General features: G+C 42.4%; 2 protein-coding genes across 6 annotated transcripts in view; one reads left to right on the top strand and one right to left on the bottom strand.

The window, feature by feature from the left end:
• The window catches only part of LOC118377993 (coiled-coil domain-containing protein 178), a 36,213-nt gene extending 14,093 nt beyond the window's left edge, over positions 1–22,120 (bottom strand). Inside the window, exons 1-17 of the mRNA XM_035764928.2 lie at positions 21,914–22,120; positions 21,656–21,739; positions 20,692–20,828; positions 20,525–20,583; positions 19,730–19,815; positions 19,396–19,599; positions 18,976–19,196; positions 18,742–18,884; positions 10,131–10,284; positions 9,817–9,912; positions 9,575–9,711; positions 9,272–9,455; positions 8,531–8,593; positions 8,195–8,356; positions 7,981–8,094; positions 7,573–7,718; positions 7,132–7,291 (exon numbers count right to left, since the gene is read on the bottom strand). Coding sequence (XP_035620821.1) covers positions 7,132–7,291; positions 7,573–7,718; positions 7,981–8,094; positions 8,195–8,356; positions 8,531–8,593; positions 9,272–9,455; positions 9,575–9,711; positions 9,817–9,912; positions 10,131–10,284; positions 18,742–18,884; positions 18,976–19,196; positions 19,396–19,599; positions 19,730–19,815; positions 20,525–20,583; positions 20,692–20,828; positions 21,656–21,713 — 2,124 coding nt within the window. The 5' untranslated portion in view covers positions 21,714–21,739; positions 21,914–22,120. The remainder of the gene's footprint in view (positions 1–7,131; positions 7,292–7,572; positions 7,719–7,980; positions 8,095–8,194; positions 8,357–8,530; positions 8,594–9,271; positions 9,456–9,574; positions 9,712–9,816; positions 9,913–10,130; positions 10,285–18,741; positions 18,885–18,975; positions 19,197–19,395; positions 19,600–19,729; positions 19,816–20,524; positions 20,584–20,691; positions 20,829–21,655; positions 21,740–21,913) is intronic.
• Positions 22,121–26,075: 3,955 nt separating this feature from the next.
• Positions 26,076–64,502, top strand: LOC118377994 (dystrobrevin alpha-like). 5 transcript variants are annotated; one of them, XM_052476798.1, is made up of 21 exons: positions 26,076–26,109; positions 31,578–31,645; positions 31,972–32,052; positions 32,700–32,913; positions 35,047–35,132; positions 35,720–35,874; positions 36,092–36,197; positions 36,632–36,798; positions 37,172–37,296; positions 38,580–38,663; positions 49,982–50,069; positions 50,463–50,557; positions 50,909–51,022; positions 52,202–52,298; positions 53,008–53,028; positions 61,561–61,720; positions 61,816–61,905; positions 62,001–62,100; positions 62,215–62,349; positions 62,465–62,498; positions 62,676–64,502. In XM_052476798.1, the coding sequence occupies exons 1-20, from the start codon at positions 26,087–26,089 to the stop codon at positions 62,475–62,477; spliced, it is 2,022 nt and encodes a 673-aa protein (XP_052332758.1). In that variant the 5' UTR covers positions 26,076–26,086; the 3' UTR covers positions 62,478–62,498; positions 62,676–64,502. The 5 variants fall into 5 exon arrangements, with proteins under 5 accessions (XP_052332758.1, XP_052332761.1, XP_052332762.1 ...); XM_052476800.1 differs by lacking the exon at positions 26,076–26,109 and adding an exon at positions 26,447–26,678; XM_052476799.1 differs by lacking the exon at positions 26,076–26,109 and adding an exon at positions 28,290–28,534.
• Positions 64,503–72,089: the final 7,587 nt, after the last annotated feature.

Below are 72,089 nucleotides of genomic sequence, written 5' to 3'. Positions count from 1 at the left end.
AATATTTGCTCATTATTATTTTCAAAATTCTTAAAGTTCTGTCAAATTGGTTGTTGATCATTGCTAGAGTCTTGGCATAATATAACGACACAAGGCAAGACCCAGATGCAGACACAAGAGGCAGATGGTTTGAGTTCTGATATTTATTATAGTCCAAGGGGTAGGCAAAAGGAAGGTCGGGGACAGGCAAGAGTTCATAACCAGGTCAGAGTCCAAAACGGTACAGGGTGGCAGGCAGGCTCGAGGTCAGGGGCAGGCAGAATGGTCAGGCAGGCAGACTCAGAGTCAGGACAGGCAAAGGTCAGAACCAGGAGGATGAGAAAAACAGAGATGGGTAAAAGAAAAACAGGAGCTAGTAGAAAAACGCTGGTTGACTTGGCAAACAAGACGAACTGGCACAGACAGACAGAAAACACAGATATAAATACATAGGGGATAATGTGGAAGATGGGCGACACTTGGAGGGGGGGTGGAGGCAAGCACAAGGTCAGGTGAAACAGACCAGGCTGTGACAATAGATGTCAAAGCAGATTTATGTCAAAACTGTAACTCAGCTATAAAATTGCAAAATTACAGATAGATTGTGGATTCTATCAATGTAATTGTCTGCATAATTTCCAATCCCCCATATATACTGTATATATTTTTTTATTTACTGTCTTCTTGGCAAGCAACTCCAGTGTAGATTTGGCCTTGTGTTGTAAGTTAATGTCCTGCTGTGTCTGTTGGAAAGCAGACAAACCAGGGTTTCTTCTTGGATTTTGCCTGTGCTTAACTCCATTCTTTATTTGTTTTTATCCTGAAAAACTCCCCAGTCCTTGATTACAAGCATACCGATGACATGATGCAGCCACCAATATGCTTGAAAACATGGAGAGTTGTAACGGTTTTCTAGGTGTGATGAAGGAGAGTCGGACCAAAACGCAGCGTGTAGATTGCGATCCATGTTTAATGAACAAAAACGTAACACAAATCTAAAATACAAACACTACAAAACAAAGAACGTAACGAAAACCGAAACAGCCTATACTAGTGAAAACTAACACAGACAGGAACAAGGACACTAAGGACAATCACCCACGACAAACTCAAAGAATATGGCTGCCTAAATATGGTTCCCAATCAGAGACAACGATAAACACCTGCCTCTGATTGAGAACCACTCCAGACAGCCATAGACTTTGCTAGATCACCCCACTAGCTACAATCCCAATATATACACACCACATACAAAAACCCATGCCACACCCTGGCCTGACCCAATACATAAAAACACAAAATACTTTGACCAGGGCGTGACAGAACCCCCCCCCCCCCTCCTAAGGTGCGGACTCCCGAACGCACCTCAAAACAATAGGGAGGGTCCAGGTGGGCGTCTGTCCATGGTGGCGGCTCCGGCGCGGGACGTGGACCCCACTCAGTCAATATCTTAGTCCCCTCTCCTCGCGTCCCTGGATAGTCCACCCTCGCCGCCAACCATGACCTAGTAGTCCTCACCCAGAACCCCACTGGACTGAGGAGCAGATCGGGACTGAAGGGCAGCTCGGGACTGAGGCAGCTCGGGAGTGAGAGAAAGCTCGGGAGTGAGAGGAAGCTCGGGAGTGAGAGGAAGCTCGGGAGTGAGAGGAAGCTCAGGAGTGAGAGGAAGCTCAGGAGTGAGAGGAAGCTCAGGCAGGTAGATAGATCTACCAGATCCTGGCTGGCTGGTGGTTTCAGCAGATCCTCGCTGACTGGCGGATCCTGGCCGACTGGCAGATCCTGGCCGACTGGCAGATCTGGAAGAGTCTGGTTGACTGGCAGATCTGGAAGAGTCTGGTTGACTGGCGGATCTGGAAGAGTCTGGTTGACTGGCGGATCTGGAAGAGTCTGGTTGACTGGCGGATCCTGGCAGACTGAAAGATCTGGCTGCTCCATGCTGACTGTCGGCTCTGGCTGCTCCACGCTGACTGGCGGCTCTGGCTGCTCCATGTAGGCTGACAGCTCTGGCGGCTTCTTACAGACTAGCAGCTCTGGCGGCTCCGTGCAGACTGGCAGCTCCTTGCAGACTGGCAGCTCTGGCTGCTTCATGCAGACTGACAGCTCTGGCTGCTTCATACAGACTGACATCTCTGGCTGCTTCATGCAGACTGACAGCTCTGGCTGCTTCATGCAGACTGACATCTCTGGCTGCTTCCTACAGACTGACAGCTCTGGCTGCTTCCTGCAGACTGACAGCTCTGGCTGCTCCATGCAGACTGACAGCTCTGGCTGCTCCATGCAGACTGACAGCTCTGGCTGCTCCATACAGGCTGGCAGCTCTGGCTGCGCTGAACAGACGGGAGACTCCGGCAGCGCAGGAGAGGAGAAAGGCTCCGACAGCGCTGGAGAGGCGGGAGACTCCGACAGCGCAGGAGAGGCGAGGCGCACTGTAGGCCTGATGCGTGGTGCTGGCACTGGTGGTACTGAACCGAGGACACGCACAGGAAGCCTGGTGCGGGGAGCTGCTACCGGAGGGCCGGGGTGTGGAGGTGGTACTGGATAGACCGGACCGTGCAGGTGCACTGGAGCTCTTAAGCACTGAGCCTGCCCAACCTTACCTGGTTGAATACTCTCGGTCGCCCTGCCAGTGCGGCGAGGTGGAATAGCCCGCACTGGGCTATGCAGGCGAACCGGAGACACCGAGCGCAAGGCTGGTACCATGTAAGCCGGCCCAAGGAGACGCACTGGGGACCAGATGCGTAGAGCCGGCTTCATGGCATTTGGCTCGACGCTCAATCTAGCCCGGCCGATAAGCGGAGCTGGAATATACCGCACCGGGCTATGCACCCGCACTGGGGACACCGTGCGCACCACTGCATAACACGGTGCCTGCCCGGTCTCTCTAGCCCCCCGGTAACCACAGGAAGTTAGCGTAGGTCTCCTACCTAGCGTAGCCCTACTCCCTGTGAGCCACCCCCCAAGAAATTTTTGTGGCTGACTCTCGGGCTTCCATCCACTACGCCGTGCTGCCTCCTCATACCTGCGCCTCTCGGCTTTCGCCGACCTCCAGTTCTTCCTTGGGGCGGCGATACTCTCCAGGCTGAGGCCAGGGTCCTTTACCATCCAGTTCGTCCTCCCTTGTCCATTTCTCCAGGTAGTGCAGCCTCTCCCACTGCAGCTGCTGCTGCTGCTGCCTCTCCTGTGGCTCCTGCCTGTTGACACGCTGCTTGGTCCTGTGGTGGGTGATTCTGTAACGGTTTTCTAGGTGTGATGAAGGAGAGTCGGACCAAAACGCAGCGTGTAGATTGCGATCCATGTTTAATGAACAAAAACGTAACACGAATCTAAAATACAAACACTACAAAACAAAGAATGTAATGAAAACCGAAACAGCCTATACTAGTGAAAACTAACACAGACAGGAACAAGGACACTAAGGACAATCACCCACGACAAACTCAAAGAATATGGCTGCCTAAATATGGATCCCAATCAGAGACAACGATAAACACCTGCCTCTGATTGAGAACCACTCCAGACAGCCATAGACTTTGCTAGATCACCCCACTAGCTACAATGCCAATATATACACACCACATACAAAAACCCATGCCACACCCTGGCCTGACCCAATACATAAAAACACAAAATACTTTGACCAGGGCGTGACAAGAGTGGTACTCAGTAACGTTTTGTATTGAATTTGCTCCAAACACAACACCTCGTAGTTAGGACAAAAAGTGAATTGCTTTGCCACATTTTTGCAGTATTACTTTAGTGTCTTGTTGTAAACAGAGTGCATGTTCTGGAATATTTGTATTCTGCACAGGCTTCTTTATTTTCACTCTGTTAATTAGGTTAGTACTGTGGAGTAAATACAATGTTGATCTGTTCTCAGTTTTCTCCTATCATAGCCCTTAAACTCTGTAACTGTTTTATAGTCACCATTGGCCTCCTGGTGAAATCCCTAAGAGGTTTCCTTCCTCTCCGGTAACTAAGTTAGGAAGGACGCCTGTATCTTTGTAGTGACTGGGTGTATACACCATCTAAAGTGTAATTAATAACTTCATCATCCTCGAAGCAATATTCAATGTCTGCTTTTTAACATTTTTACACATCTACCAATAGGTGCCTTTCTTTGTGAGGCATTGGAAAACCTTCCTGGTCTTTATGGTTGAAACTGTGTTCGAAATTCCCTGCTTGACTGAGGGACCTTACTGTCACGTCTGCCCCCGCTCCCCCTCTCTGGCGCTCGAAGGCGCCAGGCTGCCCATCATTATGCACACCTGTCACCATCATTACGCACATCAGCGTTTCATTGGACTCACCTGGACTCCTTCACTTTGAGGATTGCCCCCTCTAAATCTGTCTGTTCCTCAGTTTGATCCCGTCAGCATTAATGTTGTTTTGTTTCCCCTGTCCAGACGCTGTCCGTGTTCTGTTTCATGTCCGTTATTTATTAAATGTTCACTCCCTGTACTTGCTTCTAGTCTCCCAGCGTATTTCCTTACACTTACAGGTAATTGTATGTGTGGGGTGCAGAGATGAGATCATGTTAAACACTATTATTGTAAACAGAGTGAGTCCATGCTACTTATTATGTGACTTGTTAAGCACATTTGTACTGAACTTATTTAGGCTTGCCATAAGAAAGGTGTTGAATACTTATTGACTCAAGACATTTCAGCTTTTAATTTTTAATTAATTTGTAACAATTTTGAAAACCATAATTCCACATTGACATTATGCGGTATTGTGTGTAGGCCAGTGACACAAAATCGAAATTAAATCTATTTTAAATTCAGGCTGTCACACAACAAAATGTGGGGAAAATTAATACTTTCTGAAGGCACTGTACCTGCTGAATAACTGGACTTCAGCTGATTTTGATTAATTTAATTTCAATTGACTCAGTGTATGGGGCGACTTCATGAGTTGAATGGAACTGTTTGTGGATACACAACAGTGTTTTGGTGAAAATTAGGTTAAGATTAGGGCTAAGGGTTTTGTTAAGGTTAGTGTTAAGGTAAGGGTTAGTTATAGATTTTGGCTAGTTGGGCTGTCAATGGGATGCAGGTCAAAAAGTCCCCTTAGTGTCTCCCCACACACAAACACAAGCCTCCTCTGAACTGTTAGCAATACTAATGTGCTCTACCTGACAGTTAACATCCCAACAGTCAACATCCATGGTGACCTCTGGGGCCTTCCAATGATAATATGAGGTCAGCATCTTTCTCCTGTGTAATTTGATATCTCAATGTGTCCAGTCATTACTGTGTTTATTCGTTCTCTGAGTCACGCACGGCAGTTTCCAAATGCTTAGTGTGCTTATTACGTTATGCTAATGTGGACATTATGTGTGTGCTATATATTCATATCAAATCGAAGTGTATTGGTCTCGTATACATATTTGCAGATGTTATTGCAGGTGCGATTTGCAGCTTGTGTTTCTAGCTCCAACAGTGCAGTAATAATACCTAGCAATACAAAACGATTACGCACATAATCCAAAAAGTAAAAAGAAAGAAGTTAATACATTTCAGAACGCGTATAGAAAGTATGGACAGTATATGAATAGAAACTGTGTACAGCAGTAGTTATATAGGACCTAATGAACATAATGATCAAATTAACCAATTTCCTTCTAACTCTTGATCTTTTTATTTGGTGAGAGGGGCGATAGGCCTTTTGTTGTTTCCATTACATTTTTTCAAGTGAAAAAGGCTAAAGCTATTTTTGCATGATTGCTTTTTATCAGGCTAATGGGACTTGTGTCTATGAGGAAGACTTCCTAATTCTTAAATTGTCTCACGCCAACAACTTCTTTAAAGTTGCTGCACTCGCGGATGCATGGCGGCCTAGCTCCATTGCCTTTTCTTGTTTTGAACTAATGCATTCTTGATCACCGTTTAATGAAACTCTATACCACATGGCGATTTCACATTAGATAAGCCATGTGAGACTCCCATCAGCCACGAGGCGGTGGCTGGGCTGATAATCCTGCATGCTGCAGATGAAAACCTTACAATAAATTGGGCTCTCCCATTAAAGGGGCAATCTGCAGTTGCTACATCCATTTTTGGACTCATAAATTAATGATATATACCTATAAGTTTCTTGAAGAATATAACTGATAAATGCCTCATGAGCTTAATTCAACTGTCATACCCCATCAGAACCCAAAATATAAGCTTGTTTAACTGCAATGTTTGTAAACAAAGTAAATGTAAACAAACTCTATAGCCTCTAAACATGGTTAAAACTATAATGTTGATCTCATTGATGATCACTCCTTGCATCCATAGCTCTGTCTATGAATTTGAGAGTGGTAACATTTCTCCAGTCCCATTCCTCACCTTTTTACCGAAACAGAAGCGGGGACGCCCTTGGTTATTCTTTCAACTGCTGATTGCCACTTTAAAACAAGGCTTAAATATAAAATAATGTACACCACAGAGATTTTTTACACTCATTTTGAGGTGAATACAAAAAACATTACATTAGTAAAAATGTGTTTTGTCAATGGTGTGAGGTTGGGAAGAATAGGCTTGTGTTTAAATTAATATGATGATTAAACATACAGGTAACTGAATACAGCAAATGTCCAACCAAGAAAGATTCACCAATACAGGAGAGACCTTCCCACTGGGCACAAACTGGGTGAATCAACGTTGTTTTCAAGTCATTTCAATGAAATTCCATTGAACCAACGTGGGATACATGAATTGAAGTCTGTATTCAGTTGGTTATCAGTTTGGAAAAATACTTTCCAACAGTTAGTTGTCACTTCTTTAAAAAACACAACACGATTGACCTTGGCTTGTAATTCTAATTGCTTAGGATGCTGTTGTGGTCTTCTCACAACGGATTGTAGCGAGTAATTCTAGTGACACTAATCCACAAATAACTACACAATAAGCTGAGGACCCTTTCAGACTTTCTCTTGTGTTTGTTACCAATATACCACTTTGAAGACAATTGCCAATGGGCATGTTTGAAAACTAACAAATATTTTTAGCCTACCTGCTTTTAGCCTACCTAAATGTTACTGTACATTGTCTCAATTCCAGTAAGATTAGCTGTATGAGGAATACCAGTAACACTAACATCCAATAAAATGAGTACAACATAAACCAAACCACCTTGTATTAACCAAATGACCCAGTGTTTTACCTTGGTTTCCTCCATTTTTTGCTGTCTGGTTGTGAATAGAGTAGTGTGAGTTTGCACTGCTTGCTCAATCCGTTGTTGACAGTTGTTGATATCACGTTCTAAGGTGTTCATGATCAACGTGGCTGTTTGGTTTTTGAACTCTACGGCATCAAAGACGGACCTGATAAATACAGGTGAACGGCAATCAATTGACTTGGAATAATACCAAGCTGATTCCTTTGCTAATATCAATGATGGAAAAGCCAAGGCTTCAAAGTTAATGGTGACGCTTCACGCTCTGAGAACAGCATGAATCAAACTAATACATTCAAGCTTTCCAGGGTCTCTGGTGCAGCAGGCTTAAAATGATAATACATTCTAAATACTCTAGATAAGGTAGAAGGCCTATTATATTATATTGGCAGAACAGAGGGTGGTTGTGAGGAGAGGAGAGATTCTTACTGTAGTTCTTCAATGACATCTGGCATTGTGGCTGCTGTTTCCTCCATCCTGTCAGACTCTGTTCTGTACTCTTTGGACTTAGCAGTGAGGACTGTGATTCTGCTCAAGGCGTGGTCAAACCTCTTGGTAACATCTTGGTGTAATTCCTGTCAACAATAAACAAGATTGAAATGACTGAACCATGCGCCACAATGAAACTTGGCAGCATGATTTCAACATCAATAACTTTTATTAATTCCCACCACCCACCTTGTGATTTCAAATACATTACACTATCACTTGTAAATCATGTGTGTGTATTAGGTGTAATACATTATATCATGAAATGTGTTGTGCTAATATCAATTACATTTCTCACAATTTAAAAAAAAATATGGTGACTGTGTGTAAATCCTTGCTTTATCTTACCTTGACTGTATTTAGATGGTCAAGTTTCAGGTTCCTTTCCTTTTCTAGACAATTTGTAGTGTTTTTGTGTTCTGTTAGAATATCACAGAGTTTCTCCCTTAAACGTTCAATTTTCTGAAACAGAGAAATGAATAATCAATTGAATTTAAAACACTCAACATATCTCACTAAAATGTTTGAAATACAGTAAACTGAACCTAAAATGTTAGATTACCTCAGATTTATCATTGTAAACCTTTCTCAGTTTTTCCATTTCAATTTCCAGTTGTTTTGTAGCTGATGACACCTCTTCAAATTCCTTATGAAGTTCCCATCTGGCGTTTTCTGTGTTGGTTTGCTCCTGGTGTAATTCTGCTTTAAATGTTGTTAATGTATCCTAAAATACAGTTAAAAAATGTAACAAAACTGTTGTACACAAGGAATCATATCACCTTCCAAGATCAGTTTTACAAGATTACTGGTTTTAGAACACAGCTGATTGTAAAAAGATGCTTGGCAGAACCAACCGTGAAAGTCAAAACTCTACAGAAGACAGACAGAAGAGATTTACCTTTAGAATGGCCATGGCTTTCATCTCGCTCATCATGTCTTTCTTCAGATTCTCAATCACTTTCTGAGGAGATATGTATATGTGTTGCATCAGTAACACTAGTAAAGAAGCCCACTTCATCATGGTACATGAATCTACTAGTGCATATCTGAATGTCTATCTGCAAGGGCTCTTTTCACAAACCCACCTTGATAGAGACTCCAAGCATGGTTGAATCTCTAAAAGCATGTGCTTCTCTCACCGACAACTAATGCAGATTATGTGATTGACAATATCTAACAGAAACATCAAACACTTGTGTCAATGAGGATATGCATCCTCATGTAGGATCAGTGTCTCTCTAACTAACCCTCATAAATTCTGATAAAATGGATCTCTATGTGTTATGAGCATGGTACTACAGGTAAGAGTGCATGGATCTCTACAGATGTAAGATCTTCATTTGAGCTAGTTTGCTACAGCAGGAAATGAATCCTGCAGCGACAAGAAATGTAAATGATTCTGTGATTTATAATTCATGGACATTTTTGTAGTGGTTGATACATTTTTCATAAGGGAACATCAAGTCTGAAATCTCAAAGTGGAAATTACAAACCTCACAAGCCTTTTTAAACCTCAAATACACCACAAATTTTAAATGTCCTGCATTGCAAATTAAGATCTTACATCTGTGGCCTTGATCATACTACAGGTAAAAGTGTATGGATGTCGAGTTAAGTGCATGTCTCTTTCCACACGGACCCTCATCCTCTGCTCCTCCATGAAGGTTTGCTGCTCCAGCTCCTCCAGGTTGACCTTGGTGTTAGCATGCATTGCTGCCACCTGGGACAACTCCTCCTTGGCCTCTTCTCTCTGTTCCTCATTCACACTGATCTTCTGTAGCATGCGCTTCCTCTCCTTCTGAAGCTGCTTCACCGCCTGCTCACTGATGGATGCACACACACACACACACACGTAAGTATGCACACACACACAGCTATGTAAGTATGCATACATACACACACATACGTAAGTATGCACACACACACAAATTACATACAGTACCTCTCATAGATCGTGTTACTGTAGTCCTCAGTCTCTAGTTCATACTCTTTGTTTTCCTCATGGAGAGCCAAGATGTCCTGATGCTTCTTGCAGAACACCTCCTCGGAGTGAGAGACCGCCGCTTCACCTGCAAGTCTCTGGAATATGCAACGTTAGGAAGCAATAAATATGCAATAAGTCGTATGGAATAAATAAAGTATTGTGAGAAATATTCAACGTCAACAATAACTATCATCACTTACGGTTGCATGGACTTCTTTCTGCAGCTCTGAAATCTCTTCCTTTAATTGTGCAATTTTTCTACCTTCAACCTCAATAAATATGTTCAACTCCACAACCTGTGACCAAAAAATAACTATACATTGTATTCTCAATGTGTAAGGAACATTGGTGCAAGTTTCAGCATATTCCTTAAGTAAAATTCCTCATTAATTTGTTCATTCATTAATTATGATAAATACAGTTGTTCACAGTGGTGAAACTCATTTAAGTTAAAGACTGGCTCACATGTGCTGACGTAACATACAGTACACAGTTAGCACAGTACAGTACTCACCAGATCATTGACTGCAGTCTCCTGCACCTCTAGCACAGGGATATGTTGTGACATGTCTCCCCACTCCTCCTCCTTCAAAGCTACCCTCTCTTCTGTCTCCTTCAATGTAATGCAGTAGCCATCCCAATAATCTATCAGCTGCTGGAACTCAGTTCTGGAAAAAATAATACAATCATCTTTTGAAGTGAAATTATTCATAAACTTTGCATGTATGTCTAATTGCGCAAACTGCAAGCATGGCGCAACAGTTGTAAGTACTTTATAACAACACTGTCAGGTTAAGTTACCGCGTGATTACAGAGATATTTGAGATTTAACAGGACAGATTACTTGGACAATTATTCCTTGGTTCCTTCTGGTTCCTTTTAACCTAAAAAAAAACGTTGGGTAACTATCAGATACTGTATGTGAGGACAGACGCTGGGAGATGAGAAGAAGGTACAGGGAGTGAACATTTAATAAATAACAAGCATGAAACAAAACACGGACAGCGTCTGGAAAGGTGAAACAAATAATATAATAAATAATATATGCCATTTAGCTGAAGCTTTTATCCAAAGCGACTTACAGTCATGTGTGCATACATTCTACGTATGGGTGGTCCCGGGAATCGAACCCACTACCCTGGCGTTACAAGCGCCATGCTCTACCAACTGAGCCACAGAAGGACCACAAACAAAACACGGACAGCGTCTGGATAGGTGAAACAAAACGACGTTAATGCTGACACAGGGATCAAACTGAGGAACAGATACAGTTAAAGTTAGAAGTTTACATACAATTATGTTGGAGTCATTAAAACTTGTTTTTCAACCACTCCACAAATTAATTGTTAACAAACTATAGCTTTGGCAAGTCGGTCAGGACATCTACTTTGTGCACGACACAAGTAATTTTTCGAACAATTGTTTACAGACAGATTATTTCACTTATCACAATTCCAGTGGGTCAGATGTTTACATACACTAAGTTGACTGTGCCTTTAATTAGGGCTAGGCCCCTTTTTTCTCAATTTCTGCCTGAATAACGTGCCCAAAGTAAATTGCCTGTTGCTCAGGTCCTGAAGCAAGGATATGCATATAATTGGTACCATTGGAAAGAAAACACTTTGAAGTTTGTAGAAATGTTAAAATAATGTAGGAGAATAACACAATAGATATGGTAGGAGAAAACCCAAAGAAAAACTAACAATAATGTTTTTGAGAGACCATCCTCTTACAATAACAAGAATAAGGTCATACTGACAATTAACCCCCTGGATGGAATTCCTATGGCTTGCACAGGGTGTCAGCAGTCTATGTTCAAGGTTTCAGGCTTGTAACTTTAAAAACGAATAAGAAATATTAGTTTTAGGACAAGGACATAGTCTTGGAAATGTGTGTTTGGGCGCACCATGAAGACCTGCTAAAATTGGTTTCCTATTGAACATACTTCTTTCCTGTCACGAGTCCGACCGAGGGTGTTTCCCCTTCCCGGGCGGTTGGCGCTCGGCGGTCGTCGTCACCGGCCTATTAGCTGCCACTGATTGTTTTTCCTCTCCTCCTTGTATGTTTAGTGGTAGCACCTGTTCATGATTTAATCAGCTAATTAGTTTGTCTTTATTAGACAGCCGGCCCGCCTGGTTGTTGTGCGGGATTATTGCAGTGTAACCTTCGGCTCTGTTGTTAGAAGTACGTGTTAGTGCCTGGTCGTTACGTTTTCTGTTGTACATTCTCATTCCCTGTGTTTGGGGCCGTTACTATTGTGAGCACCCTGGGATGCGTTGGCGCTATTAAAGACGCACAGCTTTGCACTCACTGTCTCCTGCGTTTGACTCCACACACCTACGACACCTGAAGTGTTACAGAATCCCGCACCATCAAATCGAATGGAGTCAGCAGGAGCAGCAGCCAACCCTCTCCCATCGATGGAGGAACGGGTTCTCCACCACACCACCATTCTCCATCGGATCGGATCCGCGATGGATCAAGTGATGGAGAGAATGGACCGATGGGAGAGGAGTGGTCTCCTCTCTCCACCTTCGGCACCCCGACTCCGGTCTCCCCATCACTCGACTCCAGCACCCTTCGTCTGACGCTACCGAGGGCTTATGATGGAGCGGCGGCGGGTTGCCAGGGGTTTCTGCTTCAGCTGGAGCTATACCTGGCCACCGTTAGACCCCCTCCCTCAGGAGCGGAGAGGGTGAGTGTCCTCATCTCCTGCCTCACGGGTCGTGCTCTGGAGTGGGCGAACGCAGTCTGGAATGGCCCAGACTCAGCGACGGAGCACTACCCAGAGTTTTCCTGCCGCTTCCGTGCCGTATTTGATCACCCTATAGACGGCCGAGCGGTGGGAGAACGACTTTTTCATCTCAGGCAGGAGAGGAGGAGCGCCCAGGATTACGCGCTGGAGTTCCGGACCTTGGCAGCCGGATCTGGGTGGAACGACAGGGCCCTTATGGACCACTACAGGTGTGGTCTCCGAGAGGACGTCCGCCGGGAGTTAGCGTGTCGGGACACCACTCTGTCACTGGATCAGCTGATTGACATGTCCATTCGACTGGACATCTGCTGGCTGCCCGCGGGCGTTCAGAGAGGGTCCTGTGCGTTCCACCACCCGGTCCCTCCGCTCCCATTCCGATGGAGTTGGGAGGGGCTGCGCCGAGGGGTACCGGAGGAGGAGGCCTTCCTGCACCAACTGTGGTCGGAGAGGACACACGTCTGATCGGTGCTGGGGGTCCGTCTGGGAGTAGAGATGGCAGGCGGAACGCTTCTCGGTCACCCCAGGTGAGTCAGCATCAGACTCACCCAGAATCCCTTGTTGGCCATATGTTTGTCTTAATCTCTTTCCTTCACTTTTTTCCCTCTTCCCAGCATAGGGCGCTAGTCGATTCAGGCGCAGCTGGGAACTTTATGGATCGCGGACTCGCCCTTAAGTTAGGGGTTCCGCTGGTGCCGATAGATTCTCCTTTCCCCGTGCACTCCCTAGATAGCCGGCCATTAGGGTCAGGGATGGTCGGGAGACCACGGTCCCACTGGACATGGTGACGCAGGGGAATCATAGGGAGCGTATCAGTTTTTTTATTATTGATTCGCCTGCGTTTCCAGTGGTGCTGGGGACTCCCTGGCTGGCCCGGCACAATCCTAAAATTTCGTGGAGACAAGGGGTTCTCCAGGGGTGGTCAGAGGAGTGTTCTGGAAGGTGTTTGGGAGTTTCCATCGGTGCCACGTCGGTGGAGAGTCCAGACCAGGGTTCCACGGTGTGCATTCCCCCGAGTATGCCGATTTGGCAATCGCTTTCAGTAAAGTGAAAGCGACTAAATTACCACCTTATCGACCGGGAAGGGATTGTACGATAGATCTCCAGGTAGACGCTGCGCTTCCCAAGAGTCATGTGTACCCGCTGTCCCAGGAGGAGACGTTGGCAATGGAGACATATGTCACGGAGTCGCTGGGACAGGGGTACATTCGGCCCTCCATTTCACCCGTCTCCTCGAGTTTCTTTTTGTGAGGAAAAAGGAGGGAGGTTTGCGTCCGTGTATCGATTATAGAGGTCTAAACGCCATCACAGTGGGGTATAGTTACCCTCTACCTCTCATCGCTACGGCGGTGGAATCGTTCCACGGAGCGCAGTTCTTCACAAAACTGGATCTCAGGAGCGCGTATAGTCTGGTGCGTATTCGGAAGGGAGACGAGTGGAAAACCGCATTTAGTACTACATCCGGCCACTATGAGTACCTCGTCATGCCGTATGGGTTAAAGAATGCTCCAGCCGTTTTCCAATCCTTTGTAGACGAGATTCTCAGGGACCTGTGCGGTCAGGGGTGGTTGTTTATATCGATGACATTCTGATCTACTCGGCCACTCACACCGCGCATGTGTCTCTGGTGCGCAAAGTGCTTGGAAGACTGCTGGAGCATGACCTATACGTCAAGGCTGAGAAATGCGTGTTCTCTAAACGAGCCGTCTCTTTTCTGGGATATCGCATTTCCACCTCGGGGTGGTGATGGAGGGTGAACGCATTAGGGCCGTGCGTAATTGGCCGACTCCAACCACGGTAAAGGAGGTGCAGCGGTTTTGGGTTTTGCCAACTACTACCGGAGGTTTATCCGGGGTTTTGGCCAGATAGCGGCTCCCATTACCTCACTGCTGGGGGGGGGCCCGGTGCGATTGCAGTGGTCAGCACAGGCGGACAGGGCATTCAACAAGTTGAAGGCGCTGTTCACTGAGGCGCCCGTGTTGGCGCATCCGGATCCCTCTCTAGCATTCATAGTGGAGGTGGACGCGTCCGAGGCTGGGGTGGGTGCCGTGCTATCACAGCGCTCGGGTACGCCACCAAAACTCCGCCCCTGCGCTTTCTTCTCAAGGAAGCTCAGCCCAGCGGAGCGTAACTATGATGTGGGGGACCGGGAGTTGCTAGCGGTGGTTAGAGCTCTGAAGGTGTGGAGACACTGGCTTGAGGGGGCTAAGCACCCTTTTCTCATCTGGACCGACCACCAGAATCTGGAGTACATTCGGGCTGCAAGGAGACTTAACCCACGTCAGGCAAGGTGGGCCATGTTCTTCACCCGGTTCCGGTTTACTTTGTCTTATAGACCGGGCTCCCAGAACGTGAGGGCTGACGCACTGTCCCGCCTTTACGACACCGAGGATGGGTCCACCGAACCTACTCCCATCCTTCCCGCCTCTAAGCTGGTAGCCCCAGTGGTATGGGAGGTGGACTCGGACATCGAGCGGGCGTTACGGGCTGAACCCGCGCCTCCTCAGTGTCCAGCGGGGCGAAGGTACGTGCCGCTTGATGTTCGGGACAAGCTGATTCGGTGGGCTCACGTCCTACCCTCCTCGGGTCACCCTGGGGTGACGAGGACAGTGGGGAGCCTTCAGGGGAGGTATTGGTGGCCTACGTTGGTTAAGGACGTTAAGGGTTATGTCTCCTCTTGCTCAGTGTGCGCCAGAGTAAGGCTCCTAGGCACCTTCCTAGAGGGAAGCTACAACCCCTTCCCGTTCCACAGCGGCCATGGTCACATCTGTCCATAGATTTCCTGACCGATCTTCCGCCGTCTCAGGGGAACACCGCGGTTCTAGTGATTGTGGATCGGTTTTCTAAGTCCTGCCGTCTCCTCCCGTTGCCCGGTATCCCTACAGCCCTGCAGACTGCGGAGGCATTATTTACCCATGTCTTTCGGCACTACGGGGTGCCGGAGGACATCGTTTCTGATCGGGGCCCCCAATTCACGTCTCGGGTATGGAGAGCGTTCATGGAACGTTTGGGGGTCTCTGTCAGCCTGACCTCCGGTTATCACCCCGAGAGTAATGGGCAGGTGGAGAGATTGAACCAGGAGGTGGGTAGGTTTCTGCGGTCGTATTGCCAGGATCGGCCAGGGGAGTGGGCACGATACATTCCCTGGGCTGAAATGGCTCAGAACTCACTACGCCACTCCTCTACTAACGTGTCCCCTTTTCAGTGTGTGTTGGGATACCAGCCGGTCCTGGCACCATGGCATCCGAGCCAGACCGAGGCTCCTGCGGTGGAGGAATGGGTACAGCGCTCCAAGGAGACCTGGAGGGCCGTCCAGGAGTCTCTACGACAAGCGAGTGGACGGCAGAAGAGGAGTGCTGACCGCCACCGCAGTGAGGCCCCCGTGTTTGTACCGGGGGACAGGGTCTGGCTCTCGACCCGAAACCTACCTCTCCGCTTGCCCTGCCGGAAGCTGGGTCCGCAGTGTGTAGGGCCCTTTAAAGTCCTGAGGAGAATAAACGAGGTGTGTTATCGATTACAACTCCCTTCCTATTATCGAATTAACCCCTCGTTTCATGTGTCTCTCCTCAGGCCGGTGGTAGCTGGTCCCCTGCAGGACAGTGAGGTACCGGAGGTCCCTCCCCCTCTGGACATCGAGGGGACCCCGGGCGTACACGATCCGGGCCATTCTGGACTCAAGACGCCGGGTGAGGGGCCTGCAGTACCTCGTGGACTGGGAGGGGTACGGTCCGGAGGAGAGGTGCTGGGTACCGGTGAGGGACATCTTGGATCCATCCATGTTGAGGGATTTCCATCGCTCCATCCGGATCGCCCTGCACCTCGTCCTCCGGGGCGACCTCGAGGCCGGTGTCGGCGCGCTGCGGGAGCCGCGCGTCAGGAGGGGGTACTGTCACGAGTCCGACCGAGGGTGTTTCCCCTTCCCGGGCGGTTGGCGCTCGGGCGGTCGTCGTCACCGGCCTATTAGCTGCCACTGATTGTTTTTCCTCTCCCTCCTTGTATGTTTAGTGGTAGCACCTGTTCATGATTTAATCAGCTAATTAGTTTGTCTTTATTAGACAGCCGGCCCGCCTGGTTGTTGTGCGGGATTATTGCAGTGTAACCTTCGGCTCTGTTGTTAGAAGTACGTGTTAGTGCCTGGTCGTTACGTTTTCTGTTGTACATTCTCATTCCCTGTGTTTGGGGCCGTTACTATTGTGAGCACCCTGGGATGCGTTGGCGCTATTAAAGACGCACAGCTTTGCACTCACTGTCTCCTGCGTTTGACTCCACACACCTACGACACCTGAAGTGTTACATTTCCGTATAAATATTATAGTTTGATTACATTTTAGGGTACATGAGGAGTAAATAGAAACATATTTTGACTTGTTGAAACAAAGTTTAGGGGTAGATTTTCGGATTCCTTTCTCTGCATGTTGAACGAGTGGACTACTCAAATTGATGGCGCCAACTAAACTGCCTTTGTGTGATATAAAGAAGGATTACATCTAACAAAACGACACTACATGTTATAGCTAGGACCCTTTGGGTGACAAATCAGAGGAAGATTTTCAAAAAGTAAGTGAATATTTAATCGCTATTTGTGAATTTATGAAACCTGTGCCGGTGGAAAAATATTTTGAAATGGGACGCCGTCCACAAACAATCGCATGGCATGTTTTCGATGTAATAGCTACTGTAAATCGGACAGTACAGTTAGATTAACAATAAATTAAGCTTTCAACCGATATAAGACACTTATATGTACCTAAATGTTTAATATCCATCATTTTTAGGATTATTTATTTCAAGTGCGCGCCCTCTAGTTTCACCGGAAGTAAAAGGGCCTATAAACAGCTTGGAAAATTCCAGAAAATGGTGTCATGGCTTTAGAAGCTTCTGATAGGCTAATTGACATAATTTGAGTCAATTGGAGATGTACCTGTAGATGTATTTCAAGGCCTACCTTCAAACTCAGTGCCTCTTTGCTTGACAGTATGGGAAACTCAAAATAAATCAGCCAAGACCTCAGTAAAACAAATTGTAGACCTCCACAAGTCTGGTTCATCCTTGGGAGCAATTTCCAAACGCCTGAAGGTACCACGTTCATCTGTACAAATAATAGTATGCAAGTATAACATAAACACCATGGAACCACACAGCCGTCATACCACTCAGGAAGGAGACACATTCTGTCTTCTAGAGATGAACGTACTTTGGTGTGAAAATCAATCCCAGAACAACAGCAAAGGACCTTGTGAAGATGATGGAGAAAACAGGTACAAAAGTATCTATATCCACAGTAAAATGTGTCCTATATCGACATAACCTGAGAGGCCGCTCAGCAAGGAAGAAGCCACTGCCCCAAAACCGCCATAAAAACAGACTACGGTTTGCAACTGCACATGGGGACAAAGATTGTACTTTTTAGAGAAATGTCCTCTGGTCTGGCCATAATAACCATTGTTATGTTTGGAGGAAAAAGGGGGAGGCTTGCAAGCCGAAGAACACCATCCCAACCGTGAAGCACGGGGTTGGCAGCATCATGTTGTGGGGGTGTTTTGCTGCAGGAGGGACTGGTGCACTTCACAAAATAGATTGCATCATGAGGTAGGAAAATGATGTGGATATATTGAAGCAACATCTCAAGACATCAGTCAGGAAGTTAAAGCTTGGTCGCAAATGGATCTTCCAAATGGACAATGACCCCAAGGATACTTCCAAAGTTGTGTCAAAATGGCTTAAGGACAACAAAGTCAAGGTATTGGAGTGGTTATCACAAAGCCCTGACCTCAATCCTATAGAAAATATGTGGACAGAACTGAAAAAGCGTGTGCGAGCAAGGCCTATAAACCTGACTCAGTTACACCAGCTCTGCCAGGAGGAATGGTCCAAAATTCACCCAACTTATTGTGGGAAACTTGTGGAAGGCTTCCCAAAACGTTTGACCCAAGTTAAACAATTTAATGGCAATGCTACCAAATACTAATTGAGTGTATGTAAACTTGGGGATCTGATGGAAAAAATAAATGCTGAAATAAATCATTCTCTCTACTATTATTCTGACATTTCACATTCTTAAAATAAAGTGGTGATCATAACTGACCTAAGACAGGGAATTTTTACTAGGATTAAATGTCAGGAATTGTGAAAAACTGAGTTTAAATGTATTTGGCTAAGGTGTATGTAAACTTCCGACTTCGCCCTGTAGATATAGAGGAAGCAATCAACAAAGTAAGGAGTCCAGGTGAGTCCAATGAAGCGCTGATGTGCGTAATGATGGTGATAGGTGTGCATAATGATGGGCAGCCTGGCGCCCTTGAGTGCCAGAGAGAGGGAGTGAGAGCAGGCGTGACACTATAATACTATTTAATATGCTGTATACTGTACTCACAGTCTGTCATTTAGCAGATTCCTGATGCCCTTAAGTTCATTGAACATCAATCCTCTATCCTCATCTGCTTTCAGTTCTTCCTTTCTCATCTCTTCTTGAAAACTCTTCAGTTCACTGAAGGTCTTTGAAAATGTCTCAAGGGCCTAAAATAAAAAAATATATAAATATATGCAATATATATGTGATAATAACAGTGTAGAAAAAATCTTGAACAAAATGAATTGTGAACAGTACCTTATGTTGAGCCGTATTAATTTGGATCATGAAATCGCTCTCCAGCTGCAGTTTTTCCTTCACCAGAGGCCCATTTTTCTTGATGAAATCAATGTCCTCATTTAACCGCCGATTCAGAACTTCTGTCTTGATCAATCTATCTGTCACTTGGTGAAGTTTATCTCTTCTCAATTTCAGATGCCATTTCAATTCACTGATGTCTCTGGTACAGGCCTCATGCTCTGGAGAGAAACAGCACATATCCAGGTTTCAAGTAAAGTTGCACTATAAGCAATATATAATGAATTTACCAAACCTACTAGATTACAGTTTATTTTGTCTTCAACAACAAGTGTTGCAAAATAATACTCCTAATAAAAGAGTGATAACAACATGAATGACCTTTCTTTAAGGGATATTTGTCTTTTGCCACTGACTGACCTTTCTGGACAGCTACAGGGAACTCCTGCTGCTTCCACAGTGAAATACTATAAATTTTCCTCCCTAAAGTTCTCCTTCTCTTCTTCTCCGACTGTAGAGCCTCCTCTGCATCCTGGCGATCAGCTTCCAGACGTTCAATCAGATACACTACTTCTACCAGGACGTCCGTGGTTTCCTTACGCAGCGGAGACAACGGGTCACCCTCTGTATGAAGGAAGAGAGATGCTCGTATAGTATATGGTTGATTCAAAATAGTGCGCATGTTATAGATTCCATTATAGATAGATGCCACTGTATCCCTCTCATTTGATTAAAAAAAATACAAAATATTCACCTCTTTCACCTCTTGCACTTAGTCCAATGCCTTCGATGTATAACTCTGTAGGTATCATTGAAGACACAGATTCACTGGAATTCAATCTGGAAAACATGGAACACATTTCTTCACAGACCTGAAGAAATAGGAACATTCATTGCTGTAAATGTAAAGCTTTAAATGAAGACTAATAAAAAAAAAAAAATCAAACTGTATTCATCAGGTACACAGTTTAAAGAAGGTTTGAAAGGTGCAGCAAAATGCTTGTGTGCTAACTCCCTCAACATTACAGTACAATAACCAATAATAAACATCAATAATAAGAGTCAAGTTAAAAATAACAAGTAATAGATCAGTATAGATCATGAATGTGCTATGTCCAGTATGACTGTATTTACAAATATTGTGTCTTGGTCACGCAGTTGACAATAGTATATAATAGAACACCAACGTTGACTGTGTTTGTGTGGGTGTGTGTGTATATTTGTGTGTGAGTCAATGTGCATGTGTGTGCTTGTGTGGGTTTGTTAATGGGTTGTTGTGGACGTGTTAAACTATACCCCATACGAGTAAACAAACAAGAATTTGACCAACAGGGGACATTTTTTTGGTCCCCACAAGGAAAAATGCTATTTCTAGCATGTTTAGGTTAGAATTAGTGCTGGGGTTAGAATTAGGGTTAGGGGTTAAATGTTAGGGTTAGGAGTTAGGGTTAAGATTAGATTTTGGGGTTAGGGAAAATCGGACTTTGAATGGGTTGGAGTTGGAGGTGACACATAGGATATAACATAGGACCAAAAAGATACATCTTACCTAAAAGTTTTGCTTTTTTGCTGTTTTTCATGAGACATCTGATGCTGAACATTTCCCGACTGGTAGAGGAGACAGGCAGACAAATTACAGATTTTTTTTTTTCTTCATATTTTTAACTCATAATTAACTCAAAAAGCTTTTTTGCATGATCACACTTTGAATCTTACCTGTTGACACCAGTTCTCCACTTTCCTCTTCAGCTCCTGAATATGGCAAACAGCTTTGTTGACGCACGGCGAGGGTGTGTTAACCAGGGCACAACTGCGACGTCTGCTGGGGCACACTGCTTGAAGATCTACCTGATCTTAAAAGATATCAGAAATGACCAGCCGTAAATCAAATTGAAGAGTTAGACCTATGCCCCGATTCATGATAATTTGGGGTTGTCTTGATGAAAAGCCAAAAACACATAACTGCTTTCCATAAATATGATACATACAAACAACAGTATGACAGTATAACATAAGGAATCATTAATATGACATTTGTATCCCTTAAAATCCGACACAAACATATAGTATATTGGACACATATTCCACTTTGTGTGAAAGAGACTTACTGTACACAGTGTTATGACAATGAGACAATGATCTTATGTAATTTCCACTATCACCCATAAATGTCCTTATAACCAATCACTGTATTGTAAGCATCAGGGAATAGGCCAAGGGCCAGGGAAGCCTAATTTGAGCCTCCTGTGGCAGACTCAAGGACAATATAGGCTTAGCGGTGGAAGGGTGCCATCTGGCTGCAGTATGGCTCCTGGCCTAAATGCACAATATTGAAACAGATATCCTACTCAGTCTAACATACACTTTAGGCCAGTGCTTCCAAGGCACAACATAGCCTACTCTATGTAAGATGATGCTGCAGCTGGAGCGCTCATATGAAATATGATTAAGCAGGTGGGCGACTTTCACCTTTTGTCATGGACTGTAATGTGAGAGAACATTACCTGCTGTTGTGGCAATCTGTCTCAAGTGTCTCTTTAGAAGCAAGACAATGTGTGATGACAGACAGTATTCCCATTGTATGACAATGCTACCACCTGTATCTCTGTTCTGTTTCAATTACCTTTCAAGTGTTTATGTGTGTGAGGGGGTTATTATTTGTGCAAAATATCATTCAAACCTTGTAAACTTGGCCCGTCCTCCCTTGATGGGAATCTGAGTGGTTCAACTTCAGGCATTGTCGCAATATGCAATCTCCACAATACTATGCAAAAAACAACAAATTATTGTTAGTTAGATCAATGTTGGTCAAATTAAATAACTTATTTGCTACCTTTACATCTTGCCACTGTGCAAACTAATGGCAAAGCTGTGTGTCATGTCTTATGTTATGGCATGGAAGAAAGTCGAAGCGTGATCGAGTTGGCTATCAACTTACTTGTTCCCAGAATGGATAGGCCTTCGTTCTTTTAAAATTGTAACATCCTGATTCAGGCGCTACTGTAACTACCACTGACTGATACGTTATCTGGAAACAATATATCCGATGAAATGTTCAACTAACTTTATTTTATGACCAGAAAGTTACAAGAAAGGAGTTGTAATGTCCCGTGTGATTCTATTCCGCGTTGAATGGCTGCGTAAACTTCCCGTGTCACATGGTTGCTAAGCAACAAGCAAAGGGCTGCATTCAAGACCAGTAGTAGAGGTTTGTTCATTGTACTTTATAATATGACAAATAATAACCCCTCACGGCTTCTCGAGGCCCTTTGCATGGCACAGGCATTGCTCGTCTGCCATCTAAGTTAGTGGGACATATTGTGCGTTGTATTAATTCAGAGGAACGTTTTCACCAAGGTTAGGCTAAAGTCTAGACATTTTGAGACACTATAACAGCATTTTAGGATGATAAGTTGCATGAAGTTTCCCAGTGAAACTGTTTGGCTGACTAGAGGAATAACAAATGTAATTATACTAGGGTAAGTAAGGCTTGTTGTAGAAATGAGTCATGAAGCAAGTTAGCCTATGAATGAAAGGACAATGGGGCATCACATTTGTGCTTAAGCAGCAATTGCACATGCATTCATTACAAGTACAACATAAAAATTATCTGTTTGTTGAGCATTAATTAATGAGATACCAACACAATACATGTCACTTCCTACTGGCAATCAATGCCATTTCCACTTAAAGCACAATTGAATGCTCTAGAAGTTAAACAAAATAAGGAGCAGACATTATATGCCTACCATTCTTAGATCTGTGAGACAGGTTCTAAGATAGGGCAGGGTCAATAAGACCTTAACTGGATACTGGTATGGAAGCATGCAAGACAGGATTATCACAAAATATATAGATTGTATTACAAATATAGTAAAGTACGCCAGTTTACTGGTCAGGCGTAATTGATGTCACCAAAGGTAATTTACAGTTTTACAAAGGCCTGAAACAAAACACAGCCAATTTTATGTGGAAGCACAGCAAACTGATTTTCAGTGCAACACAGCAAACACAATATTCAACAGGGATTCAATATCAAAGGTCTAACAGACTAAGGTGTTACGTGAATAAAACTGCATGCTCTCTCAATCCCCCCTCCCCCCCCAAAAAAACAGTAAGCTATCAAACACAATACATACCTCTGCTGCCTCAGCTGTCTCAAGTTCACTCCACTCGACACAGCCACCATTTATTTTTTAGGTTGTTTTTTAACCTTAATTTAAGCAGGGGGTCATGCTGAGACCGTGGTCTCTTTCGCACATGAGCTCTGCATGAACACACCAATAAACAACAATTACACTATACATATCTATAAACACATCAATTACACCCCACTGGCACAGATGTCAATTCAACGTCTATTCCACGTTGGTTCAATGTAATTTCCTTGAAATTACGTGGAAACAACGTTGATTCAACCAGTGTGTGCCCAGTAGGACAAAAGATGAAAAGCAAAACAACCATATGAAACAAACACATTCTTAAGTAGAGTTTCAAGTTGTAATGTCACGTGCACAAGTACAGTGAAATGTCTTTCTTAACCCAACAATGCAGTAATCAATATCAATGTAGTACTAAAAATAACATAAGGCAGAACAAAAACACACACATACAAAGAATTAAGAAGAACACAATAAGTAACCTATATACAGGGTCAGTTCCAATCCCATATTTACAATGTGCAGGGATATTGCAGCAATAGACATCAGGATATATGATAAACAAAGTAGCAGCAGCGTTTATGATTACTGTATGTGAGTGTGTGTGTGTGTGTGTGTGTGTGTGTGTGTGTGTGTGTGTGTGTGTGTGTGTGTGTGTGTGTGTGTGTGTGTGTGTGTGTGTGTGTGTGTGTGTGTGTGTGTGTGTGTGTGTGTGTGTGTGTGTGTGTGTGTGTGTGTTGAAGTGTCAGTGTTCATGAGTGTGTAGAGTCCTGTGAGTGTGCATAGAGACTAAAATATAAAATACAAGGGTCAACAATCCCATGTGTAACTCTGTTGTGTGTCGCACTGCTTTGCTTTATCTTGGCCAGGTCACAGTTGTAAATGAGAACTTGTTCTCAACTGGCCTACCTGGTTAAATAAAGGTGAAATAAATCAAATAAAAAACTCAGTTCGTGTAGCCATTTTGATAGCTTTTTAGCAGTCTTTTGGCTTGGGGATAGAAGCTGTTCAGGAGCCTGTTGGTGATTTAATGCACCAGTTACTGTGCTGAAGCAGAGGCCCTCTGACATCAAAGCAGAGGCCCTCTAACATATGCCTAAATTGGAAACCTGATCTCAGAGCATTTTGTGTTATTCTGTACGTAAATCTGAGACATTTGGCTAAGTTTAGGAGTTAGGTTAAAGGGTTAGGGTTAGCTAAAAGGTTAAGGTTAGGGTTAGCTTAAAGGATTAAGGCTATCTGGATATTAAGGCTACCTGGCTATCACTTTTTTTGGTTACTCCCTGATTCCATGTGTTATTTCATAGTGTTGATGTCTTCACTATTATTCTACAATGTAGAAAATAGTAAAACTAATACAAATAATGAGTAGGTGTGTCCAAACTTTTGACTGGTACTGTATATATATATATATACACACTACTGTTCAAAAGTTTGGGGTCACCTAGAAATGTCCTTGTTTTTGAAAGAAAAGCACATTTGTTGTCCATTAAAATAACATCAAATTGATCAGAAATACAGTGTAGACATCATTAATGTTGTAAATGACTATTGTAGCTGGACACGGCTGATTTTTTATGGAATATCTACATAGGTGTACAGAGGCCCATTATCAGCAACCATCACTCCTGTGTTCCAATGGCACATTGTGTTAGCTAATCCAAGTTTATCATTTTAAAAGGTTAATTGATCATTAGAAAACCCTTTTGCAATTATATTAGCTGTAAGGGTTTTCTTCTGGTGAAAGAGAGGCGGACCAAAATGCAGCGTGGTGGTTATTCATGTTTTTAATAAAGACGACTATACATGAACAGACTATACAAAACAAGAAAAGTGAAAACCTAAACAGTCCTATCTGGTGCAAACACAGAGACAGGAACAATCACCCACAAAACCCAACACAAAACAGGCTACCTAAATATGGTTCCCAATCAGAGACAATGACTAACACCTGCCTCTGATTGAGAACCATATCAGGCCAGACATAGAAATAGACAAACCAGACACACAACATAGAATGCCTACCCAGCTCACGTCCTGACCAACACGAAATCAAGGAAACACATACGAACGATGGACAGAACGTGACATTAGCACAGCTGAAAACTGTTGTTCTGATTAAAGAAGCAATAAGTGGGAGGCCCCAGTGCACAACTGAACAAGAGGACAAGTACATTAGAGTGTCTAGTTTGAGAAACAGACACCTCACAAGTCCTCAACTGGCAACTTCATTAAATAGTATCCGCAAAACACAAGTCTCAACGTCAACAGTGAAGAGGCGACTCCGGGATGCTGGCCTTCTAGGCAGAGTTCCCCTGTCCAGTGTCTGTGTTATTTTGCCCATCTTAATCTTTTATTTTTATTGGTCAGTCTGAGATATGGATTTTTCTTTGCAACTCTGCCTAGAAGGCCAGCATCCCAGAGTCGCCTCATCCCTGTTGACGTTGAGACTGGAGTTTTGCGTGTGCTATTTCATGAAGCTGCCAGTTGAGAACTTGTGAGGCATCTGTTTCTCAAACTAGACACTCTAATGTACTTGTCTTCTTGCTCAGTTGTGCACCAAGGCCTCCCACTCCTCTTTCTATTCTGGTTAGAGCCAGTTTGTGTTGTTCTATGAAGGGAGTAGTACACAGCGTTGTTCGAGATCTTCAGTTTCTTGGCAATTTCTCGCATGGAATAGCCTTCATTTCTCAGAACAAGAATAGACTGGCTAGGTTCAGAAGGAAGGTATTTGTTTTTGGCCATTTTGAGCCTGTAATCGAACACACAAATGCTGATGCTCCAGATACTCATCCAGTCTAAAGAAGGCCAATTTTATTGCTTCTTTAATCAGACCAACAGTTTTCAGCTGTGCTAACATAATTGCAAAAGGGTTTTCAAATGATCAATTAGCCTTTTAAAATTATAAACTTGGATTAGCTAACACAATGTGCCATTGGAACACAAGAGTGATGGTTGCTGATAATGGGCCTCTGTAAGCATATATATATTCCATAAAAAAATCTGCCGTTTCCGGCTACAATAGTCATTTACAACATTAACAATGTCTGTATTTCTGATCAATTTGATGTTATTTTAATGGACAAAAAATGCGCTTCCATTACAAAAACAAGGACATTTCTGTGTCCCCAAACTTTTGAATAATGATAATAATAAAACAATCTGATGGGGATTGTTTCCAGACACGGCACGTAATACTTCCTGTGCATTGTAGTCATGGTGGGTTGAATCATTATGTGTTTATATGTTTCTTTTGTCAACTTCAATATTTGTTAAGAGTACACTGGCGCAAGTTAAGAGATTCCGCATTACGTCATCGGCAGAGGCCACATACTCGAAGCAAATGTTGGGTAGTGCTAACATTACGCGAACATTTCGAATACAGCACCACGGCAAAAAGCGTTAGTAATAACAGGATTAGCAGCGTTCTAGGTGTAATGGTGAATTGATCTAAATGAATCGTAATCATATATATGGATACGGCTGACACTTCAATTCCTGGAGGTAAACAATGCAGTTTTATGACCATGCCTCGATGTCCTGGTAAGTACAGACAGCACAAATGCACTGCAACATCGGTAGTGAAACGACATTATCACTCGTTTAAAATCCAAGTTACTGTGTAGTGGGAACTAGTGAGATCGAGAAAAAAAATGTATCACGAGGCAAAATGCATGCCAATTAATAGGGTTCAACTATTGACTATTTGGGTGTTGTAAAAATGACACCGTTATGTCGCTCATTTGTAGGGATGCTTCTGTCGTTACAGGGATACAGGTTATTTTGCAATCGATGTGCATATAAATCTGTCATCTGCTGCCTGTTGCCTTTCTTCACTCATGTGTGTTTGACAAAAACATTGAAATATCATACTGTTTCTCAATTCTTTCTGAAATACACTAGAGCTGAGCATGATCCATTCTAGATAAAATAATCTAGTCATTGACATGGCCATCATGGCTGGTTGTAAAACTGTAATGGCATCATTAACCAACAGTTTGGTATAGAGCGCATACATTTCCTACCCATCCAGTTGTTTCTGTTGCAGAGATTACCTGAAGCAGCTTCACTAATCACCAGTATAAAGTTGCCAGTATCATTTTTTTTTCCTCCATCAAGGAGTTCACGTTGGAACACAGTGTCAGTTCAGGAACCACACAGTTCTATTCAGGAACAACAACCATAAACACGTCAAGAACACTCGTGAGTTTTTGTCTTGTGGAGCCATGACCCTTGGCCTCTTTGCAATGTCTCTGAGTTGTACCAGTTCAGTGCTGTCTGCCCAGGCCAGAGGCCCCACGAGCAGATAACTGACTGGGGCAACTCAGAGACATGCAGTGTCCAGTGTAATAGACTCCCAGACAGACAACAGAAGACTGTTTAGACTTCTTATTAACTGACTATATAGGCTGCTATAAATACACCATTTCAATATGTGATGGTCATTTTTTGTTGGTGATTTCTGTACAGTTAACTTCATAACTGAACAAAGTAGACGGCTCTACACCCAGCTCTACACTGTGGTTGGAAATCAGGTGCCAACATCAATTATATTCTAATGATGTAAAAATAACACTGGGCAATCAGTGGATGAAAGTAAATACATGAACAGCTGCAATATGTAGCGTATGACTCAGTCTGCTATGGGCATATGCAGGGTCACAACTCAAGCAACTGCTCGCGTCCCGGAAATACTGTATGACAACCTGATCCAAGTAGTTTAAGAATATACATGAAAAACACCACAGTCTCCTGTGCTTTTCTTTCTTCGCCTGTGGTAAAAATAGAGCCATAATATAAATAAGGGACTTATAAGGGAATGGTTCAGCGGGCCTGGAACTCAGTTAATAACTGGGCAAGAGAGTATATATCCCCTGCAGCAATAAATGTGATCATTTTAATAACGCTGAGAGAAACGGACTTTATAGCCTCAGTTTGATTCTGGCAGAGGTGGAGAGTTACAAGTCATCTGCAATGTTTAGTTTATGGTGTACGATGATTTGCTCGTTTCAGGGCAGTTATTTTCTAATACTGCAAGTGTATTTGACATTGGCACAGAGCAAGAGTAATGCTTGCTGGGCAGGCGCCAAGCGAGAGGTTGGAAGGGACTGCAACTGGAGAGCCAGCAAATCTGTACAAGAATGTGGAGCCTGCTCATTTGAAGTTAAAGATAGAGGCAGCAGCACAAGCTGTGTCCTGACCGTTTCTAATTTCAGATATCTGACTGTCGCTAAGCTAACCACCGTCCAACTGAGGCTGGCTACTTTTGTTGTCACGCTTGCCTGGTAGAGAGGGCTTCATACTCTGTACAGTTGTTAAGAAAGACAAACCTTTGGAGTAGCACACAGACAGACAAGGAGAAGGAGAAGGAAACAGAGGAACATGGTACATTCTGAAGGGTACGTTCAACATTGACAAGTTTGTAATCTCCTGATTTGTGTTGCTTGTAGTTTTCAATCTTCACCAGGGGAATAGTAGTTTGTGTCAATCTTAGTTATTTATTTCACAGTTTAAAAATAGCCTTTGTAAGGTCAAATACTTAGCACAAGAACTTGTCTCTGTTACTTTTGTGATATGAAAAGGGAGTTTGAGTATGTTACATGTTATTATTAGTTAGTTATGTGTTTCTGTACTACTGTATATGAGACATCTACCGTAGATTGCTCTTGGATGATTAATGAATTATTAACTGAAAAGTGTTTTACATTGTTGTTACTTACTTCAACTCAAACTTTACATTACAGACAGATAATTTTTGTTTACAGTCATCTTTATTGTATAAATACCGTGTCTAATGAATTCAGTATTTTTTTTAACCAATTTTACCCAGTGTTACCATAGAGGGCGTAACTCTGCAGAAAAGGATCTGTGTGCAGAAAAATAGTTGTCATCTTTGTTTATGGGTACAGTACCTTGAATTAGACTTTGTAATGAAACATTTGGAAGTTCCTGCATAATATTAGCATATTTATCACTTTCAATTATATAAATTCTAAAGTCTTATTTGTTGAAAATTGGCCCTTCTTAGTAGAACGAGTGTAATGAGTCAAAGTTGTTTATAATATCTGTTCTCATTGTATAATTGACAAGTTCTATCCTAGTTTTATTCTATTTGTAATTACAATGTTTTCAAATCCTGATTCAAACATTAGTGGTGCCTGTTAGATCTTCAAGAGAAGATGTATGATGAGAGGGTGGTGAAAAACATTGCTCCACAAACTTGGACCACTCTAAGGGGATACGAAGACATTGCACCCTATTTTTTTTTTTATGGACAATGGAGTGACGAGATTCTTTGTTACTATGGCAACTTAGCACATGACTATGTGTATTAGACAGCCTTGGACAGTGCAGCGAGGCATGGTGTGAGCGTTCGCTCGCTCTGCCACTCTGCCCCCTGTGAAACACTCTTCCTTGTCTCACTCAGGTTTTTCAATGCCCTGACTTTTGTTTGTATACTTACATGTTTTAGTGTGTCCTGAAGGTCAACCGGTAAGAACCTATCTGTCATCAGTGTTTCCCCTGGGGTTTTAGAGTCCCTCTTGGCTGCACAGACTGTTTTTTGATGTTTTAAAGCTAATTTCCTGCAATTCTACAAATTTTACCATGGGGCAGAGATAATATTTTACACTTTTAAAGCTAGTTTCCTGTAATTCTACAACAACAAAAAATCATGGTGCTGAGAGAACATTTTCAGTTAAAGCTAATTTCTTGCAATTCTACACATTTGGACTTGTGAAGTAACTGTCCAGTGAAAATCTAACTTTTAAAAGTTCATATTCTGTTAACTCATACCCAAATAATATTGTTGACTCAACCTATACTCGCATTTGTGGCCAAAGCATAAATTGGAGATGAACCCCATCTCAAACTTGCATCTTAAACAGACCGTTTAAAAAATGCTTGCTTGTTTTCTCTTAAGCCTTGTTCACATGGCAGTTTGAATTGACTCAAATCCACATTTTTTGGCATATCCCACTTGAATCTGTTCTTTTTCCTGCATTCCCGAACAGCCAAAAAGCACATGGAATTGTATATTTCAAGCCACATTTCAAACCACTTTCATAGGTTCTTTTGAAATCAGATACAAATTTGATTCCTGGCCATACGGCTTGTCTGAACGGTCAAATCTGATTTATTTGCCCTAAAGTGGGTTTTAGACTGTTATTTGGTATATCTTGTTACTTGCTAGTTACTCTGTTGACAGTTTGACAAGAACATGTGGTAGCTAACTAGCTTGTTCATTGTTTACAAACAAATTAGTTAATGTGCTAGAAAGCTAAACCGCTACCTAGATAGATAGTTGACTGCTGTGGCTAGACAAAAATAACTAATTTTGAAAGTTGGATCATCTTATCCTTTAAGGCTTTAAAAGTGTTCTTATACTTTGATTTTGAACATTCAAAGTAAATGGGAAACGTCCATGGCAGGCATTGTTGTCACCTTAGTTTGCTACAGAACTTCTGAGTGATAGGAAGCACGAGCACCACCACCAATCAGCCTACACCACTAGCGTAGCCATGTTAGCAAATAACTGCTATCTGAACACACACAAATCCCATTTGCCACTTGTAAATTTGCCATTTGGACAGTCGATATTCCAAAACGGATTTGGAAAAGAAAAACGTCATACTACTGAGAAAGATGAGCTGGCCAATCAGTGGTCTTGGGGAGAATGAGCTGGCCAATCAGTGGTCTACTGTATTCATATTTTTAATGACTGGTATATGCCCACACCATTCTGTTGTTAGGGTACAACCATACCATTCTGTTGTTGGGGTACACCCATACCATTCTGTTGTTGAGGTATACCCATAACAATTCAGGAAACACTGGTCATGCATGCCACCATTTATTCAAGTGAAGATGGGCAGTGTGAGGAGGTAAAAAATGATCAGCATTGATGAAAAAAAATGACCCTAAGTGTCAATAATTGTACAGATGATGTTTAGTGATGGCCTCTTGGAACTACTGATACAGTATCTTGTTCGGATTCAGGCAATGAAGTGAATTTAGAAAATAGTGTGTGGGTAGTGACATCAAGTGGATGATGATACAGTATGTAGAGTGTAATGGTGGTGATAGCCAAGGGGATAGTGTTGCGCTTGTTGAATAGTGTGTTTTAACTCTGTACTGAGGGCTTGCTAAATGCATCGAGTCAGCAGGACTGTAGGACATATAGTACATGATAGAAGTTACAGCTGAGCAGTAGCACTACTATGTGAATAATACTACAACTACTAACAAGCTGTTGAGTTAGTAGTGTTACATTCATGTATTCAAATGGCAAAATGATTACCTGGGAAGCACTATATTTTGCTGCACACATTCATCCATTACAAAGGTATCACTATTAGAAAGTAAACTGTCATATCCAGTGATGTAATCCTGCTAAGTCATTACTAATGAATAGTCACTCAGTTTTCCTCTCCTTCTGATCAGAATGATTGAAGATCGTGGGAGGAGTGGCGACATCATGGCGGAGAGACGACAACTGTTCGCAGAGATGCGTAAGTGTCCAGGGCCATCTCTAAAGAGAGACACACATTCCAAGTATTATAACTATAGTATACATAATAATGTTATTAATGACATTTACCAAGTCATTTACTAGGTTACTTCTATAAAATATTAATATCATTAGCATCCAGTATAGGCTTACACAGAAGAACAGCGTTCATTCGGAAAACTAGACAGACATCGAGTGTTAATGTCCACATGAATAGCCTATGAGCAACACTTTTCTCCCAAGAGCTCCGCACAGTCTATCCTCAGCAGCATTCCTGTGTTACTGTCTTTCATATTGCCTTTCACAATTAATGTATTTTTCCTACAGGGGCACAAGAGTTGGATTCCATAAGATTGTCCACATATAGAACTGCTTGCAAACTCAGATTCGTTCAGAAGAAATGCAATCGTGAGTATGGTGTGATATCCTATGTTTGATAGTAATAGTCGTGAGTATGGTGTGATATCCTATGTTTGATAGTAATAGTCGTGAGTATGGTGTGATATCCTATGTTTGATAGTAATAGTCGTGAGTATGGTGTGATATCCTATGTTTGATAGTAATAGTTGTGAGTATGGTGTGATATCCTATGTTTGATAGTAATAGTTGTGAGTATGGTGTGATATCCTATGTTTGATAGTAATAGTCGTGAGTATGGTGTGATATCCTGCGTTTGATAGTAATAGTTGTGAGTATGGTGTGATATCCTGTGTTTGATAGTAATAGTTGTGAGTATGGTGTGATATCCTGTGTTTGATAGTAATAGTCGTGAGTATGGTGTGATATCCTGTGTTTGATAGTAATAGTCGTGAGTATGGTGTGATATCCTGCGTTTGATAGTAATAGTTGTGAGTATGGTGTGATATCCTGTGTTTGATGGTAATAGTCATGAGTATGGTGTGATATCCTATGTTTGATAGTAATAGTTGTGAGTATGGTGTGATATCCTGTGTTTGATAGTAATAGTTGTAAAATTGTCTCTAAAAAATGACCGCTAAAAGAGAACAGTGTACATGCATTTCTATTGGATTCTATTCCATTCTGTTCTTTTACAGTCCATTTGGTGGACATCTGGAACGTGATCGAGGCGTTCAGAGAGAACGGCCTGAACACCATGGACCTCAACACAGAGTTCACTGTGGCTCGCCTGGAAGCAATACTATCGACCATCTTCTACCAGCTCAACAAGCGCATGCCCACCACACACCAGATCAATGTGGAACAGTCCATCAGTCTGCTACTCAACTTTCTCCTGGCTGCCTATGACCTGTGAGTATCCACCATCACCTCATTACTGTGGGACTGTTTTTTTCTGTCTGTCTGTGTCTGTGTGTGTGTCTGTGTGTGTCTGTGTGTCTGTGTCTGTGTGTCTGTGTGTCTGTGTGTCTGTGTGTCTGTGTGTGTGTGTGTGTGTGTCATTTAATTGAAGGGAAGTGTTGACAGGTGATAAATCTGTCCACAGTACACAAGGTCTTTCATGGGAGTATGGAAGTCCAGACTGAATGTTGTTATAACGATGCAATGGTCTCATAATGTTCTTGTGCCATTGATTCATCTTTACTTCTGATGAAAGACAAGAGAAAGTAAACAGTAAAAATTACATAGTGAAGATAAATGCAATTGGGCCCTTTTTGCTTGTTTTAAGCGTTGTTTTTAATTTATTTAACTAGGCAAGTCCGTTAAGAACAAAGTCTTATTTACAGCCTAGGAACATTGGGTTAACTGCCTTGGTCAGGGGCAGAATGACACATTTTTACCTTGTCAGCTCAGGGATTTAATGTAGCAACCTTTCGGTTACCGGCCCAACACTCTAACCACTAGGCTACCTGCCGTTCCAGGCAGGTTGCACAGGTATAAGAGCAACTTAAAGGGATACTAAGGATTTTGGCAATGAAGTCCTTTATTTACTTCCCCGGAGTCAGATGAACTCATGGATACCATTTTTAGGTTTCTGAATCCAGTATGAAGGAAGTTAAACATAGTTTTGTGACTACGGTTAGTGCAATGACTGGAATTCTATGGTATTTACTAGCATGCTAGCAGTTACCATAGACATCCAGTCATTTCTCTAATGCTACACTACATGACCAAAAGTTTGTGGACACGAGCTCATCGAATATCTCATTCCAAAATTATGGGAATTGGAATATGGAATATGGAGTTGGTCCCCCCTCTTTGCTGCTATAACAGCCTCCACTCTTCTGGGAAGGCTTTCCACTAGATGTTGGAACATTGTTGTAGAGACTTGCTTCCATTTAGCCACAAGAGCATTAGTGAGGTCAGGCACTGATGTTGGGTGATTAGGCCTGGCTCGCAATCGGCATTCCAATTCATCCCAAAGGTATTTGATGGGGTTGAGGTCAGGGCTCTGTGCAGGCCAGTCAAGTTCTTCCACACCGATCTCACACCGACCATTTCTGTATGGACCTCGCTTTGTGCACGGGGGCATTATCATGCTGAAACAGGAAAGGGCCTTTCCCAAACTGTTGCCACAAAGTTGGAAGCACAGAATCATCTAGAATATAATTTTATGCTGTAGCGTTAAGATTTCCCTTCACTGGAACTAAGGGGCCTAGCCCAAACCATGAAAAACAACCCCAGGTCATTATTCCTCCTCCCACCAAACGTTGCAGTTGGCACTATGCATTGGGGCAGGTAGCGTTCTCCTGGCATCCGCCTAACCCAAATTTGTCATCGGACTGTCAGATTGTGAAGCGTAATTCATCACTTCATAGAGCGCGTTTCCACTGCTCCAGAGTCCAATGGCGGCAAACTTTACACCACTCCAGCCCTTCGCTTGGCATTGCGCATGGTGATCTTAGGCTTGTGTGGGGTGCTATGCCATGGAAACCCATTTCATGAAGCTCTCGACGAACAGTTCTTGTGCTGATGTTGCTTCCAGAGGAAGTTTGGAACCGAGGACAGACGATTTAAAAAATCCTAATACTGTACCAGGTTGAAAGTAACTGCGCTCTTCAGTATGTTTGTCTATAGATATTGCATTGCTGTGTGCTCAATTTTATACACCTGTCAGCAACAGGTGTGGCTGATATAGCTGAATCCACTGATTTGAAGGGTTGTCCATGTACTTTTGTATATATGTTGTAGTTAGCAGTTATGCAAACGCTAGTTAGCAGTTATGCAAACGCTAGTTAGCAGTTATGCAAACGCTAGTTAGCAGTTATGCAAACGCTAGTTAGCAGTTATGCTAACGCTAGTTAGCAACTTCCTCCAAACTGCACGCAGGGACATAAAAATGGTATTGACGAGTTCATCTGACTCTGGAGTGTCCTTTTAATGTTAAAGTGTTTAAATCATTGCAAGTATTATTCTTAAACTGTATATTCTTGACCTGTTCAAATTATACAAGTACACAAATACTAAACACATTTCCTCTTTTAGGGAAGGCCTCGGGAAAATGTCTGTCTTTGTTGTGAAGATGGCCCTAGCAACCATCTGCGGAGGAAAGATTTTGGATAAATTAAGATGTAAGCTCACCCGTTCATCTTTGTTAAGAATAATACATTAGAGAGAGAATTAACCATTTGCAGAGAATGAATTGTCAATGTTAGCTTTTTGTTAACTTATTAATAGTTATCCTGAACAATTTAAAATGTGTTTAGTCAGTGAAGTCTCTCTCTATTGAGGAATTTAGTAATACAACAAAATTTGTTTCCAGTGGGTTTTTCCCTTGAAGTCTGTATGCCTGCACTATTGTTCCTAGATGAAAAAGAGAACAGTGGCCCTTAACTCTCCACGGCTGGGAGAAGTCATTATTTATAATCTGAAGGATAGGGTTTATTACATAATCCACCAAATCTAGTGCATCAGACAGCCGCAGCAACTCATGGGGAAAGTAAATGGAAGGTTAGGGTATTTTAGCTTATGTTTTGTGGTAATTACTATGTATTGCTACACAGCTTTAATTTGTTTTTGTTCTTTGTAAATGCAATACACAGCATGATCGCACTGTCTAATGCTGCAATTAGCTAACAATGGTGACAGCTGACAATTAATTTGATAAATTATTTATATATATTTTGCAGTAATGCCTCCCCTCCCATTTTCTTCACAGATATTTTTTCACAGATATCAGACCCTGGTGGCATAATGGTGTACTCCCAATTCGACCAGTTTCTGAGGGAGGTTCTCAAATTGCCAATGACTGTTTTTGAGGGGCCTTCCTTTGGCTATACTGAGCAATCCACAAGAACCTGCTTTGCACAGCAGGTAAGAGTCCCCATCTACACTGAAAATTAACATACAAGTAAATCAATGAATGAATGAATGAATGAATAACACACTATAGGTATAGAGACTGGATGGATGTTGTAATTGTGTATAAAACATCCTTTATAAAACTATATTTTCCTTGTAGTACTAGCTACCCCATATGCATAACCTGTATGTGATGTGTAACTCTGTCCTCTCTACTGCATGTCGACAGAAAAAGGTCTCCCTCAACACATTCCTGGACACGATGATGTCAGATCCTCCTCCTCAGTGTCTGGTGTGGTTACCACTCATGCATCGCTTGGCTAATGTGGAGAATGGTGAGCCATCACCGCCACCACGGCATATTTAACACGTTCCTGGGTAGCACTGGGTATGAATTTTGTCTCACACCATCACATTGAGTCACCACATAGTAGACACACTTGCGCAAACACACACATACACACCCTTCCACCATCACATCACCCTGCCCGATCCCTCGTGATTGACAAGGTACAAAATTAGTCATTAGTCTCACAAACACACTGATGTTCACAGAACACACTCCTTTATTTGAAGAACGCTGTCTGAGAGACCTGCAAAACATCCCAGTGCTGTTGTCTTATATAAAGATATCAGTTGCAAACCAATTTGTGTTTGTATTAACAACGTTTGGGGTGTGTGTGTATATGTACGCCCCTGTGTGTATGTGGACTTGAATGCACATGTTGGTGTGTGTGCCCCCCCCACCTTGCCCCCTCCGCCCCTGCAGTGTTTCACCCGGTCGAGTGCTCCTACTGCCACAGTGAGAGTATAATGGGCTTCCGCTACCGCTGCCAACAATGTCATAATTACCAGCTCTGTCAGGACTGCTTCTGGAGGGGGCATGCCAGCGGTTCCCATAGCAACCAGCACCAAATGAAGGAGTACACGTCATGGGTAAGGGGGGTGACGGGGTGGGGAGATGAGGGGGACGCCAGCCAACGATTTCTGCTCAGCTTCACCCAACACATTACAGTGCTATAGGGATGGATGATGAAAGTGTGATTTGATTCCCTCACCTGTGGCAAGGAATATTACATGCAGTGTATTTCCCTTGATCTCTGATGTTCTGCATGTGGCCAGATACATTTAAATGATATGGATAGGCAGTGGAGAAATGCATTTTATATATGGATTGTACTGTATGTGCTGTGACATTTTGGTCAGTGGCATCTAATCCTATATGATATTTTGAAAGTGATTACTCTGTTTGAAGTACCTCTTCTTGCCCTCTGAAATCATACCTAGCGAATGTTTGTGTTTCTCCCAGAAATCGCCTGCTAAGAAGTTATCTAATGCTCTCAGCAAATCACTGAGCTGTGCTACTAGCAGAGAACCTTTACACCCCATGTTTCCTGACATGCCAGAAAAACCTCTGAACCTAGCCCACATTGTGTAAGTATGGAGCTATTCTATTCATACAGTATCACTTGTATTCAAGACCACAGTCATCCTATTAAATTCCTGTCAATTTCAGATCCATCCCATAATCCCATACTACAGCCCTGTATCCCCAAAGTAATAACCACAATTGGTAAAAACAGATGTTTCATCTTTGCTCCATTTTTCTTTGTGTGTGTTCTGGAAATGAACAATGTCAATATGAAGCCACGGTCCTTTAGTGCTACAGTATATATTTGATGCATTACTTTTCCAACCCTTAACAGCTAAGCCAAGTCATATGTAGGGTTGCTATATCCCAGGAACTTTCAATAAATGTCCTGGTTTTCCCAAAATACCTGTTGGAAGATACCCGGAATCAGGAGAGAATAAGCAGGAAATGTAAGCCTCCAACCAGGATTTCTGGAAAACCAGGGAATTTATTGAAAGTTCCCAAAATTTAGCAACCCTAGTCAGATGTCTAAGCTGTAGTGTGGAAAAGAGTGGCAATGCATTCTAAGGGCTGAGAATCTTGAGACAAATGTTGATTTTGACACCTACGTAGATTATTTTCATGTGGAAGTGAATTCAGTTGTACCACTCACTGTGGCCATTATAGTGCATGCATGGGTGATTGTAACTTATCTCTTTGTTCTTTTCTTGCTGCAAAATAGAGACACTTGGTAAGTTTGCTTTGAATACTTGCTAGAATATGTTGAATATGCTGCTATTCCTTTTAATTAGATCAAGTACTATAGAAGGTAGTGTATTATATTACTAGTAGCTAGTGCCATATTCTTTTGTCTGTTGTTTAATCGGATCATGTCGATCCTCCAGGGTCAATCCTTATATACTATGCCCTGTAGTTCCTCAAAGTGGCACCTTCATTTTAGCACAACAAACTTGTGTGCAGTTCACTACAGGTTTCTGCATCAATTATTCTGTCCCTCCTTTGCGCCACATGTGAATACCTTTTTAGGTCATGTAAACAATAAGATTATGAGGAGTTAATGACCTTCGGATGAGTGAGGAGGAAATCCACACGCACACATTCTTTATGTGATGTGTCACAATCAAAAACTGCAGCTATTGTGTTCCGACTCCCCAGCCCCATTCAATGCTCTTTCGGCCCTCTGAGATCTCGATGCGCACACACACGCACGCACGCACGCAGGCAGGAACGCACACACACACACATACACACACACACACAAACACAAACATTTATGCGACAGTTGCTTCTCTTCCATTTGATGATGATTGTTTGAACATGATCATGTTTGTCTCCTGCACTACAGGCCTCCCAGACCAATGAATAGCACCAATGACTTCATGCTCTCCCACTCCATGCCCACATCAGGGAACCCTTACTCCACTAAGAAGTGAGTATCTGATATATCAGTCAGAAAGTCTGCAATAATGCCGGGTATACAGAATTTTCAAAGACAGAATCAAGTTAGGTTACCTAACTGTACATATTTGTCATGAACATGAACACCTCTAAGCCCCCTTAAAATCCACACGTCAGTATGAATCCTACTAACCAATCTTTATTTTTCTAAACATTTTTGGATATATGCAGCTAATTTGTGGAGGTTTGTGTTGTCTCACTCTTTTGTCTGGTGTAAATAGCTGCCTTATAGTTCCAAGAATAATGAAGTTGAGCAGAAAAAAATGTTGGCTAGGGCTGCTTCAGATCTGTTGAAAGGAAGGGGGTAAGTGACCCAAGCGGGCATACTGCCTTGGAGAATGGTTTGGTAGTAACAGGGATCAAGGTAAGACCAAGTGCAGACTGTGTGAAGTAATAATGTTTATTGTAACAACAGGGGCAGGCAAACGACAGGTCAAGGCAGGCAAGGGTCGATAATCCAGAGTAGGAGCAAAGGTACAGGACGGCAGGCAGGCTCAGGGACAGGCAGAGTGCTCAGGTGGGTGGGTACAGGGTGAGGACAGGCAAGGGTCAACAAACAGGAGGACGAGAAAAAAATAGGCTGGGAAAGACAGGAGCTGACAGGACAAGCGCCGGTAAGCTTGACAAACAAGATGAACTGGCACAGACAGACAGAAAACACATGTATAAGTACCCAAAGGTAAGTGGGAGAGATGGGTGACACCTGGAGGGGTTGGAGACGAGCACAAGGACAGGTGAAACAGATCAGGGCATGACAGGTGGCTCAAATGCGTACGTGAACTAATTCAAATGGATTGAGGCTGGGTCCGGAATGGCATGCTATTCCCTACAGTATATAGTGCACTACTTTTGACCACGGCCAGGACTGGTCTAAAGAAGTGCTCTATTGTAGGGAATATGGTGCTTCTTCAGATGCAGACATAGTCATTATAGAGCATACACTGCAGTGGAATCAGTCACTCTTCTGATTTCCTATGTGTTTACAAAGTGATACTCAAGGATATATCTGAAATATGCTAGATGGTGTATGCATAGTAAAGACCATTAACCGTTCATTAGGGTAGAGTATCTATTACAATGCTTTTCATAGGTGTCCCACATTAACTGGGAGAGTTAAAGTAACTGCTGCAAGTCATTAATATTAGCTTTGAGTCTCTCTCTCAAGTTCCTTTTTTCTGTTTTCAGTGTACTGAACATGTACTTAACTGAATCACTCTCTGTCATTTTTTACAATGATTGACATACAACTACAGTCCCTTTTACATACTTGTAAGTTCTTTTATTTTCTGTTTTGCTGGCTCGTAATGTCAGCTTTGGACTCAGGAATAATATAAGTACACGGTAGATACACGTGCACACACACACTTTAGATTTGTGTGTATTGTTGTGAATTGTTAGATATTACTGCACTTTTGGAGCTAGGAACACAAGCATTTTGCTACACCTGCAATAACATCTGCTAAATATGTGTATGTGACCAATAACATTTGATTTGACAGAGCGAGCCAGGTAGAACCAAGGAAAGTTACAGGAGAAGTTACACACATAGTTTTCTGGCGTCAGTGAGTCCTCCATCTCTACATATAGGAACTGCACCTGCCCTTGGATGAGACAAAGGCTCCATTGGTTTAAACACGGACCCCATTCATAGAGCCAGGTTTGTAAAGATATGAACCTTCTAGGGATGGGCATTTGACATTGTTTGACTGTTCAAGTATTTACATTTAAAAAATGATATATTTTTTAGAACTCACGGCCTGCACTGGAAGAAATATGTCCGCATTTATCTATATAATCTATATATAGGCCTAAGCCAATAGAGCTCAACGATGCCAAATTTATCATGACCATTACAAATATCAAATCCTTATTGCTAAATTGCTCCATATATATTCAGTCAATAAAAAAGCAAGTGCAATTTAAGATACATTTATTGAATCCTTGATATCAACTAGTTATATTATATCGTTGAACACAATCTTCAAAAAGGCAGTAACCTCAGCAGTTGCTCTTGCTTGTAGAAACCTGTGGCCGTGCAATGGCATAGCCTTGCTTTTATAATTTAGCAGACACTCTTATTTCCTGAGCCCTTATCAAGACACCTATTTTATAGTTTTAAAAAAACTTGATGTAATAGAACAGAATATTTTTCAAAAGGAAAAAAAGATGCCACTACGAAGTGATGCGCATCTCCCGTCTGGATAAGTTATTCTCAAAGAGTGATCATTTATTATCACAGGCAAACTACATTTTCTTCATATGATGTTTCTTTAGACCTCTCTAAAATAAATAATAGATGTATTGTGATGGTGTAGGCTGTATTACATGGATTTATTGTGATGGTGTAGGCTATATTACATGGATTTATTGTGATGGTGTAGGCTATATTACATGGATTTATTGTGATGGTGTAGGCTGTATTACATGGATTTATTGTGATGGTGTAGGCTATATTACATGGATTTATTGTGATGGTGTAGGCTATATTACATGGATTTATTGTGATGGTGTAGGCTATATTACATGGATTTATTGTGATGGTGTAGGCTATATTACATGGATTTATTGTGATGGTGTAGGCTATATTACATGGATGTATTGTGATGGTGTAGGCTATATTACATGGATTTATTGTGATGGTGTCGGCTATATTACATGGATTTATTGTGATGGTGTAGGCTGTATTACATGGATTTATTGTGATGGTGTAGGCTATATTACATGGATTTATTGTGATGGTGTAGGCTATATTACATGGATTTATTGTGATGGTGTAGGCTATATTACATGGATTTATTGTGATGGTGTAGGCTATATTACATGGATTTATTGTGATGGTGTAGGCTATATTAAATGGATTTATTGTGATGGTGTAGGCTATATTAAATGGATTTATTGTGATGGTGTAGGCTATATTACATGGATTTATTGTGATGGTGTAGGCTATATTACATGGATTTATTGTGATGGTGTAGGCTGTATTACATGGATTTATTGTGATGGTGTAGGCTATATTACATGGATTTATTGTGATGGTGTAGGCTATATTACATGGATTTATTGTGATGGTGTAGGCTATATTACATGGATTTATTGTGATGGTGTAGGCTATATTACATGGATTTATTGTGATGGTGTAGGCTATATTACATGGATTTATTGTGATGGTGTAGGCTATATTACATGGATTTAGATTTAAAAATGTAGATGTTCCAAAGGTCAGCATCAGTAGCTTGAAGGCTGTGCGTGGAAGACAGAAGATGCTAAATGTGTTTATGTTCATTAACGGTCAATTACCATGAGACTGACAGTTATTTGCTTGACAATCACCGGCTGACAAAATGTCATGACCGCCACAGCCCTAATCATGCTGATCCATAGTACCTTGCGTGGATGTGATGATTAGTAGAGGTTGAATGGGGGCATGTTCTCTTCTTCTGGCATTTCAGGGCTGTTGACAACGTGGTTAACGTTGGGTTTTGGTCTTGGGAGTGTAGTAAGCAAACAGTACTTAGCAAAAATCACTCATTCAATCTTGAAATGCTTATTGAAATCATTAGCGTTATTAGACAGAGTGGTAGTTCGTGCATGACTAGGCTTTGCATCTTGGAGCTATAGGTTACTTGTGAATTTTTGTAAATGTCAAACCAATGACATATTGAAGTTTTGACATTCATTTACTTACAATACTTTCACTGTTGAAAACCCAAACACTGACTATTTAGATCAAATTCCCATAAGGAGATTATGATACAAGATATAAATGCCTATTTTTTTCTGTCTGTGTACTGTAGATGATTTGAAAATGCAGTACAGGTTCAGTATCACATTCATATCTATAGTAATTATTTCACAGGAGAATTCAACAGATGTATCCCAAAGGGATAGCATAACACAGCTTGGTTTTCATCTTTTGACTCATTCAATGACAGAGACTAGACATATTGCTCTCTCCAGACCTGTCCTTGCCCAGTACTCTCTTCCCCTCCCTGTTCTCATCATGTGTGTAATTTGTGTTCTGAAATCCTACACTGTTCCAGGTTAAACTACAGCCTTGATGTGCCCAATAGGCTGGCTGATAAATATGTTCTCATTGGGCTGTATGTGAATCTCATGCAAAACAACCCCACGTCATGATTAGTGTGGATTCCTCTGTCTGTAAAGTAAACACAGTGGGGAACTACTAGCTACAGTATTCACACAGTATTTACACCACCCCTGGCACTGTTCTCCCTTTTTTTTATTTAGCTACAAGCCTTAATACCGCATACACTACTCACATCAAACTGAATAAAGGAAGTACAGTGCCTTGCCAAAGTATTCATTCCCCTTGGCGTTTTTCCTATTTTGTTTCATTACAACCTGCAATTTAAATAGGTTTTTATTTGGATTTCATGTAATGAACATACACAAAATAGTCCAAATTGGTGAGGTGAAATTTAAAAAATAACTTGTTTTAAAAAATAAAATAAAACGTGAAGATGTGCGTGCATATGTATTCACCCCTCTGCTATGAAGCCCCTAAATAAGATCTGGTGCAACCAATTACTTTCAGAAGTCACATAATTCGTGGAAAGAATGGAAAGTATATGGAAAGAATATGGCACCACAACAAACCTTCCAAGACAGGGCCGCCCAACAAAACTCACGGACCAGACATGGAGGGCATTAATCAGCGAGGCAAAAAAGAGACCAAAGATAACCCTGAAGGAGCTGCAAAGGTCTACAGCGGAGATTGGAGTATCTGTCCGTAGGACCACTGTAAGCTGTACACTCCACAGAGCTGGGCTTTACAGAAAAGTGGCCAGAAAAAAAGCCATTGCTTTTTTAAAGAAAAAAATAAGCAAACACGTTTGGTGTTCACCAAAAGGCATGTGGCAGACTCCCCAAACATATAGAAGAAGGTACTCTGGTCGATAAGACAAAAATGTAGCTTTTTGGCCATCAAGGAAAACGCTATGTCTGGTTCAAACCCAATAGCTCTCATCACCCCGAGATACCATCCCCACAGTGAAGCATGGTGGTGGCAGCATCATGCTGTTGGGATGTTTTTCCATCAGCAGGGACTGGGAAACTAGTCAGAATTGAAGAAATTATGGATGTTGCTAAATACAGGGAAAATCTTGAGGGAAACCTGTTTCAGTCTTCCAGAGATTTGAGACTGGGACAGAGGTTCACCTTCCAGCAGGACAATGGCCCTAAACATACTGCGAAAGCAACACTTGAGTGATTTAAGGGGAAACATTTAAATGTCTTGGAATGGCCTAATCAAAGCCCAGACCTCAATCCAATTGAGAATCTGTGGTATGACTTGAAGATTGCTGTACACCAGCCGAACCCTTCCAACTTGAAGGAGCTGGAGCAGTTTTGCCTTGAAGAATGGGCAAAAATCCCAGTGGCTAGATATGCCAAGCTTATAGAGACATACCCCAAGAGACTTGCAGCCGTAAATGCTGTAAACTTTTTTATTCCACCTTTATTTAACCAGGTAGGCTAGTTGAGAACAAGTTCTCATTAGCAACTGCGACCTGGCCAAGATAAAGCATAGCAATTCTACACATACAACAACACAGAGTTACACATGGAATAAACAAAACATAGTCAATAATACAGTAGAACAAAAGTAAACAAAAAGTGTATATACACTGAGTGCAAATGAGGTAAGATAAGGGAGCTAAGGCAATAAATAGCCCATGGTGGCGAAGTTATTACAATATAGCAATTAAACACTGGAATGGTAGATGTGCAGAAGATGAATATGCATGTAGAGATACTGGGGAGCAAGATAAATAAATACTGTATGGGGTGAGGTAAGTAGATAGATGGGCTGTTTACAGATGGGCTATGTACAGGTGCAGTGATCTGTGAGCTGCTTTGACAGCTGGTGCTTAAAGCTAGTGAGGGAGATGTGAGTCTCCAGCTTCAGAGATTTTTGCAGTTTGTTCCAGTCATTGGCAGCAGAGAACTGGAAGGAAAGACGACCAAAGGAGGAATTGGCTTTGGGGTGACCAGTGAGATATACCTGCTGAAGCGCGTGCTACGAGTGGGTGCTGCTATGGTGACCAGTGAGCTGAGATAAGGCGGGGCTTTACCTAGCAGAGACTTGTAGATAACCTGTAGCCAGTGGGTTTGGCGATGAGTATGAAGCGAGGGCCAACCAACTAGAGCGTACAGGTCGCAATGGTGGGTAGTGTAAGGGGCTTTGGTGACAAAATGGAAGGCACTGTGATAGACTGCATCCAGTTTGTTGAGTAGAGTGTTGGAGGCTATTTTATAGATAACATCACCGAAGTCGAGGATCGGTAGGATGGTCAGTTTTACAAGGGTATGTTTGGCAGAATGAGTGAAAGATGCTTTGTTCCGATATAGGAAGCCAATTCTAGATTTAATTTTGGATTCGAGATGCTTAATGTGAGTCTGGAAGGAGAGTTTACCATCCAACCAGACACCTAGGTATTTGTATTTGTCCACGTATTCTAAGTCAGAGCTGCCCAGAGTAGTGATGCTGGACGGGCGAGCAGGTGCGGGCAGTGATCGGTTGAATAGCATGCATTTAGTTTTACTTGCGTTTAAGAGCAGTTGGAGTTGAAGGAGAGTTGTATGGCATTGAAGCTCGTCTGGAGGTTAGTTAACAGTGTCCAAAGAGGGGCCAGAAGTATACTGAATGGTGTCGTCTGCGTAGAGGTGTACCAGAGAATCACCAGCAGAAGAGCAACATCATTGATGTATACAGAGAAGAGTCGGCCTGAGGATTGAACCCTGTGGCACCCCCATAGAGACTGCCAGAGGTCCGGACAACAGGCCCTCCGATTTGACACACTGAACTCTATCAGAGAAGTAGTTGGTGAACCAGGCGAGGCAATCATTTGAGAAACTGCAAATAAGAATGTGGTGATTGATAGAGTCGAAAGCCTTGGCCAAGTCGATGAATACGGCTGCACAGTAATGTCTCTTATCAATGGCAATTATGATGTCGTTTAGGACCTTGAGCGTGGCTGAGGTGCACCCATGACCAGCTCTGAAACCAGATTGCATAGCGGAGAAGGTACGGTGGGATTCGAAATGGTCGGTAATCTGTTTGTTATCTTGGCTTTTGAAGACCTTAGAAAGACAGGGCAGGATAGATATAGGTCTGTAGCAGTTTGGGTCTAGAGTGTCACCCCCTTTGAAGAGGGGGATGACCGCGGCAGCTTTCCAATCTTTGGGAATCTCAGACGATACGAAAGAGAGGTTGAACAGGCTAGTAATAGGGGTTGCAACAATTTCGGCAGATAATTTTAGAAAGAGAGGGTCCAGATTGTCTTGCATGGCTGATTTGTAGGGGTCCAGATTTTGCAGCTCTTTCAGAACATCAGCTATCTGGATTTGGGTAAGGGAGAAATGGTGGGGGCTTTGGTAGGTTGCTGTGGAGCGTGCCGGGCAGTTGACCGGGGTAGGGGTAGCCAGGTGGAAGGCATGGCCAGCCGTAGAGAAATGCTTATTGAAATTCTCAATTATAGTGGATTTATCGGTAGTGACAATGTTTCTTAGCCTCAGAGCAGTGGGCAGCTGGGAGGAGGTGCTCTTATTCTCCATGGACTTTACAGTGTCCCAGAACTTTTTTGAGTTAGTACTACAGGATGCAAATTTCTGTTTGAAAAGGCTAGCCTTAGCTTTCCTAACTGCCTGTGTATATTTGTTCCTAACTTCCCTGAAAAGTTGCATATCACAGGGGCTATTCGATGCTAATGCAGTACGCCACAGGATGTTTTTGTGCTGGTCAAGTGCAGACAGGTCTGGAGTGAACCAAGGACTATATCTATTCCTAGTTCTAAATTTCTTGAATGGGGCATGCTTATTTAAGATGGTGAGGAAGGCACTTTTAAAAGAATAGCCAGGCATCATCTACTGACGGGATGAGGTCAATGTCATTCCAGGATATCCCGGCCAGGTCAATTAGAAAGGCCTGCTCGCAGAAGTGTTTTAGGGAGTGTTTGACAGTGATGAGGGGTGGTCGTTTGGTTGCAGACCCATTACGGATGCAGGCAATGGGGCAGTGATTGCTGAGATCTTGATTTAAAACAGCAGAGGTGTATTTGGAGGGCAAGTTAGTTAGGAGGACATCTATGAGGGTGCCCGTGTTTACAGATTTGGAGTTGTACCTGGTAGGTTCATTGATCATTTGTGTGAGATTGAGGGCATCAAGCTTGGATTGTAGGATGGCCGGGTTGTTAAGCATGTCCCAGTTTAGGTCACCTAGTAGCACGAGCTCAGAAGATAAATGGGGGCAATCAATTCACATATGGTATCGAGGGCACAGCTGTGGGCAGAGGGAGGTCTATAGCAAGCGGAAACAGTGAGAGACTTGTTTCTGGAAAGAGGAATATTTAGAAGTAGAAGCTCGAATTGTTTGGATACAGACTTGGTTACAGACAGGCTATCTTTGCAGTAGATTGCAACACCGCCCCCTTTGGCAGTTCTATTTTGGCGAAAATGTTATAGTTAGCGATGGAGATTTCAAGGTTTTTGGTGGTTTTCCTAAGCCAGGATTCAGACACGGCTAAGACATCCGGGTTGGCAGTGTGTGCTAAATCAGTGAGTAAAACAAACTTAGGGAGTAGGCTTCTAATGTTAACATGCAAATGAGGGCACCTGGGGAGTAGGAGTGGAGCTTGGCACTGCAGGACCTGGATTAACCTCTACATCACCAGAGGAACAGAGGAGAAGTAGGATAAGGGTACGGCTAAATGCTATACGAACTGGCCGTCTAGCACATTCGGAACAGAGAGTAAAAGGAGTAGGTTTCTGGGCACGATAGCATAGATTCAAGGCATAGTGTACAGACAAAGGTAAGGTAGGATGTGAGTACATTGGAGCGAAACCTAGGCATTGAGTAATGATGAGAGAGATATAGTCTCTAGAGCTGTTTAAACCAGGTGATGTCATCGCATATGTAGGAGGTGGAACAACATGGTTGGTGAAGGCATATTGAGCAGGGCTAGAGGCTCTACAGTGAAATAAGACAGTAATCACTAACCAGGACAGTAATGGACGAGGCATATTAATATTAGAGAGAGGCATGCGTAGCCAGGTGAACATATGGGTCCAGTGAGTGGTTAGGCTGACTGGGAACATGGCGATTCAGACAGTTAGCAGGCCGATGCTAACACGCTAACAGTTAGTAGGCCGGGGCTAAACAAGTTAGCGGTTAGCAGACCGGGGCTGGCAAGCTAGCAGTTAGCAGACCGGGGCAGGCAAGCTAGCAGTTAGTTGACCGGGGCTAGCAAGTTCGCTTTTGGGGGACGTCGCGGTGGGGGTAAGTCTGCTTTTGCCTCATCGTGCGGTGACATCGATAGACCAGTCGTGGAGTTAGGAGGGTTCCAAGTAGCTCTAGGTAGCTAGCAGTCCTAGCAGGTTAGCAGAATGGGCCTTCAGCGGGCGTCGCGCCTGAGGGGCCTGTTGGAATCCTCGGGCAGATTATGTCGGTATTCCAGTCGTAGAGGATTGGCGGGGTTCCGGCAGTAGAAGGGGTCCGGATATTGTCGCCCAGGAGTGAGTCGGGTGATGGGTCTAGCATGGGCTAGCCCCAGGCTAGTTGGTGCTAGCTCAGGGACGGAAACGTTAGCCAGGAGTAGTCAACCATTGCGATTAGCTAGCTGTGATGATCCAGATGAAAAGGTTCCGAGTTTGTGGTAGGAATTCGGGGATATGGAGAGAAAAATAGGTCCGGTATGCTCTGGTTTGAAACGCGTTGTACGAACTGGAGAGAGATTTCCGAGCTAAAGGTTAGCTGATGACTGCTAGAAGTGGTTAGCTGACCGATAGCTGGTAGCTAGTTAGCTAGCTGGCTTCAGTTGAGGTATTCCAGTTTCGGAGGTAAATAGAAATACTTTAGGAAAAAAACAAACAGATCCACACCACATTGGGTGAGGCGGGTTGCAGGAGAGTATTTTGAAGTTGAGGTTATTAAAAAGAACGCGAAGAAAAATATATATACACATGGGACGAGACAAGACAAAGACGTCTGACTGCTACGCCATCTTGGATTGCAAGATGTTTGTTTCACAATAAATTATATTTTGCATCTTCAAAGTTGTAGGCATGTAAATCAAATGATACAAACCCCCAAAATATTAATTTTAATTCCTTGTTGTAAGGCAACAAAATAGGAACAATGCCAAGGGGGTGAATACTTTCGCAAGCCTTTGTATGTGCATTCACAATCCATTGATTTGTCTTTTAAAAGTTGTCATGCAGTAATGTAGCTAAACACTTTTCATAAACCATACTGCTTTCACCAGCTGTTACTAAGCAATAGGTGTTGGAAGGCTAAATCAACGCTATTTTGCTCATGAAGTTGTTACAGGGCTGTACAAAGTTGCATTTGTTTTGCTCTTCATATAGTGAACCTAGTTTCTTGCCCTAGAATTGTCATTTTAATGTGCTTATGATGACAGATTAGACTTTGCTGCGTTTCCTTCTTTGCTGTGGCAGTAATCAGTTATTTGTAGAGAATATCTGTGTTTATGTTTGTCCTTTATTATAACATCTTGGACTGTTACAGTAAATACATTGATTGGATTTTGTTTCTTGGACTTTAATGCGTCTTTGAGTTCCAACAAATGCTGCATGATAAATCTCAACTATTTCTACCCGTAATGTTGTTCATTTCTCTGAAAGGAAACTCAGACCTTTACAAAATTATCCAATGGAAGCTACTGACCGTTTACTGAAGTATCCATCTGAAAGGACTATTTTGTGAGGGTGCTAAGATTAGTAGGAATCATCTGCTTGGGTCCGTGCTGCTCTTCTCTCCTGCTTTGCTCCGCCTCTGTGGACTCTGTAGTAGCATCATCTTAGAGATCTTTCTGCAGATGGAAAACACTTACAGATTCAACTGCATGTAACTTTCCTTAGCATTTGTATGAGCTGAATGTTGTTCCTTAGTGCTTATAGTGCGTGTGCGTGTGTGCGTGCGTGGCTTCAGCAACATGGCTGTGATTTTGGCCCAAAAATGTGCAGCCGAGAACCTTTTTATAGTTTTATCTGTAAATAGCATCAACAATTGACATGGGAGTCAATACAAACTACTCTCCAGTTTGCATGTAAATACATTATAATTAACTAACCAATCATACAGATACTGTTCCAATTATGATTTGAAATTGATGTACAGTAATGTAAGTAAGTGCAGAACTACTCTTTATATTTGGCAGCAATATTTTGTGTCTGTGTGTCTAGTTACCTCACTGCAGTAAATATGTAGATGACAGATGACTGTCTCCCCTCCTCTCTCCACCTGTTGATTAGTTTGCTGGAGAGCAGTTCCCACCAGGAGGAAGAGCACAGTCTCATTGCCCGCTACGCTTCTAGACTGGCCTCTGACGCAGCCGCCGCGGTGAGACACACATGCCATCTGAGGTCATAGTGGGAGAAAATACCATGAATAGCATCCTGACATGTGCCCAGCACGAATGCACATTTGTTCCAAAGGCCTGTTTTCCGTAGTCAGGTTACCCATTCAGGAAGCGCTTGTTTCTGTAATCTTGACCCATCAGTGTTCGCTGTGGCTGCTTATGTCACTGCTATGTAGTAGTGTATAAGGAAATAACATCAGCCAGATGACCTCAATACTGTAGATAATGTAATGCATACTGATAGTGTCATACATCTCTGTGTGTAATGATAATGTCATGTGTCCCTGTGTGTAATGATGATGTCATAATGTCCCCATTTGTAATGATAATATCATGTGTCCCCGTGTTTAATGATTATGTCATGTGTCTTACAGCAGCAGCAGCAGAGGGTCCCCAACGACATCTCTTTCTCTCTGGATGCCAACAAGCAGCAGAGGCAGCTTATTGCTGAGCTAGAGAGCAAAAACAGGTCAGGGATGGTTTCCATCTGGATTTGCTTTTCTCTCTCTGTTCACCTATTCTTTCCAGCCCTGCCATCGTGCCAAATTACATGAAAGGAATGTGATAGATTATTTAATGTGGTACTCAATGTGCTTCCCACACAAACTGTGGTTGATAGTTATTCAAATGGGCTGTAGCCCTGTTTGCATGGTAGTACCAGAAAAATACAAAAGCAACTCAAGTCTTAATGTCGTCAAGCTAGCTGGTAGACCCCCCTGTAATCCATCACACCATCTAAATCACACAAACAAAACTACTTCAGAAAGCCTACATATGTGACATACTAGTTTCAACTGGCCTGTGTTTGTGTGTGTCACAGAGAGATCTTGCAGGAGATCCAGCGTCTGAGAGTGCAGCACGAGCAGGCCTCACAGCCTCCCACATGCACGTCCCAACAGAACCCCACTCTGCTGGCCGAGCTACGGCTTCTCAGGTAGACCCATCTCAAATTCTTCTACAAAACAATCTGTGACCATTTAAATGGACAATTCAATTTGTATATAGACTCAAAAAAAGAAACGTCCTCTCACTGTCAACTGTGTTTATTTTCAGCAAACTTAACGTGTTATTATTTGTATGAACATAAGATTCAACAAACTGACACAAAGTTCCACAGACATGTGATTAACAAAAATGGAATAATGTGTCCCTGAACAAAAGGAGGGTCAAAATCAAAAGTAACAGTCAGTATCTGGTGTGGCCACCAGCTACATTAAGTACTGCAGTGCATCTCCTCCTCATGGACTGCACCAGATTTGCCAGTTCTTGCTGTGAGATGTTACCCCACTCTTCCACCGAGGCATCTGCAAGTTCCCGGACATTTCTGGGGGGAATGGCCTTAGCCCTCACCCTCTGATCCCACAGGTCCCAGATGTGCTCAATGGGATTGAGATCTCCGCTCTTCACTAGCCATGGCAGAACACTGACATCCCTGTCTTGCAGGAAATCATGCACAGAACAAGCAGTATGACTGGAGGCATTGTCATGCTGGGGGTTCATGTCAGGATGAGCCTGCAAGAAGGGTACCACATGAGGGAGGAGGATGTCTTCCCTGTAACGCACAGCGTTGAGATTGCCTACAATGACAACAAGCTCAGTCCGATGATGCTGTGACACACCTCCCCAGACCATGACGGACCCTCCACCTCCAAATTGATCCCGCTCCAGAGTACAGGCCTCGGTGTAACGCTCATTCCTTCGGCGATAAACGCGAGTCCAGCCTCTCTCAGCCTGTAGACAGTCTGACAGTCTTGTAGACAGTCTGAACACTGATGGGGGGGGTTGTGCGTTCCTGGTGTAACTCGGACAGTTGTTGTTGCCATCTTGTACCTGTCTCACAGGTGTGATGTTCGGATATACCGATGCTGTGCAGGTGACCTTAATTGCCTACCGTCTGTAAGCTGTTAGTGTCTTAATGACCATTCCACGGGTGCATGTTCATTAATTGTTTATTGTTCATTGAACAAGCATGGGAAATGGTGTTTAAACCCTTTACAATGAAGATCTGTGAAGTTATTTGGATTTTTACAAATTATCTTTGAAAGACAGGGTCCTGAAAAAGGGACGTTTCTTTTTTTGCTGAGTTTATTATGTTTTTTTCTCCCTCTACCAGGCAACGCAAAGATGAGCTGGAACAGAGGATGTCTGCTCTGCAGGAGAGTCGCAGGGAACTCATGGTACAGCTGGAGCAGCTGATGCTGCTGCTGAAGGTGTGTGAGAAAGCCATACAGTTTCAAGCCATACCGTTTCATTTCTACTGTAATGTTGGCCTGCTAATGAGAAGGGTAGAAAATCCAACACACTTTTCATTATCCCGCCACTAGAGGGAGCACTTTTTCAAATGTCACTGGGGCTTCATCATAAGGAAGTTTCCATATCTTAAGTAAATCCTGAGTTGCTCTGGTTTGACAAGTATTCCTTTCTCATCTTCTTACCATAATCCATACGTCTCTTTACAAAAAATGTGTTTGTGTTCCCCAGTTTCTTCATGTTAAAATGTTTGCGATATAACCTTTTCCAGACCTTCTACTCGTCATTCTGCTAAGGACAGTGTTTGGATCATATGTACTGACAACATACAAACAACATAACTCACAAAATAAAACTGGATATAGGATACAATTTAGTCAGTCAGACACAACAACAGTCAATGGAGAAAGGGTTTAAGAAGCCTTACATAAACTGCTTACTGTACTGACTTAAATGGTAAGGCTATCAATCTAATCACTCCAATGAAGGGATCAGTGCTAAACCAGTTAGCCCCATCTAGCATAACCATGCTAGCATCAGACTTGCTAAAGCCTACTATATGGGAGAAAATCCTAATAAGTTTTTACATATGAAAGAAATTGTCTTCATTGATTGATTTTACTATTGTGTGCTTTTGGGACAGTACATGAATAACGTTTCTCTCAACAGGAGGAGGAAAGGAAGCAAGCTGTAAGTTTGTCAGTGAAACCTAAAATAACTAATGCTTCTTACAAAGAAACTTCTAAATGTGATGTTTGTTGTTTTGCTGACAAAATTTGATCAGTTCTCATGGGAACTGAAAATGCGGCAGTCAGATGAACTAACAGCATGTTAGATATTTAAATAATTTTGACTTAATATAAAGTGCTGTTAAATGGACCTAAAATGCATTATGGCACGTGCTCAATGTTTGTTGCTCACCAACCATGGATGTGTTTTTGGATAAACATGCTTAACATAACAGCTTTTTCAGCAGAAAATTCTATTGGCCTGAACTTTAGCCATTTTTGCTCCATTACTGGGTCTTGTAATATTATAATTAACCATTTTGGAATGATGCTATTACTGACACAACTCTTAGAGGTTTCACGCAGTGATGAGGAGTAGGGCCCTGAGGTTTTCCTGACCAAAACTACAATCCCTACTTTATGTTCCCCATACAGACCTATGGAGATTCATAACTTCATGAATTCCACCCACCCAGCTACCCCCCATGCTAACAGGACAACACCCCAATCACAAGAGACCAACAGTCCCGCAAGAAAGCTATGCAGTAGCAACACAAAGAATAGAGCACCCTGCCGCAGCCGAGCTAAACCAGACGAGGCATCTGCTGAACAGAATCTGCAAACAAATCCATGAATTCCTTCTTTCTTATTATCAGAAATAGAATAATTAAAAATACAACCTATTATCATTGAGTTTTGCATAAGATACCCAGGAAAGGGTTAAAGTTACCTCATAAATATATGTAACCTCATAAACAAAGTTCACGACATTAGTAATTTGCTAATCTTAGATAATATGAATATATTAGCAATTTCTGAGACCCTCTTATAACACACCTTTGATACAGCAGTAGGAGTACAAGGATATAACATCTATAGAAAAGACAGGAATCTCTATAGGGGGAGCTCAGAGAGGATCTCATCACAAGTGAAGTAGAAGTGCTGTGGTTGAAGGTTCACCTGCCTCATCTGAAGCCTCTTCTTTTAGGGTGCTGCTATAGGTCACCAAATGGAAAGTGTCAGTATCTGGAGAATGTGTGTGATGTTAGATAAGTACCCTGATGCTATCAGAGAAATGTATTTTATTGGTGACCTGAACATTGACTGGTAATCATCGAGTTGTCCTCTCAAGAGGAAGCTTCTTACTGTGAGTAATGACTGTAACATGACTCAGGTTATCACTCAACCAACTAGAGTGTTGTCTAATAGTGGTGGATCTGTGACATCCACTTGCATTGATTATATATTCACCAATGCTGCAGAGATTTGCTCCAAACCATAGTGACCATAATATTGTGGCAATAACCAGGAAGGGCCTAAAGTTATTTATAAGAGATCATACAAAATGTTTTCTCAGGAGGAACTGCCTAGAAGGCCAGCATCCCAGAGTCACCTCTTCACTATTGACATTGAGACTGGGGTTTTGCGGGTACTTTTTTTTAACCCCCTTTTCCTCCTCAATTTCATGGTATCCAATTGTTAGTAGCTACTATCTTGTCTCATCGCTACTACTCCCGTACGGGCTCGGGAGAGACAAAGGTTGAAAGTCATGCGTCCTCCAATACACAACCCAACCAAGCCGCACTGCTTCTTAACACAGCGCGCATCCAACCCGGAAGCCAGCCGCACCAATGTGTTGGAGGAAACACTGTGCGCCCGGCCCGCCACAGGAGTCACTGGTGCGCAATGAGACAATGATATCCCTACCGGCCAAACCCTCCCTAACCCAGACGACGCTAGGCCAATTGTGTGTCGCCCCACAGGCCTCCCGGTCACGGCTGGTTGCGACAGAGCCTGGGCACAAACCCAGAGTCTCTGGTGGCACAGCTAGCGCTGCAGTACAGCGCCCTTAACCATTGCGCCACCCGGGAGGCCTTGCCGGTATTTTTTAATGAAGCTGCCAGTTGAAGACTTGTGAGGCGTCTGTTTCTCAATCTAGGCACTCTAATATACTTGTCCTCTTGCTCAATTGTGCACCGGGGCCTCCCACTCATCTATTCTATTCTTAGAGCCAGTTTGCACTGTTCTGTGAAGGTACACAGCATTGTACGAGATCTTCAGTTTCTTGTCAATTTCTCGCATGGAAGCATTCATTTCTAGCCTTCATTTCTCAGAACAAGAATAGACTGACGAGGTTCAGAAGAAAGGCCATTTTGAGCCTGTAATCGAACTTACAAATGCTGATGCTCCAGATTCTCAACTAGTCTAAAGAAGGCCAGTTTTTCAGCGGTGCTAACATAATCGCAAAAGGGTTATCTCATGATCAATTATCCTTTTAAAATTATAAACTTGGATTCGCTAACATAACGTGCCATTGGAACACAGGAGTGATGGTTGCTGATAATGGGCCTCTGTACACCTATGTAGATATTCCATAAAAAAATCAGCAGTTTCCAGCTACAATAGTCATTTACAACATTAACAATGTCTACACTGTATGCCTGATCAATTTGATGTTATTTTAATTGGCAAAAAAATGTGCTTTTCTTTCAAAAACAAAGACATTTCTATGTGACCCCATATTTTTGAACGGTAGTGTATGTTGGTATGTTGGTCTGATGTGTATAAGGAAGAGAATCCAGATAAAACACTTGGAGTATTTGTGATATTATTCTTGCCAATTGTTGACAAACATGCAACTGTTAAGAAACTAACTAAGAACTGTTAGAGCCCTCTGGAAAGATTGTGAATTGAAAATGTTATGGTTCAAAGAAAGTATGCAAAAAAGGTGGCAAACAAGTCTGGCTGCTCAGCTGATTGGTTCATATACTGTCAATTGAGAAATGTTGTGACTAAATATGTACAGTTGAAGTCGGAAGTTTACATACACCTTAGCCAAATACATTTCAACTGAGTTTTTCACAATTCCTGACATTTAATCCTAGGAAGAATTTCCTGTCTAGGTCAGTCAGGATCACCACTTTATTTTAAGAATGTGAAATGTCAGAATAATAGTAGAGAGAATGATTTATTTCAGTGGGTCAGAAGTTTATATACACTCAATTAGTATTTGGTAGCATTGCCTGTAAATTGTTTAACTTGGGTCAAACGTAGCCTTCCACAAGCTTCCCACAATAAGTTGGGTGCATTTTGGCCCATTCCTCCTGACAGAGCTGGTGTAACTGACTCAGGTTTGTAGGCCTCCTTGCTCGCACAAGCTTGTTCAGTTCTTCCCACAAATGTTCTATAGGATTGAGGTCAGGGCTTTGTGATGGCAACTCCAATAACTTGACTTTGTTGTCCTTAAGCCATTTTGCCACAACTTTGGAAGTATGCTTGGGGTCATTTTCCATTTGGAAGACCCATTTGCGGCCAAGCTTTAACTTCCTGACTGATGTCTTGAGATGTTGCTTCAATATATCCACGTAATTTTCCTACCTCATGATGCCATCTATTTTGTGAAGTGCACCAGTCCATCCTGCAGCAAAGCACCCCCACAACATGATGCTGCCACCCCGGTACTTCACGGTTGGGATGGTGTTCTTCGGCTTGCAAGCCTCCCCCTTTTTCTTCCAAACATATTGATGGTCATTATGGCCAAATAGTTATATTTTTGTTTCATCAGACCAGAGGATATTTCTCCAAAAAGTACAATTTTTGTCCCCATGTGCAGTTGCAAACCATAGTGTGGCTTTTTTATGGCGGTTTTGGAGCAGTGGCTTCTTCCTTGCTGAGCGGCCTTTCAGGTTATGACGATATATGACTCATTTTACTGTAGATATAGATACTTCTGTACCTGTTTCCTCCAGCATCTTCACAAGGTCCTTTGCTGTTGTTTCTTGGATTGATTTGCACTTTTCGCACCAAAGTACGTTCATTTCTAGGTGACAGAACACGTCTCCTTCCTGAGCGGTATGACGGCTGCGTGGTCCCACGGTGTTTATACTTGCATACTATTGTTTGTACAGATGAACGTGGTACCTTCTGCCGTTTTGTAATTGCTCCCAAGGATGAATCAGACTTGTGGAGGTCTACCATTTTTTTCTGAGGTCTTGGCTGATTTCTTTTGATTTTCCCATGATGTCAAGCAAAGATGCACTGAGTTTGAAGGTAGGCCTTGAAATAACTGCACAGGTTCACCTCCAATTGACTCAAATTATGTCAATTAGCCTAACAGAAGCTTCTAGAGCCATGATATAATATTCTGGAATTTTCCAAGCTGTTTAAAGGCACAGTCAACGTAGTGTATGTAAGCTTCTGACCCACTGGAATTGTGATACAGTGAATTATAAGTGAAATAATCTGTCTGTAAACAATTGTTAGAAAAATGACTTGTGTCATGCACAATGTAGGTGTCCTAACATACTTGCCAAAACTATAGTTTGTTAACAAGACATTTGTGGAGTGGTTAAAAATGGAGTTTTAATGACTCCAACCTAAGTGTATGTAAACTTCCGACTTCAACTGTATACACAGTACAAGTCAAAAGTTTGGTCATGGACCTCCCGAGTTGCACAGTGGTCTGGTTCGAGTCCAGGCTCTGTCGCAGCCGGCCGTGACCTGGAAACCCATGGGACGGCGCCCAATTGGCCCAGCATCGTCCTGGTTCGGGGAGGGTTTGGCCAGCAGGGATGTTCTTGTCCCATCGCGCACTAGCGACTCCTGTGGTGGGCTGTGTGCAATGCATTCTGACATGTTCGGTCGCCAGGTGTACGATGTATACACCGACACATTGGTGCGGCTGGCTTCCGGTTAAGCGAGCAGTGTGTCAAGAAGCAGTGCAGCTTGGCTGGGTTGTGTTTCAGACGACGCAAGTCCTTGAGGGAGTTGCAGCCATGGGACAAGATTGTAACTACCACGAAATTGGGGAGGAAAGGGGTAAAAAAAATGGACACACCTACTCATTCAAGTTATTCTACGTTGTAGAGTAATAGTATTTTCTACGTTGTAGAGTAATAGTGAAGACATGAAAACTATGAAATGAGGGTTAGGGTTAAACACCAAAAAGTGTTAAACAAATCTAAATATATTTTAGATTCTATATATTTAGCTGCCTTGATGGCAGCTTTGCACAATCTTGGCATTCTCTCAACCAGCTTCATGAGGTAGTCACCAGGAATGCATTTCAATTAGCAAATGTGCCTTGTTAAAAGTTTATTTGTTAACACTTAATGTGTTTGAGCCAATCAGTTGTGTTGTGACAAGGTAGGGGTGGTATACAGAAGATAGCCCTATTTTGTAAAGGACCAAGGCCACAAGAACAGCTCAAATAAGCAAAAGGAAACGACAGCCAGTCATTACTTTAAGACATGAAGGTCAATCATTGCGGAACATTTCAACAACTTTGAAAGTGCAAAAACCAATGCAAAAACCAATGCAGCGCTATGATGAAACTGGCCCTCATGATGACCGCCACAGGAAAGGAAGACCTAGAGTTACCTCTGCTGCAGATGATAAGTTCATTAGAGTTACCAGCCTTAGAAATTGTAGGCCAAATAAATGCTTCACAGAGTTCAAGTAACAGACACAACTTAACATCAACTGTTCAGAGGAGACTGTGTGAATTAGACCTTCATGGTTGAATTGCTGCAAAGAAACCACTACTAAAGAACACCAATAAGAAGAAGAGACTAGCTTGGGCCAAGAAACACGAGCAATGGACATTAGACCGGTGGAAATCTGTCCTTTGGTCTGATGAGTCCAAATGTTCGATTTTTGGTTCCAACCGCCGTGTCTTTGTGAGACGCAGAGTAGGTGAATGGATGATCTCCGCATGTGTGGTTCCCACCATGAAGCATGGAGCAGAAGGTGTGGGGGTGCTTTGCTGGTGAGATTTTATGTAATTTATTTAGAATTCAACGCACATTTAACCAGCATGGCTACCACAGCATTCTGAAGCAATATGCCATCCCATCCCAGCATTCCAGGTGAAGCTGGTTGAGAGAATGTCAAGAGTGTGCAAAGCTGTCATCAAGGCAAAGGGTGGCTACTTTGAAGAATCTAAAATCTAATTTGTTTGACATTTTTTTGGTTACTACATGAATCGATATGTGTAATTTCATAGTTTTTATTTATTCACTATCATTCTACAATGTAGAAAATAGTAAAGAATAAAGAAAAACACTTACATTTGTAGCTGTGTTCAAACTTTTGACTGGTATTGTATATTTTACCAAAACAAAATAAATTATAAAAATAATGACATTATGGGCAGAAAACCCAAATAATCGTTCATTGAAGCTGATGGGTCATTTATCACAAAACCTTTTTATATAGACAATCATTTCAATTACTATTTCACCGGTAAAGTGGACAAACTGAGAAGTGAAATGACAATATTGAACATTGAACCATCATATTTGTGTATTGATGATCTAATAATGAAAGAGAATGATTGCTGTTTTGAATTTGGTCAATTTTGTGCAAAAGAGGTGGAAAAACAGTTGTTATCCATCAATAATGATAAGCCACCAGGTATAAATAACCTAAATGGTGAAATATTAAGAATGGTAGCAGACTGGATTACCACCCCTTTTGCCAAAGCCTAAAGGAGTGTGTGCCCACAGGCATGGAAGGAAGCTAGAGTAATTTCACTGCCTAAAAATAATAAAGTTCCCTTTGCTGTCTCTTACAGCCGCCCAATCAGTTTGCTGCCTGTTCTTAGTAAACAGATGGAGAGAATTGTGTTTGAACAAATACAGTGCTATTTTTTTTGTTAAGTTAACTACTGACTTTCAACATGCATATAAGGAAGTGCACTCAACTTGTACTGCACTGCACTAACTCTGATAATAAGATTATAGTTGGAGCTGTAGTGTAAAATTTCAGTGCAGCCTTTGATGTTATTGATCATAATTCGTTATTGAAAAAGTTCACTTGTTATGGCTTTACTTCACCTGCCATCACATGGTTGGAGAGTTACTTATCCAACAGAACTCTGAGAGTATTCTTCAATGGAAGCTTCTCGAACTTCAGATATGTACAGTGTGGTATCCCTCAGGGCAGTTCCCTTGGGCCGTTACTCTACTCTATTTTTTACAAATGATTTGCCACTTGTCTTACAAGAAGCCAAAATTACTATATATGCTGATGATTGCACACTCCACACATCTGCACCTACAGCCAGTGAGCTCAATGAGACTCTTAGGTGTTATAGTCAGTGTCAGAATGGGTAATTAACAATAAACTGGTCTTACATACATCTAAAACCAAAAGCATTGTATTTGGTTCAAAGCAGCTGAACTCCTAGGAGTAAAATTGGATGGTCAGTTATCAGGGTCAAGACATATTTACAAAGTTATTGTGAAGAGGTAGAGGTATGTCTGTTATTAAAAGATGGTTTGAGTTTATGACACAAAGATCAACTGTACTAGTTGTTCAGGCTTTGATCTTGTCCGATCTTGATTACTGTCCATATGGTCAGGTGCAGCAAAGAAAGACCTCGCAAAGCTGCAGCTGGTTCAAAACAAAGCAACACGCCTTACCCTTAACTTCACACACTGAGCTAACATCAACAACATGCATGATAGTCTTTCATGGTTGAGGAGAAATTGACGACTTCTCTTCTAGTCTTTTTAAGAATCATTTGTGTGTTGAAAATAGCTAACCACTTAAATCATCTTTTTGCATACACTTTGAACAGACATACATATCCCACCAGACATGCCACTATGGGTTTCTTCACGATACCCAAACCAAAAACAGATTTTGTTTTGTATGGAGCCTTGTCATCATGTAATACTCTGCCACCAGATGTTTATCTTTAAAAAACAGATACAAAACATATTGTACCACAGCACATCTCCTCTTTCTAAAGATCTAATTTAACTGTACTGTATATAATAATATTAATATATATGAATAGTGTGTAAATAGCATGTTTGTTGTCTCTAGTTGTCTTTCCTATATATAACTCATATTTTTTTACGATCTTGTCTCATCAATGCAAGTCCCCAACTGGCTTGGGAGAGGCAACGGTTGAGTCATGTGTCCTCCAAAACATGACCCGCCAAGCCGCGCTTCTTAACACCCGCTCGCTTAACCCAGAAGCCAGCTACACCAATGTGTCAGAGGAAACACCTTTCGACCGATGACCGAGGTCAGCTCGCAGTAGCCCGGCCTGCCACAAGGAGTCGCTAGAGTACGATGAGCCAAGTAAAGCCCCCCCGGGCAAACCCTCTTTTAACCCGGACGACACTGGGCCAATTGTGTGCCGCCCTATAGAACTCACAACACCGAGATGTAGTGCCTTAGACCGCTGCACCACTCGGGATGCCCCTATTTTATATTTAATGTAATATCTTATGTTCTTCTTATCTATTACTGTTCTGTACTTCGTCATGTATGTGTACCCCAGGAAGAGTAGCTGCTGTAGCTAATGAGAATCCTAATAACTGAGTCATTCAGTATAGAAATAGCTCCACAAACATTAGATAGATCAATGTGGATGATCACTGGTTGTTACTGCACTGGTGTACTACTGCTACTACTGAAACAGTGACAGGAAGTGACACCTAGAGTCACGCTAACCAATGCTTCCTGTTTCCTGTTTCAGACTCAGGGACCTGGCTCCCCCCGCTCGTCTCCCAGCCACACAGTCAGTCGGTCCATCCCCATGCCAACCCAGTCAGAGTCTGCCGGCACCACACCCACTCACACCCCTCAGGACTCACTCATGGGTGTGGGAGGGGACGTGCAGGAGGCCTTCGCTCAGGGTAATACACACACTCACACACCTTTACAGTTAGGAGTGCAGTAGCCTCAGGTTCTGGAATGCCAGTGTTTGTACCAGCCTCGGTTCTATCTCCAGGCCCCAGGAGGAACTTGAGAAATGACCTCCTTGTTGCAGCTGACTCCATCACCAACACCATGTCTTCATTGGTTAAAGAGCTCAATTCAGGTGATACTATGGTCTCACTGTGTCTCTGACTTTTGAAAATATACCTTTCATATCCTCCGAGCATTTTAAAGCTGCGTGTGTTTTGTCTTCTCCAGCGGCTGGAAGTCAATCAGAGAGCAACATGGACTCTCAGACAGATGGACTGTTCTCCTCTCCCACTTCCGATCTTCTAGCACAGATGACCACTAAACCACGGTAACTACAGTATGAAGTATGCACAGTGTGTAGATATGCTTTATGAATCTCTATAAAAGCTCAAAATTATATACAGAAGATTGCAGTATGGTAATGTTGGATTTACCTCCATAGTCTTGGTGGCAGGAACCCTGGTGGAGTTGAGGAGGAGTGCTATGAGAACGACTTGGTTCAGGTGCTGGAGGATGAGCTGAAGATGGGGGACCTACTAAAACACAGACGGGAGCAAGATAAACCCCATATGGTGACCTATGGTTTGAGTTATTATTATGGAAAATAAGTGCATTTCAAAACACATTCCTTTTAAATTCCTTGAATTCTTCTCACTTCATTTTGGTTGTTTTCTTGGTGCGGTACAGGTGACTTTGCAGCAATGACCTTGTTTAACAAGTCTCCTGGTAAGACGACTAATTCATTTTTTTGACATGTTCTTACCATTTGATGTTCACTGCACAAAAATAATAACTATTCATCTTCTGTGTTTATTTCATTCACTGCCTGGAATATATTTTTTCTCACTACGCTATATTCCAGTACAAATGGGCAGAGTATTTAACTCCCTGTCCTCTCAACAGGTAAGCAATATGAAAAGCCACAAAAGTAGAAAAACACTGGAAGATGGATGAGAAGAGAAGGCATGTAGAGAAGGCTGTGGAGAGATGATGGTCCACATGCATGCAAGTCAAACTAAAAAAGAAGTGACAAGGAGGAAGGATCACAGTTATGACACTGCTAAATCCAACATATTATGTAAAGATCTATTTTTTAAACCAACAGCATTTTTAAGTGAATACTGTGAACCGATATGGAGGGATTATTAAACATAACAGCTGTCTATTATACCACCGGTGCCATAAAATCGAATAACTTTGTTGAGAATTACTTGATTTTTAATCATATTATTTTGGGGTATGAGTTGTTGAAGAATTGTGCAAGTATATACTGTAGTTCATTTTTCCCTGGGGCCACATTCGGTCTTCAACGAGGTCCGGAGGGTCGCACTGAATTGTTTAAAATATTTCCTTGCTGTCAAAATTTGCAAAAAATTGTCCTCTATCCATCATTTTGGGAATTTTCTATGCTCTCTGACTGTTTAGAGTTTATTAGCGAGCTGGACTGTCAAGAAACTATGAGTATAGGTCCAATATCATTTCTACACAGTTGTAATTAGATTTTAGTCCTTTTTTTCTTCATTTTAAAGTATATTTTTACTCCAACCACCCACGGGCCAGATTGGACACCCTCCGACCTGCGGGCCGGGCCGTATGTTTAACACCCCTGCTGTAGGTGTATTGCTGGTGAGATTGCTTTTTAAACCAAATAGTAAACTTGGTATATGTGTAAACTGAGGCACAACTGTCTATAACCCAGAGGGTAGCGACAGTATGTCTGACGCTATGACCTGGTTGGCGCATCAGTCGAATGATACTGGTGTTGTATCGCTTTTGTATTTGTTGTTTGACTGTTTAGCTTTTTGATTGAGTGGCTTGTCATTTTATTTGCCTTAGCTGGTTAGCTTAGGTCACATTTGGATGGAGTACAGTCAGACCTTCAATGCAGCATGTACTGTAGCTAACATTGTTTCAGCCACTGATACATTTATATTCACTGTCAAAATCACTTTGTTTATTTCACCCACAAGTATTGCCTAGTAGTTAATAGTACTGTATTACGTAATACAACTGCAGAAGAGGAACAATGTTATTTGCCCTCTTCTGCATGTTGTGTATGCCACATTTGCAAATTTTATTTAATTCCACCTGGAGTATTAAGCCGTTAGGTGATACTAAGAGAATCAGACAGTATAAGACAAAGTAGCTGAACCTATGATACATCTAATGCTGGAAAGTGATATTGTCTACTGAAGGATTTTGTTAACTAATAGCTATACTTTGATTAAGAGTTATAGTTGATTTTATTTTATTAATAGCTGCTTGAGGTTTGAAGATGTGACGACATAAATTAAATTGGAGTAGGGAATACAGTACGTAGACAGTACATAGTAGATAGAATGGACAGTACAGTACATATAACACTCCAGATTCGAAGGTTTACACTTGCAAGAACAGAGGACATTGTTTGTTTACCATGTTTTAGAATCAATATCTTCTGTTTTACCGTAGATTTTGAAGTTGCATTGTCATTTATGACCAAATTATTAGCGTTCTTATACTCACTCACACACAAATCTCTCACAAACATACACTCACAGTCACACACTTGGTAACCAAGCTCATTGTGTGTAAATGTTACCCAGTCACTTTAAAATATGTGGTGCAAGCCAATAAATGTGTGAAATATATCTGGTATGATTTTTAAGCTAGTTCGTATAAGTGATTTTGCATGGTGGTGATGATGCATAATAAAGAATTGACACAACATGATAATGTTGTTGCCTATGAGCTCTTTCTCTTCTTTTTATCCATTGCTTATAAAAGGCACCTACGTAGCCTGGAATCCAAACTGATATCTGTTTGAAACAATGATGAAACTGAGAATATCAGTTTGGATTCCAGGATAGCACTATGAATTCCCATAGGTTTGCTTTACTGCCCCACAATTTATTATCTGTCACGAGTTCAATGCTTCTAGCTCACTGCATTTAATTCATCACACACCCTCCCAGTTAGAACAAAAGAGCAGACAACCATTGCTAGATAAGATCACTACATGTGTATAACCTCACACAAACTGTAGGTGTATCCCTTGGCTACTGTCAATAAGATAGGGTCTCTGTCGAATTCAGAAGTAGCCTTCAAGTTGACATGATTTCCTAAGAATTTATATCAGTAGAAAAATTGAACGCAGCAGCTGGGTACTGAATGTCTGAAAGTATGTCAAATAACCCCTTGGGCCAAAGAAAAGGCCTTTGCCGAAGCATTTCAGCCAAGGTAATCTTAAATGCTAATGACATTTCATGCTTTCTTGCTCCTAACTTATTTATGAAACTTGACACCATCGTTTCATTGCTTTGCCTGCTCTGTCCTCTGTTTCTGCTCTCCTGCTCTTGCTTGACATGCCACTCCATTGTTCTGTCTTCATCCCTCTAGGTAGGACTTGAGTGCCCCCTGCTGTTCAACAAGTATATTCTTCTTCTTTGGTATTATGGAGGTCCGCAAAAAAATGTTATAGGTGCATCACTCCTCCTGCTTTCTTGGCTCTATATCAGCCTAACTATTCTGGAGAATGAATTCATTACACTTTGTGAAAAAGATGCCCTACCAACTAACCCTACACCCATTAAAACCTCATCATTATTCCACTACTTTGGCTCTATCTGATCCTACATCAGACCAACAGCCTGGGAGGACGGGACACTATCGTTCAAAACACCTTGTAACTCTTCTGCAGTAAAATCTCATACACCCAAGTACTTCTCCGCAGCTGCCATCACAACTTCTATCCTCTGATTGGCCATGAACGCCAAAAATACCAACCTTACTGAAGCATATTTTATTCCTATCACTCTCTATTGACATCGGCCTACTCACGGGGGATCCTCTTAGGATCTCTCACCCTGGACCAATCTTCCTCGACTACTCTCATCACTGCCTCAGCATACCACACCTTCTGCACTACTTTGATCCTGGTAACCTCAACATGTCTTTGTCTCATCGGACACCTCTGATCTCCAACACCATGCGTAACCCTACAGTTTACACACACAACTTTTTCCACCGTTACTACAAATTCCTTTGCCTCGTGTCCTCCTACACAGTTCTCACATCTAGAAATCTCCCTCCTACAGACTGCTGCCAACACCATAAGCTTGACATCTAAAACACCGTAATGGGTTTGGGACAAAATCTCTCACGGGATAACTCGCACATCCTAACTTGACTTTATCTGGTAAAAAACTCTGCATCAATATTCAGTAGTACAGGCAGTGTCTTCTCTGTTTCACCATACTCTCCACCGGGTCTGTGTCGCACCAAAAGGTGGTTGTCACAGACAGCGGGAGTCTTCAACTTCATCATCAACTTCACCAAACCCTCCTCAACACTTAATGCCAGTCCAGTTATCACTCCTTTCAACAGAGCCTCAGGAGAGAAAAACATGTCACAGTTCTTGTCCCCAGTCAATTTTGCTGTGACTCTTACATGGATGATGTTAAAAATATTTGGTTTCATGCATGTTAACATTATAAGCCTCCTCCCTAAATTTGTTTTATTCACTGCTTTAGCACACTCTGCAAACCCGGATGTTCTAGCTGTGTCTGAATCCTGGCTTAGGGAGACCACCAAAAACTCTGAAATTTTCATCCCAAATGACAACATTTTCAGACAAGATAGAACTGCCAAAGGGGGCGGTGTTGCAATCTACTGCAAAGATAGCCTGCAGAGTTCTGTCCTACTATCCAGGTCTGTACCCAAACAATTTGAACTTCTACTTTTAAAAATCCACCTCTCTAAAAATAAGTCTCTCACCATTGCCGCCTGCTATAGACCACCCTCTGCCCCCAGCTGTGCTCTGGACACCATATGTGAACTGATTACCCCCCATCTATCTTCAGAGCTCATGCTGCTAGGTGACCTAAACTGGAACATGCTTAACACCCCAGCCATCCTACAATCTAAGCTTGATGCCCTCAATCTCACACAAATTATCAATGAACCTACCAGTTACCTCCCCAAAGCCTTAAACACAGGCACCCTCATAGATATCATCCTAACCAACTTGCCCTCTAAATACACCTCTACTGTCTTCAACCAAGATCTCAGCGATCACTGTCTCATTGCCTACATCCGTAATGGGTCAGCAGTCAAACAACCTCCACTCATCACTGTCAAACGCTCCCTGAAAAACTTCAGTGAGCAGCCCTTTCTAATCGACCTGGCCGGGGTATCCTGGAAGGATATTGATCTCATCCCGTCAGTAGAGGATGCCTGGTTATAAAAAAAGCCTTCCTAACCATCTTAAATAAGCATGCCCCATTCAAGAAATTTAGAACCAGGAACGGATATAGCCCTTGGTTCTCCCCAGACCTGACTGCCCTTAACCAACACAAAAACATCCTATGGCGTTCTGCATTAGCATCGAACAGCCCCCGTGATATGCAGCTGTTCAGGGAAGCTTGAAACCATTATACAAAGGCAGTTAGAAAAGCCAAGGCTAGCTTTTTCAAGCAGAAATTTGCTTCCTGCAACACTAACTCAAAAAAGTTCTGGGACATTGTAAAGTCCATGGAGAATAAGAACACCTCCTCCCAGCTGCCCACTGCACTGAAGATAGGAAACACCACTGATAAGTCCACTATAATTGAGAATGTCAATAAGCATTTTTCGACGGCTGGCCATGCTTTCCACCTGGCTACTCCTACCCAAAGCACTGCACCCCCCACAGCAACTCACCCAAGCCTTCCCCATTTCTCCTTCTCCCAAATCCAGTCAGCTGATGTTCTGAAAGAGCTGCAAAATCTGGACCCCTACAAATCAGCCGGGCTAGACAATCTGGACCCTTTCTTTCTAAAATTATCTGCCTAAATTGTTGCCACCCCTATTACTAGCCTGTTCAACCTCTCTTTCGTGTCGTCTGAGATTCCCAAAGATTGGAAAGCAGCTGCGGTCATCCCCCTCTTCAAAGGGGGGACACTCTTGACCCAAACTGCTACAGACCTATATCTATCCTACCGTGCCTTTCTAAGGTCTTCGAAAGCCAAGTCAACAAAAAGATTACCGACCATTTCAAATCTCACCATACCTTCTCTGCTATGCAATCTGGTTTCAGAGCTGGTCATGGGTGCACCTCAGCCATGCTCAAGGTCCTAAACGATATCTTAACCGCCATCGATAAGAAACATTACTGTGCAGCCGTATTCATTGATCTGGCCAAGGCTTTCGACTCTATCAATCACCACATCCTCATCGGCAGACTCGACAGCCTTGGTTTCTCAAATGACTGCCTCGCCTGGTTCACCAACTACTTCTCTGATAGAGTTCAGTGTGTCAAATCGGAGGGTCTGCTGTCCGGACCTCTGGCAGTCTCTATGGGGTTGCCACAGGGTTAAATTCTTGGACCGACTCTCTTCTCTGTATACATCAATGATGTCGCTCTTGCTGCTGGTGAGTCTCTGATCCACCTCTACGCAGATGACACCATTCTGTATACTTCTGGCCCCTCTTTGGACACTGTGTTAACAACCCTCCAGGCAAGATTCAATGCCATACAACTCTCCTTCCGTGGCCTCCAATTGCTCTTAAATACAAGTAAAACTAAATGCATGCTCTTCAACCGATCGCTGCCTGCACCTGCCCGCCTGTCCAACATCACTACTCTGGACGGCTCTGATTTAGAATACGTGGACAACTACACATACCTAGGTGTCTGGTTAGACTGTAAACTCTCCTTCCAGACCCACATAAAACATCTACAATCCAAAGTTAAATCTAGAATTGGCTTCCTACTTCGCAACAAAGCATCCTTCACTCATGCTGCCAAACATACCCTTGTAAAACTGACCATCCTACCAATCCTCGACTTCGGCGATGTCATTTACAAAATAGCCTCCAATGCCCTACTCAACAAATTGGATGCAGTCTATCACAGTGCAATCAGTTTTGTCACCAAAGCCCCATATACTACCCACCATTGCGACCTGTACGCTCTCATTGGCTGGCCCTCGCTTCATACTCGTCACCAAACCCACTGGCTCCATGTCATCTACAAGACCCTGCTAGGTAACGTCCCCCCTTCTCAGCTCGCTGGTCACCATAGCATCACCCACCTGTAGCACGCGCTCCAGCAGGTATATCTCTCTGGTCACCCCCAAAATCTATTATTTCTTTGGCCGCCTCTTCTTCCAGTTCTCTGCTGCCAATGACTGGAATTAACTACAAAAATCTCTGAAACTGGAACACTTATCTCCCTCACTAGCTTTAAGCACCAACTGTCAGAGCAGCTCACATATTACTGCACCTGTACATAGCCCATATATAATTTAGCCCAAACAACTACCTCTTTCCCTACTGTATTTATTTATTTTATTTATTTATTTTGCTCCTTTGCACCCCATTATTTTTATTTCTACTTTGCACATTCTTCCACTGCAAATCTACCATTCCAGTGTTTTACTTGCTATATTGTATTTACTTTGCCACCATGGACTTTTTTTGCCTTTACCTCCCTTTTCTCACCTCATTTGCTCACATCGAATATAGACTTGTTTATACTGTATTATTGACTGTATGTTTGTTTTACTCCATGTGTAACTCTGTCGTTGTATGTGTCGAACTGCTTTGCTTTATCTTGGCCAGGTCACAATTGTAAATGAGAACTTGTTCTCAACTTGCCTACCTGGTTAAATAAAGGTGAAATAATTAAATAATTAAATAAAAGATGGAAAGCTACTAAAGATTGTAGCTGACTCTATAGCCACTCTTATCTGTCATATCTTTAATGTGAGCCTAGAGGAAGTTTTTATCCTCAGGCCTGTAGGGAGCCTGTCACATTTCACTTTGTTATTTTGTATTTGTGTAGTGTTCAGTTTGTCTTATTAAAATGGACACATACCACGCTGCAAATTGGTCCGACCTCTCTTACTCCTCATCAGAGGAAGACGACGAACGTTACAGAGCCAACGTAATTCCTGCCCAAGAGTGGTAAAGATGTATGTGTTATTGTAACATAATTCGTCCTCCTCTGATGAGGATTAGTCAAGATCGGACCAATGTGCAGCGTGGTATGTGTCCATGTTAATATTTAATAAATCAACTGAACACTGAATAAAAAAACAACAAAGTGAAAGAACGAAACGACAACGAAACAGTCCTGTCTGGTGAAGACACAAAACAGAAAACAATCACCCACAACTAAAATGGGGAAAACAGGCTACCTAAGTATGATTCTCAATCAGAGACAACGAACGACACCTGCCTCTGATTGAGAACCATACTAGGCCAAACACGTAGAAAATATAACATAGAAAAAAGAACATAGACAACCCACCCCAACTCACGCCCTGACCAACCTAAAACAAAGACATAAAAAATAAACTAAGGTCAGAACGTGACAGTTATGGCTTTTCAACTTCTGCCATATTGTGGATTCAGAGCTATCTATCTAATAGAATTCAAAGGGTTTTATTTAATGGAAGCTTCTCTAATGTCAAACATGTAAAGTACCGCAGGGCAACTCTCCAGGCCCTCTACACTTTTCTATTTTTATCAATGACCTGCCACTGGCATTGAACAAAGCATGTGTGTCCATGTATGCTGATGATTTAACCAAATATGCATCAGCAACCACAACGAATAAAGTTGCTGAAACCCTTAACAAAGAGTTGCAGTCTGTTTTGGAATGGGTGGCCAGTAATAAACTGGTCCTGAACATCTCTAAAACTAAGATAATTATATTTGGTACAAATCATTCCCTAAGTTCTAGACCTCAGCTGAATCTGGTAATGAATGGTGTGGCTGTTGAACAAATTGAAGAGACTTAATTACTTGGTGTTACCTTAGATTGTAAACTGTCATGGTCAAAACATATAGATTCAATGGTTGTAAAGATGGGGAGAGGTCTATCCTAGTTAAGCTGCAGCTGGCCCGAACAGAGCAGTATGTCTTGCTCTTCATTGTAATCAGAGAGCTGATATAAATACATTTTGTGCCAGTCTCTCTTGACTAAGAGTTGAGGAGAGACTGACTGCATCACTTCTTCTTTTTATAAGAAGCATTGTGTAGAAAATCCCACATTTTTTGCTCCCTCTGGATGGCAGAAATGCAAAAATTCTACACGATTCAACTTCGAGTCACTTTCACTGACCCAACATTGCCCAACCTCTTCTCCACCCAACCTGACACCACATATGGATCAGCCAAAAGACAAGGATCCATATTCTCCAAACATCTCACTCGCACTGGGCAAAAATATCTTTATCACCATCAGGACGAGGCTCGAACTTGGCGGTCTTCACTGCACATGCCACCATAGTTAATTCATCCTCACTCTTGTCATGTTACATTTTTTTCCTGCAGGACTCCATATTTATTCTTAATATGGACAATAGTCTTTTTTTCCTGCCTGCCTTCTTACTGACCTCTATGGGTTCCCCTGACTCCATCCCCAAGTCCGACAACCATTCGGGGACGTACCTGCCATCTTGTCAACCACAACTCTCCATTATGTGGGTTTAATGACAAGACCCAAAGAGGGACAAACATTTTTTTTAACAAGTATCTCAGCCCCCAGAACCAAATATTGTCTGTCACGAGAGACCAACAGGGTTTTAACCAGATGGGATACAGGTTTTACTTTTTGTAGCAGGTTAGGAGTACTTACTTAACTAACAAGTTAGGAGAATTAGGTTAAGGTTAGAAAAAGGGTTAGCGTTAGTTCACCAAGTGAGGAGATTATGTATGGAAGTCAATGAGTGTGTCAAATTTGGTCAACAAAAAATGTACTGGCTTATTTGCTCGAATATACTTTTTCCTAATGCTTAGGTTGTTATGTGTGTACTGATATAAGTAGGACACATGACATCTCGGAGACTTTGAGAAAAAAACACTTTATATCGAAGAATATGGACATACTGACAAGATGCATGTTGACATCAACCGCCTGTATTCAATGGAGAGAGATGCTATGCTACGAGCCACCATGGATATGCATAGCCATCTCTAGACAACTCCCACATAAAGGGATGTTTATCAAACTTTCCGGGACATCACGTGTCCTACTTATATTATACTAGCAACAATTTAAGCATTACGAAACTTTATTCAATCAAATAAATATCATGTAGCAAATAAGCCATACATACTCCTTGCTTGGCCGAAACCTGGCTCAGGAAGGCCACCAAAAATTCTGAGATTTCCATACCCAACTATAACATTTTCCGTCAAGATAGAACTGCCAAAGGGGGAGGAGTTGCAGTCTACTGCAGAGATAGCCTGCAAAGTAATGTCATACTTTCCAGGTCCATACCCAAACAGTCCGAACTACTAATCTTAAAAATTACTCTCTCCAGAAATAAGTCTCTCACTGTTGCCGCC

This window comes from Oncorhynchus keta, chromosome 23 (assembly GCF_023373465.1).
Source record: "Oncorhynchus keta strain PuntledgeMale-10-30-2019 chromosome 23, Oket_V2, whole genome shotgun sequence".
In the NCBI taxonomy this organism is placed as follows: Eukaryota; Metazoa; Chordata; class Actinopteri; order Salmoniformes; family Salmonidae; genus Oncorhynchus; species Oncorhynchus keta.
Note: the sequence above shows the minus strand (reverse complement) of the source record. Positions and strands in the feature narration are given on the sequence as shown.

Excerpts from the sequence above, each read along its gene's own strand:
- LOC118377994 (XM_052476798.1), top strand. The coding sequence starts at position 26,087 with ATGGTTGCTGATAATGGGCCTCT. Across the intron at positions 36,198-36,631 it reads CTTGGCTAATGTGGAGAATG|TGTTTCACCCGGTCGAGTGC; the intron begins GTGAGCCATCAC and ends CCGCCCCTGCAG. Across the intron at positions 51,023-52,201 it reads GCCGAGCTACGGCTTCTCAG|GCAACGCAAAGATGAGCTGG; the intron begins GTAGACCCATCT and ends TCCCTCTACCAG.